A 72089-nucleotide genomic window follows, 5' to 3' on the forward strand; every position below is an offset into this window, starting at 1 on the left:
GAATTGTCTTTTTTAATGAATTTTAGACCTTCTTTATACATTATTGATACTAAAATCTTTCAGTTTCTTTCATTTTTTTAACTTTATGTATCTTTTGTCAAAATGAAATGTTAACATTAGCAATTTTATTAATTCCTTTTTATTTTTTGAATTGAGTGTCTTATTGAAGAAATTCATTTTTACTTAACAAATACATTTCTCTCTATATTTTTAACAATGTTAAAGTTTCATTTTATTTTTCTGTCTTTAGTATTTGAGAAATATATTATGTACAGTGTGAGGTCAAGAACTAAGAAAAATATTTATGTACAGTGAGAGATGAAGAACTAATTTCATACTTTTCCTTCTGCATGTGATGAATTAATTGCTCCCAAAGGAAGTTATTATATAACAAAGGTTTTCTGGACTAATTTATAAAGCTAATTCTGTCACAAATATTCACACATATGTGGTTCTTTTCTGTCAATTTTTTTATATCTATGTCGATATCATACTGTTTTAATTAATATTGCAGTATTACCCAGGATTTGATCAAGCCAACAGAAACCATGCCAAAGAGTTCAATACAGTCAATTTACTATGGGAATTATTTGTAAAGGTGGCAGAACTGAAAGGGAATGGGGAGGCAACCCAGAGTTTGGCAACAGCAGAAAGGCATTACAACCTCCAAGAATGGAAGGAGCCATGGAAGAGTTGGTATTTGCAAGGTCCTGTGGTTAAGATGGTAGGAACAATTTGGCCTGGATGTAGCTAGAACCCTGGGGAAGATGCAGTCACTGCCAGAGATGCTGCCTGGAAGTAGAGAGAAAGGAGCAGAAATAATCCATCTTCTACCTGACTCCCACTCTTTAGTCTTCTGTAGTACCATCCATCCTGAAGCCAGCCTGAAGCCAGTAGGTAAGGTGGCCTGGGAAATAGGGTTTAATTTATCAGTGCAAATAAATGGTGGGCAAAATAAATTCCAATATAAAATAAATCCTCATATAAGATAATGTTAAACCATCACCCTTTCTTAGTCTTTCCTATATAAATTGCCTTTGCTTTTAAATTTACCTTGATTCCTTTATGTGAAATTTAGAAGTCAATTGTCAAGTTCACTAAATACATTTTAAAAAAGCAAAGGATAATTTTGTATTATAATTTAATTAATACATAAGTGAATTTGGAAAAATCTTGCCATATTTATAAGGGGGTGGTATGGCATACTACTAAGATCAAGAATACTAGCAAACATTTATGCAAATTCTACCACTTACTAGCTGTGTAAATGACATATCTCTGCATCAGTTTTCTCACTTTTAAAACAAGTATAATGGTAGTACATAATGTAAGCTTGTTTTTTTTTTAATAAAAATGTGTAAAGCACTTAGAACAAGGCCTGGTATATGGTAAGCATTCAATAATACTGTCATTGTTGCTGTTGTGTTATTACTATTATTATTATCATTAAGGATTTTTTTTTTTGGTTTTCTGGTTCATTATGATGATGTCACTACTTAATTCTTTATAATTAAACAATATTTGTATAGAAGACTTGTATATCTTAAAAATTATTTTTTATCCTAGCTCTATTTTGAATTCTTGGTAAATTTCATTTTATTCACTCCTAATTTACTAATTTTTGAACACTGTCCAGCCTATACGTTTTGCATATGCTAATTTTTACAAATTTCAGTATCTATGGTTTTCCATTCCATGTTTAATAGATTGCTCTTTTCCTTATTATATGTATTTTAAGGTTTATTTTGGTTTCTTACCTATGGTTCCTTTTTTAGAGATTAGATATGAATATGTGAGTGTTCATGTCATCAAATTGTTATTTATATTTTACTGGGAGTAAACTTGTGGTGCAATGCGTGTGAGTGTGTGTGTGTGTGGGGGGCTGTCTTCTTTAGTATCAGTATTCCTTTTCTTTTTATTTTGTAGGTTCATTTTGAGTGGGAGTTTGTGTGTTCTTTCTTCTTTAACTGTACTTTGTTGTTTTCAAGTTACTTCCTCCAAGCCCCTCCACATCATGACTTTTATTGGCACTAGTGCCTCTCATTCTGTAGAAATACAGAGACATCAAAGATCCGGCCACTGAGCCAGTAGGCTCATTCATGGTACAGATTATGATTAGTTTACTGAGTCTGTTTCTTTCTGTTTCTCTTAATAATCAGACTGGGGAAAAAAAAGAGCACAGGCATAACTCAGACATTTTTCCCCCTTAGCCTCATTTTATGGTTGAGGAAACTCTAACCCACACCTTAATCATATAATAGGATGAAATCCAGCCACTTATTTCACATAAATTCCTTGTTTAGACGTTCTGACAAATAAAATTAAAAAAACAAAATGATAAAGAAATACTATACTAAGAAAGGCAGGCAACATAATGGAAAAAAAAGTGATAAATTTACTCCTGGTGAAATAAATTAATTCTGAAATCTGTTGGAGCATTACTAGTCATAACTTTCCCTCATGATAAAAGCTTCTAGATTCCCCTGACTGTTTTTGTGTGAGGAGTTCAATATACTTGTGACTTCACTTCTAATTAACATTTTAGTTTTCTGTTATGTATCTAGAGATAGTTATAATTTTTAGTGTACTATGTTCTTTCAATTAACTCTATTCTAATTTTATTGATCATAATCTTGTGTTTAGAATGGAGAGGTTTCCTTAAATATGAAATTATAAAGCCATTTGGTCACAAAGCCCATGTGCCCATTGCATACACAGTTTCTAATGCTCACAGCAACACTGCAAGTGTTGGGCACTTGCCCAACTTTTAGACCGAAGAAAGAGCCCAGAGTCAGTAAGAGAGACATCAGTGGGTTAGTGGATGGGGGAGCTTACATGTCTGAGGCAAGGTCCTGGAGCAACGCTCCACCATGTGTGGTGGGCGGTGGGCAGGACATGTTGGCAGGCTTCGCTCCTGAGGGGAAAGGGAGCTTGCCAGTTATAGGGGGAATTACATCAGTTTGGCTCATTAGTTACCAGGGAAATCAGCTGGGGGCACACCCCTCACCACCCCTTAGAACAGCTATCACTAGCTAGGGCCTGGGGCAAGTATGTAGGAAGGTCAGTCAAGTGAGTAGGGTATAGGTGAAGCAGGCACTGGTCGGGCAGGGGATGGACAGAGAGCAAGAGAACTGCCATCTTGAGTGGCCTGACCATACAGCAAGGTAGGTGTGAAATCACAAAGCAGGGGCCTAATATAGGGTTTGAAGGTTGTTTTGTTTAATTCCAAAACTCATGCTCCTTCCATTTTATCTCTGATTGTAAGGACAAGGAGATTTATTTTCATCTCCTCTTTGTATTTTGTGCAGTTGGTAAAGCACAGTGAATGTGGGACATGGAGGGGAAGGAATCAGATAAATCTGAGTTCAAATACAAAGCATCCGAGTAGAAACTGTGTGGAACCTAAGTGATGGCTTATTGTCAGAGAGAAACTCTCACCACTATCAGTGCTTTTGATTGGAGTGATGGACATAGATGAATAGGATCCTGGATATGCAGTGTTAGAATCACTTTCTACTACAGGTTGAAAGCATCTCAAAGCCTGTCCCTGAGGCAAACCACATATTCTAGTGCCTGAAGGGCCTGTTTAATGTATGGTAGAGATAACTGCAGTTTCTTTGAACATTAGTGCCATTAATATGGATAGCACATGTTCACTGACATGGAAGTACACAACATAGAAGCTTGATTTCTCTAGCAAATGAATAAATAATACAGAAATTGAACCTGAGGCTCCAGAAACAATTCTAAATAACTTATATTATAAATAAGAGCGACATTATTAAAGTAATTATATAGCCTCCTGATGTAACCATTCAAAAAGCGGATACTAATTTAACAGTGTAAATTCTATCACGTTTGTTGAAAAGTTAGTTTTTAGACATATTTGTATATGTTCACGTTTTGTGAACAAAATTTTGGATAACATTTTTTTTTTCAGAATGAGGCAAGGCCTGTGAGAGACAAGAGCCAAGTGCTACAAATGTGATCGAGCTCCATCTACAATGACCAATTTTCCCAAGAGAAAAGCCACCATTAAAAATTTATAGTTTCTGTGGTTTGCAATTTTTCATTTTGACTACAAACTGTCATTCTCAGTTTTTCTTTTAGTTTACCAAAGAGAAAGGCACACTGCACCAAATTTGAGTCTGTATCTTAAAGCCAGAAAACATATTTTTGCTGGTGTGAAGAAAGAATAATCAATTGCTTTCAAAACATACTATGGAGCTATATGAATCTCCTATTATTCTTCTATAACACCATGTTACCCTGGAAAAGGTTGAAATATGTCAACTATTAATTCAGGAATATGTATACACTACAGTCCCACTACAGATCATCTTTCCTATTCAAATTTCCCTGCTCTCTTCAACATTAATATTGTACCAAATTGGCATACTGCTCTTTTCATTATTACTGTGACATTCAGTTTTGCCAATGAGTTCTTAGATGGATGGAGTAAGTTATCTATGCTAATTAATGATAATAAAATGCTCTTAAATGTTAAATCATGTTCTTGGTGTATTTAATACAAAAGCCTTTCCAAGGTGCTCTTGGAGAGTTTTTTCTCCCCCAGTGATCACCTCCGCACCCCTAAATTAATGTATCTGGCATTTGTAATCCTTCTTCTCTTCCTCTTTTTTCTCCATATTTTTGTCTTCAGTCAATTAACTTATTTTTCAGAAATATGCTAAGAGATACATCAGTTATCTGTCCCTGTGTAACAAACCAGAAAACTATGATGGCTAAAAGATCAACCATTTATGTATCTCATAGTTCTGCAGGTTGGCACTGGTCTGGACTTAGCTGTGTGGTTCTCCTAATCTGGGCCTGACTCAGCTTGGGTAACTCATGTTCCTGCAGTCAGTTGACAGTTTGGCTGCAGGGTGTCTGGTCCCTGGCGACCTCACTCATGTGTCTGGCTGCTTTCCGGCTGTCAGCATGGAAGATGGAAATTATTGGGTCACCTCCTTCTCACCATTCACCATGCCTAGCCCAGGCTGATTCAATGATGGCTTCAGGATTCACAGAGTAGCAAGAGAGGCCAAGTTCCAATGTGCAACCTGTTTAAAAGTGTCTTCTTGTATCTTGTCTTATTATTTCTCAATAGCGTTTCATTAAAAGTCATTGCCGCAAAATCTTCCACAAGAGCCTATTTTGCTAGGTATCTCTGTTGTTACTGGATACACAATTTATATAACAGTGGGCAGAACAGAATCTAGCACATTAGGCAGACTGAGTAACTTTAGAGAAAAGATGAATTACCAGTTTTAAAACTGCTGTATCTGTGGACTTTGCATGCCTTATCTTATGTAAAATCACAAAACTCCTGTGAGGTAGGACATGTTACCTTGCTCACTATGCCAATGAAGAAACTGAAATTCAGATTATCTTGCTCATAAATCTAGAGAGTGTGAATAACAGAGCCAGGATGTGGACAGAAGGATGTCTTGTGCTAAATGCTGCTATGTTTTCCATTTGTAGCATGCTGCTGTAAGTAGTAAGACCCTTTAAATGACACAGAATATTCAAAATTCACTGAAGCTATAGAGGGACTATCCCCATCCAACAAACCAAGTGCCAACTCTGCCTAAAAGAAACAGTTAAACTCTTGCATGTTTCTCAATGAATCAGCAGCTGTCTTTAGGTCTCACTAACTGCCTCAGGGACAAGCTAAATTAAACAAAGTAAAAATTAAAAATAAAATCATTGCTGAAAACTTTACAGTTAGACTGAAGACTGTACTTAGTACTATTCTTAGATCACTGATGTCATATTTATTTTTTCCCCTGAAAGTCTTGGTTGGATATCCAAGTCCAGAAGCCACCTGGTAAGGTGAGTGCTCTTTTACTCCTACTTGTACGATGTCTGCATCTGTCTGCTGATATTTCTCAAATCTTGCTGCTTATTTGACTAATGTTTTTGCTTTAGGCTTAAGAACAGTCTTGGTCCTTGAAAATCACTGCTTCGTCTACTTCTTTGCAGAGGCCACGGACCAAAGTGAATCCTTCCAACTTCCTCACCTCTTTCCTGACCATCTGCAGCTGTAGTAAGCATTCCGAACCAGGAGTAAAGGAACTCTAAAAGATTTAGCAGCTTGTTTTTGATTTCTGGTCCATATAATTTCCAAATACTCATGCTGCTTTCATGGAGATCCAAATAATATCATTATGAAATAAATAAATAAATAAACTTTCTTTACTAGGATAAAAAGGCTGTATTAAAAAAAACAGAAAAAACAACAAAAACAAAAACTATGAAAAAAGAAAATAATAAATCTATCTTCTTATTAGTCTTAATCATTGGGAGATATTTGTGGTAGCCATTGAACACCTCTCAATATGTGCTATGTAATATGTTAATAATAGTAATAAATACAAATAAAACAATTTCTGCCATCAAAGAATTAATATTTCAGTGGTAACAGATGTAAAATAAATGCAATAGTATACGAAAAGCAAAACATTAAAAATGTGTACAAGGATGAGTTGGCATAAATAAGAAAGCAATTCACTTTTTAGAGTTTATTTGGGAGAATTAATTGAAGAATGGTGACTTCTGAACTTACTCAAACAAGAATATAGTTCCATTGGAAAAATGGGAATGAGAAAGTATATTCTAGTATAAATGAAATCATAGAAAAGAATGAGCATGATTTCAAGATATCAGAAGCAGTTCAGGTCTAAACAGTAAAGAATTCATTCAATTTATACCATTAGGCATGATATAAAGACTAAAGTTAAATAACTCTTTAAAGTTCTACACCTATTCTTCCCTCCTGTATGTGCATGCAGTTTTAACAATTGAGTTGATGAGTATTTTCAAAACTCACTAAATTTCTATTTTGTTTGGAGGCTATTATATATAATATATATATATGCACATATACATACATGCATATTTGTGTGTATCCTGTGTATACACATACACACATATATACATAAGTATATACAATATATGCATGTATATATGTGTATATATATACATAAATATACATGCATACATATTTAAATTCAGTGATTACAATTTGACTTTACTATTTTAAAAAATTTTGTTTCTCAAATTATTGATGAAAACTTTAATAGTCTTAATAATAGAAAAATAAATCCTATTAAAACCGTTTTAGTTTCTTTGACCTATTTCAACTCATTTCAAGTGAGCAGCAGACTAAAATGAAACCTTGTGTGGATTGAATTCTAAGCAGACTCATGCCTGTATTTAAAAGTTGAGGTGGTGATTTCAAATTCTGTACTCTTTCCATAATAAATGGACACATAGGAGTATCAATTAAGTTGATCTTGGGTCATTCTAGTTCCCAGGAAAAATAGTGTCATTTCTTTTTCCTGACAATATCCTAACACATTAAAATACAATTAAAGAAAAGAAGAGGTAAAATCATTTCTCTCATACATATATAAAATGAATATATTTTAAAGATATTATTTATATAATTAACTAACGACAGCTGCAGTAAGATATTAAAGTTTGTTTAAAAGACAATTCAATATGGCAGGAACCATTTACATTACCTCAATAAGAAAACATGGGCCACCAATTTCTCCATAAGTTAAATTCTATCTCTACAGAGTTCCAAAATAGACTAAATCTATGAAATGAAAAGACCCCTACAGAATAAGACACCCCTTAAGGGTCTACTAGACAAGGTACTCGTTTCACAGAAACAATTCCAAGTAATCTTTTTGCCTATTTTATTCTTTTATAATATTTTTAAAAATATGCTTTCATATTTTTGAAACAATAATATTTAAAGCTTTATTTAAATGACAACATCTCCCAACAGGACAAAATAGCTTGTATTACTTTCCCAGAGGGTTCTTTTTACCCACAAGGCAAAGGGAAATCTCAGGATTCATTTATTTTCTTGATTGAAATAAATATCAGACAACATCTGACAAGGAACTCACTTTGTAAATATTAGACATCACAAAAAACAATGTATATTTTAAGTACCAGGGACATGAATTCAATGCATTTGTTGACAATTTAAAGAGATCTTCAAAACTTTTAAGAGGAGTCAAATCATCCTTTTCTCCATTATTATACATGAATAAATGCAGGACATAGATCAAGTATGGTTTTAACAAATTTGCATACATTTAACAATCCTCCTTCCTGATATAACTAAATAGCCCATTGATGGCAGAAAAATCAATTTACTGTGAAAAAGAAATTCAGTCACTTCAAGTTTAAAACTCACCTTTTGATAGGGTGGGGTGAATAAGCAATTTCTTTGGAATAATCTAATTTCCTAGAAGACACACCTGTCCTTCTCCCATGCTATTCTACACATCTATTATCTATTCTCCCTGCCCTTTATTGAAGTATAGCTTCTCCTGCCCAGAGGTACAGCTTCTCCTTCCCAATGGTCTCTTCTGCTTTGTCATTAGATAATGTTGGTGACCCTGCTCCCCTCTCGGGTGTCAGGTCTGTACACTCTGTGTTCTTCTTTCCCCCTGCTCAAGCTAGTTCAATTGTACTTATCTCAACCAATTCTGAAATCCCTTTGGTAGGGGTGGGTACTCTGGGCTACTGTCCTCATAGAAGATTAGGAATACTAGCCTCAGTAAATACTCTTTCTGGGCTATTAGCACAGATACTTCCTTTAGCAACAACTTCTGGTACCACGGTGGACCCAGAGATTCTCTGCAAAGGTCAAAGCTATCTAAACTTCATTGTAGAACCAGGCAACTAGGAAACCTACCCTTAGCCAGACTTGGGTCAAACATGCTGTGTTAGGCCCCTTCTCAATACTTTACCTACATCAAAACTTCCACTATCCCTTCAGACTCACTTTTCCTAGCTGACCCAATTTTGTATTTTTACCCAACGAGGAAACCTAGGAATTCTTAATTTCTTAGATTCATGCACATTTCTTTCTCACCTATGGCAAGATGGTAAAGTTTGTGTCCTGTGAGTCCTCTAATCTTTTATATGCAAAGCCATATTCTAAGAATCCCAAAGGGAAGTCTTTTATTTACTCAAGTGCCTGGGCTTGAAAAGTACTTTGGTTTTCAGGCTATTGTTTTTGCTAAGCATTTACTAAGTCTTCTTAAGAGCTCAAAACTAGGAATTCAACTATTTGTCGAATTCCTATCTCGAATAGAGGTAAAAAAAAAAAAAAAAATCTCATAGGTTGTATTTAAATACATCAAAATACTTATTGACTATAAGGACAAATCAATTACTAGAATTATTTGGAATCAGTACACCAAAACAACCTCAGTATTATGGCATTTCACAGAACAATTTTAAAATAAGTACACAACAAAATTGAGTAGAATTATTTTTGTTTATGTTGTTAGCACTTTCAGTTGATATCTATAATAAACAGCTTCAGTCCTCACTTTTCCCATGTTGCTGTCATGTAGAACAAATTTAGAATGTATTTGGCTGTTTCATACAAGATATTTCACTTTTAATTATCTCACATCAGGAAGTTACGACTTCCCTTGAATTGTCAAAGAAAAGATAAAAACATAACAAAGTAATACCAGTTCATCTTTATTTGTCTTAGCATAAACAAAGAATAGCCTGCATAGGACTTCAAGGGACATGAAAAATCTCAGAAACCACATAAGGTCCTATATAAAATTCAATACATCCCTCCGATTTTGGGTCCACTCCCATAACCATATGTGTGGTTGAACTCAAATCTTCTAGCATGCATATCAACACAGAGCACATTCATTTTACATGAATTCACATGACAATAACGTTTTGAGAGGGAAGGAAAAGATCTAACTTGGAGATCCAGAGACGGAGCTTTCTGCTTAATTTAAGTATGGTAAAGTAAAGTGAAATCTATAGCTCCCTTTAATGCTTTCCCAATGACTGCGGATTTCAAGTAGATTGAATGTAATTTATCCATCTAAACAGACATTTTGAAGTGAAAATGGACACTAAAATCCATTATGCTAGGACATCAAGCATAAACGGGCAAAATGGGCTACACCATCACACTTAGAAGTCCAATTCTTGTAACTGTATTTTTTTAAATTTAACATACATGTTAGAAAACACACATACATGGATTAAAATGACAAAAGGTGATGTACCTTGCTTTAACCATCCGTCTCTTCACCTCCACACAAAATAAACATACATGCTTTCTTTAACTCCATAACCTATAACAGAGTTAGGTATTTTCTTGTCTTCGTTGGGCCACCAAGCAATGCTAACATACTATACTTTTTAATACTTCAGTTAGTTATTTAAAGCAACTTCCTCCTAAATCTCAAAGCAACACCTCTACCTACATCTTTGTAATAAAAAGTTATTCACATGGGCATACCTGTCCACGTGAGAACATTGGAAAAAATATTCTTTAATTGCAGTGAGAATATAAATTGAGCCCCATTATCCAAGAGGAAGCATATACAATAATTTCTACTGAAGAGCATATTCTCACTCTCAAGGTGTCTTTTTTTCCCATAGCATTCTGGTATTATCATTAATATACTAACTTATTTAACACTCTGAGGATTCTAAAAAGGATTCTGAATTTTCTTTTTCTAGAATTGTCGTTCCCTATAATTTATTTTATACTTTCATTGTTTTGGTCTCAGTTTTTCATTGAAAATGTTCTTTAAATATCAAGTGAACCTATGCTGTTCACTTATAGTTAAGCGTAGGACACACACAAAAAAGCTAACTAGAAACTATGTATAAGAAGGAAGAAACCTGTGAACTGATGAATCTCAATATAATGACTCATTTACTGTTAAGAGTTTAGGGGGGAAATTACAACTCTCAGAAATACTAGATTTCTGTGCCCCTAAATTTCTCTAGAAAGAATAATCAGATTTGCAACCTAAAAGACATAAATATTTATCTCAGATTTCAACGGGGAAAGGAGGGTTCACCTTGTAGGTATTACTTAAATTCATTATTTTGATTTGAGTAGCCCAGACTTCCTCTAGGTTATATATAGCTTTAGTCTTCAGAGTCCCTCGGGTGCTTCCTTTCTAGTTAATTCTAACTACTTCCAGTTTTCATTTGCTTATGAGAAGTGCCTTCTTCCTGACTGTCTGGCATGGTAAAGAGGACGGTAGGAACAAATTTCCAATTGACACATTTTAATGAGGAATGTCACCTGAGCAAGAACATATTTTACCTCACTGACAGTAGTGTAGAGAATAGTTAGGATGGAGATAACCTGGAGAAAGGGAGTGTTTAGTATGTGATTGTCATGGCCCAGTTGGCAAGTGATAAAGGCCTGCAATTAAGGTAGAGGAAGTGAGAATGAAGATAATTTCCTTCCATTCTCTTTCATGTGGATGTTGAATTAATTGGGTCCATGTAAAAGCAGATTGTTATTAGGTTTCTAATACATAAAGTAAAATATTCCATTGTGAGGAGTGTAAGGACAACTTATAACTAAACTCTGAATTCCTATTACCTAAACCTTTCCACTGTGTTTGTTCTCCACAACAGCTGTTCACCCTCTGGATTTATCCGTTTAAATAAACAATTTGATACCATGCACACTGTGTTTTTGATAATGTAGTTAGTGCAAGAGCATTCAATTCCAAAGAGGCCAGAGTACTTAGAAAAAATAAATTCTCAGATTTATCCTGTACTTTATTTTATACATATTCATTAGGACAGATGACATTTTAGCAAAGCTTCAGCTATAATTCTTACAGTATCTCTAGAAAGAAGCAACAAGAGGTTCAGACTTGGACCAGAAGATGATGGCATTGCAGGAAGTGATGCTCAAGCATTATCCTCTGATTCATGTGAGCTGCCTACTAAGTACCTTGCAAGTCTCCCATCCAAGACTTTATATTTTTTTTCAGATTTATCCTGTACTTTATTTTATACATATTCATTAGGACAGATGACATTTTAGCAAAGCTTCAGCTAGGGATTTCAAACTGGATTTTAATGAATACAAATTGAAACAAACATGGCATCTCACAGTGAATTTTCTTTAGTAGAAAAGTAAAACTATAGAGCAATAAAGTGAGATTTCTAAAAATTAGGTATTTAAATCATTTAATGTAAACAACAAACCATAACTCTTTCCAGTTCAGCAAGATGAATAAAAAAAGTACTGAACACTGTAGGTATTTTTTAGCAGAAAATTGCTGATTTCATGGGCAATTATAACACATGTAGGTAATGCTCTCTAATCTCACTGTAATTATATTTCATGCTTCACAGAAAAATGTAATCACTATAGATGTAGAAGAAAGACTATTTATCACCTCAGAAAGCAGGTTGGGGCAACCTAGGTATCACAGTAGATATGTTTATTTTTGTGCAAGACCTTTGAAGGTCAAAAATTTCAAGGCTGTGGTGAAAGAATCACTTATTTAATATATTATTGTGAGCAGAAGACATTGCCAGCTTAAATTGCTACTAAGTATAGTGTTTCACCAAAATTAATTAAGTTTAAAAGTATTGTCATTGCCTGTAAATATGTCTTTTTTTTTTTTTTTTTTAGTTTGTTGGTTTTCTCCTGACTGTGATTAGGTAGAATTCCTGATACGCCTATTCACTTAAAAATGTAGATTCGCCTAAGGAGAGACAGATGTTTCCTCATTTTATTTTAATGTTTATATTATTAAGATAACAGACAAATAAAAAAGAATATTAAATATAGTACTTTCATACAAAACTATTATTGTATATTAGTTTTAACTTTTGAGGTGAGGGACAACTTAGTAACTGAAACATGTCTAGCATCTTAAGTCATACTGTCCTGATTTCTGATTTTCCAAATTTACAGTTTATTAAAGAAGTGCATGGTAAAATGTTATGATAACCTCTACTGACAATGGGTAAAATGAAAAGCTTAAGGACTTTGAAGGCAAGCAAATATATTCTGAGTAACTGTGAATTTTAGATAAAACCACCTTAAGACTTGTATTTGATAATGGTTTCCAGAAGATAGTGCTAATATTCCCTTTGTTGTGGGGAATTAAATAATGAAATAGATTAAATAATTTTAATAATCTATTTTATTTCAATTTATTAAAATTAGTAATTATAATGTACAATGTATAAATATAAAATATATTAAAATAAAATACTAATTTATTAAAATAGATTAACATTTATTTAATAACTCAGTATCTGTGATATAGTAAGTCAGTGTTTAACTCCTATCTATCACCTTTTCTCCCTGATCTTATATAATCATTTGACTTACAGTTTTTAGTCTGTTTTAGTTTTCACTCATTAGTTAGGTAGGCTTTTTTTTTTAATTGTACAACATACCAGGCATATTTAATATCAATCAATGTAAAAGCTTATTATAGATTATTGATCATGAAATCATTGTAACTTCACTTCCTGTAATATTAAAAAAGAAAAAATTACAGTAACAGAAGGGTAAAATGGAAGGGCAAGAAGAACTGTGTAACATATTGTTTATTAATTGCCTCCTAGACAGTTGCAAAGAAAATGATCTGACAAAGTGCCATACCATCTACTGTATTCTATATACCTAACTACTTCAGACTCTGCAAAGAGCACTGGATAAAGAGAAGTTTAGAAAGAGTGAACAAGACAATCTGAAGGCTATGACATTAACATGAGAGGAAAAAAAAGCCATAGTAAGGTGAAAAAGATAGGGATCTAAATGCAAATACCTCAGTGCTGACCTTTCTTTAAAATACGGGAAAATGTGACTTAATTTTGTTTCTCTGGAAGGTTTACCAGTAATTATATTTTTAAGAATATAAATGATTAAAAAGTATTCAAGAAACAGAAAAGTCAATTCTCAAATTCAGAAGGAATTTCGAAGGACCTCAAATCATCAAAATGATCTTGAAAAAGCAGAGCAAAGTCGGATGAGTCACACTTCCTGTTTTCAAAACTCACTACAAAAGTATAGTTATCAAAACAGTGTGATACTGGAATAAAGATAGATACACAGGCCACTGGAATTGAACTAAGATCCAGAAATAAATTTAGACATGTATGGCCAGTTGACTGTACACAGAAGAGACAAGTCCATTCAAGAAAAGTCTCTGCAACAAATAGTGCTGGGACAACTGTATTCTCAAAGGCAAAAGAATGAAGTTAAACCTCAAATTCATACCATATATGAAAATTAACTCAAAATAGATCAAAGACCTAATTATAAGAGCTAAAATAATAAAATTTTAGAAGAACACATAGGTGTAAGTTCATGATCTTAGAGCTTTTAAACATTAAAAACTTGTGAATCAAAGAAAATTATTAGGAGAGTGAAAAGTGAACCTACAGAATGAATAAAGTATTTACAAAACATATTTGACAAGGGTTTAATATATCAAATATGTAAAGAATTCCTACAACTCAACAACAACAAAATCCAATTTAAAAAGTGGGCAAAGGACTTGAGTAGATATTTCTCCAAAGGAGATACAAAAATGGCTAATGAGCACATGAAAAGATGCATAACGTCATCAATCAGTAGGAAACAGAAATCAATACCACAATCATACTCATTAGGATGGCTATAATAAATAATATTTTAACTAGAAAAAAACCCATAAATAACAAAAATGTGGGAAACATGGAATCCTTATGCATCACTGATGTAATGTAAAATTGTGCACCCCCGTGGAAAACAGTTGGATGGTTCCTCAAAAAGCTAAACATAGAATTACCACATGACCAACAATTCCACTTCTAAGTACAGTTGACCCTTGAATAACTCAGGATTTAGGGGTACTGACCCTTCACACAGTCAAAAATCCAGGTATAACTTTATAATCCTTCAAACCCACAGTTGGATTCAACCAGCCACAAATTGTGTAGTACTATAGTAAGTACTTATTGAAAATAATCCACATATAAGTGGACCTGCACAGTTCAAACTCAGGTTGTTCAAGAGTCAACTGTATGTAACCAAAAGAAATAAAAAGAGGGACTCAGATATTTTTATAACAGTGTTTATTGTAGTATTATTTACAATAGCCAAAAGGTGGAAACGATCCAAGTGTCCATACACAGGTATATGAATAAATGAAATGTGTAGTATATATTGGGTTGGCTAAAAGGTTCATTCATTTTTTTTTCTGTAAGATGGCTCCAGTAGCACTTAGTTGTCTTTAACTTCATTTGAAACAATTTTGTTAGATTGTATTGACAGCTGTCACATCAGCATGCATTTAAAAAAAGACTTATCAAAACTGGTGAATTTTTGTGTAGTTATTTTAATATTGAAGATGGAAGAAAAAAACACAACATTTTCAGCATATTATATTTTATTTCAAGAAAGGTAAAAATGCAACTGAAACGCAAAAAAAAGATTTGTGCAGTGTATGGAGAAGGTGCTGTGACTGATCGAACATGTCAAACATGGTTTGCAAAGTTTTCGTGCTGGAGGTTTCCCGCTGGATGATACTCCACGGTTGGGTAGACCAGTTGAAGTTGACAGCGATCAAATTGAAACAATGACTGAGAACAATCAATGTTATATCACACAGGAGATAGCTGACATACTCAAAATACCCAAATCAAGCACTGAAAGTCACTTGCACCAGCTTAGTTATGTTCATCACTTTGATGTTTGGGTTCCATGTAAGTTAAGTGAAAAAAACCTTCTTGACCATATTTCCACATGTGATTCTCTACTCAAACGTAATGAAAACGTTCCGTTTTTAAAACAAATAGGGACAGTAAATGAAAAGTGGATACTGTACAATAATGTGGAATGGAAGAGATCGTGGGGCAAACGAAATGAACCACCACCAACTACACCAAAGGCCTGTCTTCATCCAAAGCAGGTGATGTTGTGTATATGGTGGGATTGGAAGGGAGTCCTCTATTATGAGCTCCTTCTGGAAAACCAAACGATTAATTCCAACAAGTGCTGCTCCCAATTAGACCAACTGAAAGCAGCACTCAACAAAAAGCGTCGAGAATTAGTCAACAGAAAATGCATAATCTTCAATCAGGATAACACAAGACCATATGTTTCTTTTGATGACCAGGCAAAAACTGTTACAGCTTCGCTGGGAAGTTCTGATTCATCCACCATATTCACCATACATTGCACCTTCGGATTTCCATCTATTTTGGTCTTTACAAAATTATCTTAATGGAAAAAATTTCAATTCCCTGGAAGACTGTAAAAGGCACCTGGAACAGTTCTTTGCTCAAAAAGATAAAAAGTTTTGGGAAGATGGAATTATGAAGCTGCCTGAGAAATGGCAGAAGGTAGTGGAATAAAAGGGTGAATATGTTGTTCAATAATGTTCTTGGTGAAAGTGAAAAATGTTTTTTATTTTTACTTAAAAAACCGAAGGCACTGTTTGGCCCACCCAATACATACAATGGAATAATATTCAGCTTCATAAAGGAATGTATGATACTTCCTACAAAGGGGATAACCCTTGAAAATATTAGTCTAAGTGGAATAATATATGAAAAATCTAGAATCGGCAAATTCATAGAGAAAGGCAGTTGTTTCAGGATTGCCATGGGCTGGAGTGAAGGGGTATGGGAATTTATTGCATAAGAGTTACAGAGCTTCTGTTTGGGGTGATAGAAATATTTTACATAGTAGTGATAGTTGCATGACATTGTGAATGTAATTAACACCACTGAATTGTACACACTAAAATGGCAAATTTTATGTTTTATATATATATATTTATCATAATAAAATTTAAAAAAATAAAAAGTAGTTCAATTAAATACATGAGAAAGCTCTTTAGAGGTAAAACAAATCATATAAATTCATTGTTTCTGAAATGCTGTACAAAACAGGAGGAAAAAAATGCTCTTGAAAAAGGAACAGTACATATTCTCAGTAGCAAAAAATACAGTGGTTTATTATTTAGTTAACCATGGTCAATGGGCCCATATCCTTATATAGGTATCTCAAAAACAATTCCACTCAATTTTTTTCCTGGAAGTTTCCTTTAAAGAATAATATATTCCTAATAATCTGATTGTATATCTCTATACTTTCAAGTGATGTTTTGACAACTTAGAACTTATTAATGAGTTTTGAGGCATAGTACAAGCTACTGGGAAATCACTAAAAAGAAAAAAATCACATTCTTTAGAATATAATTATTTCTAAAATCCTGATATTATTAACTGATCCATCATATATCTTCTAATATAATAGAATACTATTCTACCTAGTTACTGAAATATTTATTTTAGTTCATGCCAAAGTCAGTGGTCAATAAATGTTTATTGATAAAAGTAATTTAAAGATAAAATGGCCCCTATAACAGATATAGTTTTGTTGTCCAAAAAGCATGTCACAGAGCAATGTGAATGCTGTGGAAAGTTTTTTATGGTGCATAATTAATGACAAAATTCTAGCCAATAGATTATTTTATTTGTTGAGACTTCACATTAAAACAAACTACAAATATGTGTAAATCATGCCAAATGCATTAAATTGATGGAATGCATTAGATATGTCATGTCAACAGTGATGGACAGAACTCTTTTAAGACAGTAAAGAAAATGATGTTCATTAATACTTAATAGGAAAAAATGCCATTTCCAATAGTCCCTCTCTTATCTTTAAAGTTATGGTTTTCCATAAATAAATACATACATATATACATACATCAAAGACAGATGAGATAGATAGATAGGGATTTAGATGTAGTTGTAGATACACAGAAATACCTTTATGTCATCTTCTGCTCTGGTGGCAAAGAAGCTCTCAGGTTGAGATGGATTAGCCATACGTATAAAACAGGCTAGGGAGCTGAGCCATACCATGAAGGACAGATGCTCTGAAAGGGCTCCTAGGTCTGCAGTGATGTAGTGACTGTTGACTAAGTGTATAGATACACACTCACAAACCTACATGTGAATGTGAGAGTGGATGTGAATTAACTCATGGACTAATTTGGGACTGTTTTATCCTATAGCACAATCTAGCTTAAACTGAATGACACACATACAAAGAAATATTTTTTCTATTTCTGATTTTTTTTAAATGATTCATGCACTTATCAAATTATGACTAAAATATCACTTATAGTCTCCCAGAGCCTGTTGTCTCATAAGTGTCAAATATGTGAGTATTGGAAATGAAACCAGGTATGGATGGTTTTTATCAAATCTACATATGTATTTAGTGGGTAATTTCAAACAACTCCCTATATGTTTGGGTCATTTATATGCTTTTCTTCAGTGCAAACAGATACTGAACAGATTCTCTTACCAGATTTTCTTGTAGAAGCTAATATGCAGACACAAGGCTTGGATTTTTTTTCTCTCATTTTCCTTTCTGGACATCACTCACAATCTGGGCATAAATTGTATTGCTCCTCTAAGCTTATAATTCCTCCTTTTGAGATTCCAACCTCTTCTCAGATTTTATGTTAACTTTTTCTGTCCTTAATTTATTGCTAATTTCCCTATGCATATGCATGTAAAAAAGCATGTTTTATGTATATTTGTTAAAAGGTTTGGATTTTGTAAACCACCCTAAAGACCTTAAGGAGAAAGGCAAAATATAAAATATCATGTGTCAAAGCCAAAGTTATTGTTTGAACTTTTGCCTTCATGAAATGTCTATAAAACTTATGAAACTGATTAAGAAAAAAACTTTGAATGCCTTTGGATAACTGTAAAAGAGATAGGAGAAATGTGGTTAAGAGCAGATGGAAGTAATCATTCATTTGAAAACCCAAGCATTTTAGTATTACATCTGCAAGCCATGTAAAAACTTCTAAATAAAGGATAATATAAAAAATATTTTAAACAGCAAACCATTTGTTTTTTATACACTTGATTACCAGAAAAATTAATCTAGAGAAATCTAGCAAATATTTGGATGGTTTATATTTGTCAATATTGTAGAATATATTAAAAACCATCTTTATTTTAAGAGTTACTTTTTTTAATTATTGGAGTTTGAATGTCTCTAAGACTGCATTTTTAAAAAATAAGCAATCAACTAAACTTTTAAGAAATTGGTATCTGTTTGGCCTAGTCCCAGGACACCCTGCACCATGGTTCTCAGTTAAGGGGCTGTTGACTGACATAGGGTCTGTTTACACAATTTCCTGGTATGCCACAGTATAAGATCTGGGATGTCATTCAATTTCCTGTAAGTTGTGCAGAGCAAAGAAAGCACAGTCGATCCCCGGGAGTAAAGGGAGAGCCATTTGCGCTTGGTGCAGACCCTGTACCTAGAGGCACACGTGGTTCCTCCCAGCTGCAAGCCAAGCACTGAAAATCACACCCGGTCTTTAGCACATTCATCAGGCCGTGGGAACCACTCTAGAATGTTAATGAGTGTTAATGAGTCAATGCCAGTGGGGTTTGCCAGAGTGGGGAAAGCTTCTGCCATATTCAAGGCAGCCAGCAGCGCTTTCTAGGGAAGGTCTAGGAAGGAGACACCGTTTCCTATAGATACCAGGGTCGTAGCAGCATATGCGTTCCTATGAAGCTCTTTAATCTAAATGCTGCTGTGGATTTTATTTTATTCTTTAATTAAGACATGACTGATGTAAAATATCCTGTAATTTACGTGTGTACAACATAGTGATTCAAAATTTTTGAAGGTTATACTCTATTTATAGTTATTATAAAATATTGGCTAGATTGCCTGTGTTGTTCAATATATCCCTGTATCTTATTCATTTTATACATAATAGTTTGCACCTCTTAATTCCCTACCCCTGTCCTGACTTTCCTCCCTTCCTTCTCCCCACTGGTGACCACTGGTTTGTTCTCCATATTTGTGAGTCTGTTTCCTTTTTATTTATTCACTAGTTTGTTTAACTTTTTGGATTCCACCTATACGTGATATCATAAAAAAAAGAATCAATCACAAAAAACTGATACTTTCTAATTACATCTAATTAGTTACTGCTAGTTTCTAATCACAACTAACTTTCCTTGGGGAAGAGTAAAAACAATTATGGAACAAGAGAATCTTACTTTGGAAGCATGTCTTTGCATTGCTAAAAACATTCTTGGTTATTTAGCAATAAGTCTTATGAATGAATCACAGAAAAAAAAGTGAATGAAAACAAAAAAGAAAATCTATATTTTTTTCAATTTAGTCTTAAGTTCAGATTGAAGTCAGTACCACAAGTATTTTCACAGACAAAGCTATGAATAGCACTATTATAGACAGAAAACCAGAAGACTATGAAAAGCATCCACCAGTTAAAATTAGACACTCATCCCTCTACCCTCCTCTGCACTCATTCAGGAATATGGGCTCCCCGAAAAGGTTACAGGATGGATAACTCAATAGATACACCACTTGTTGCTGGTCAATGCATCCACCTCTGGTTGGATTTCCTACTAACGTCCACTCATCTAGGCTCATTTAATATGTCCCCTACATATGCTCTGCACATGCTCTGGAGTAAGATGTATCTCTTTTTTTTTGCCTATATATATTTTTTTCAGATTATCTTACATTATAGGTTATTATAAGATATTTAATATAGTTCCTTGTGTTGTACAGTAAATCCTTTTTGCTCATCTACTTTATGTACAATAGTTTGTATCTGTTAATACTATACTCCTAATTTATCCCTTCCCCCTCTCTTTCACCTTTGGTAACCATAAATTTGTTTTCTATGTCTGTAAGTCTGTTTCTTTTTTGTATATAGATTCCATTTGTATTATTTTTTAGATACCATTTAAAATTGTGTCAAAAAAACCCCAAAAATTAAAAGTAAACTTAACCAAGGAAGTGAAAGACCTATATGCTAAAAACTAGAAAATACTGAAAAAGGAAATGGAAGATGATTCAAAGAAATGGAAAGATATCCCATGCTCTTGGATTGGAGGAATTAATACTTTTTAAATGGCCATACTACCCAAATCAAACTCAGATTTAATGCAATCCCTATCAAAACACCTGTGACATTTTTCACTGAACTAAAACAAATAATGCTAAAATTTATATGTAACCACAAAACCCAGAATTGCCAAAGTAATCCCGAGGAAAAAGAACAAAGGTGGAGGCATAACCCTTCCAGACTTCAGACAATACTATAAAACTAATCAAAACGCATGGTATGGGCACAAAAACAGACATACAGATTAATGGAACAGAATAGAGCATCCAGAAATAAACCCACACACCTACGGTCAATTAATTTATGACAAAGGAGGCAAGACTATACAATGGAGAAAAGACAGTCTCTTTAGCAAGTGGTGTTGGGAAAGGTGGACAGCTACATGTCAATCAATGAAATTAGAATACTTCCTCATACCATGTACAAAAATAAACTCAAAATTGTTTAAAGACCTAAATATAAGACATGACACCATAAAACTCCTAGAAGAGAACATAGGCAAAACCTTCTCAGACATAAATCATAGCAATATTTTCTTTGATCAGTCTCCCAAGGCAAAACAGATAAAAGCAAAAATAAACAAATGGGACCTAATCAAACTTAAAGATGTATCTCTTTATTTGGTATCCTCGTTGCACCGACTTTCACACTCCATGAAGTTTCAGAGTTGGTCCTAATAAGTTTCTTTTCCATCTCTGGATCTTAATAAGTAAAGACCACGAACATTATATTTTCAGAAGGATCTGCTGACACTATATGTTCTAATCAACTGATAGTATGTGGGCCAAGGAAAAACTATATCCCCACTCATTGCTTTACTGAATATTTTTGTGGTCCTTATCTTTCTTTTCTTGCATGGAGTGCTTTTCTCTCTTATTTTAGTTGTTTAAGGATCAGTGGTCTTGATATTTGAATTCCAAATGTGAAAGAACGAGCCCCAAATGTCAATATTAGTTTCCTCTTTCCCTTACAGATAATATAAATTATGAATTTCAACTTCAATATAAACCATATTTTTTCCAAATTTAGATCATATGATTCAATTTTCTCTTATGTAACAACATAAGATTAATCAGATAGAACTGACCAATTAGGATGTTAACTTGATAATTATTCAATTAGTTATAAATAAAAAGTAAATTATATATATACTTAATTGATTTTTTAAGTATATATATACTTAATAAATATTTCTTTTATTAAGTATATATATGGTGAAATATATATATTACACCTAATTCATTGGAGTAATAGTATATGGAATATAGAAATTATTTAAACCTGGATTCCATTCTTTAATTCATTCTCCATTCCTAAGAACACTTGACCAATAATCAGATGAAATTTTAAAATGCACTATTTTTAAGGTAAATTTCTGGAGCTACAAAACACACCACAGCTCTTGGGTATAGGTATGGTGTTTTGTTTGTGTGTTACAAGGAGTTTGAGAAGGGATTGACTGCTTCCATTGACCTAATTCACTGAACAATAATTAAGTAATTAAATTTCACCCTACTGAATATGTAGACAAGCAAGTAGTATTTGTTCAGGTATCAGATGAGTCGCTGACCTAATGAAATTACTTGGAGATTTTAATGGGTGACAGAACTATGTCTTAAAACAAACAAACAGACAAACAAACAAAAATCAGACTCCAAGCCCTCAAAAAAAGAAAAAAAAAATTTAAAATGGAGTAAAAGAAAGGTAAATGAATGAACTATCTATTGCTGTTGTTAAGGATGAGTAAAATGTAATCCCTGTTGCATATATTGACAACATCATAGAAAGTAAAAGGCCAGACTACAAGGGAATTGAATGTATTTACAAAGGTACTTGTAACAGAAACTCTGAAAGCAGGGAAATCTGTAATTGCTTTGTAGAGTAGTTCAAACTGCTGAGGCAGCATTGTGAATTCAGTATAAAGCTGAGCAATACTTTACAGAATGAAGCAGTACCAAATTGGTTGTTAACACAAGCTGGCCTCAGAAACAACCTAATACTAAAATTCTAAAAACTGTGAGGACCATAATAAATGGTAGGGGGAAAAACTTGCAAAATGTATTTATGTTCTCTTATAAATCAGTTTGAAAATGGGAAAATATCCATAAATACATTTTTCTAAATAGCATCCATCTAATTCACTGGTTCTCACTTTTTGATGTGCATAAACGTCATCTAGGAAACCAGATAAAATTTAGACTTCAAGCCTCCTCACTCCAAGAAATGTGGATTAGCAGGTTTGGAATGGAACAAAATCCCTGCATTTTTACTGAGCAAACCATGTGAATCTTAGATCTCACTTTGAAAACCTCTGCTAATCACTTCAGCATGTAACAGGGAAAGAGAAAACAGCATTAAAAATCAACGAAGTAGTTTTTTTCTTAAAATGCACAGATATCATTTGTTATAGGGCTTATATTAGGGGGAAAAGGGACTAATCACAGAAGTGGCATAAGTGGAATTAATGAAGTTTGTTCCTTGGATCAGATACCTATGTTACCTATACATCATTTTAAAAACGTCCTAATGTTAAAATATCAAGAGATAGTTCTAAGACTGCATTTCACCTAACAATGATACAAATCAAAGATAATCTAATAAAGGTAGCAAGGGGAATGACACACCATCCTGCCTATATACTTTAATAGTAGACATATGCTGTTTTATTAGAGGGTTGCTTTTTTTTTTTTGGAATAGTTTTATTTGATTGTACTGTATTTAGTTTCTGAAAGATTTCTAGGATTTAACCAAGAATAAATAACAAGGAATGTTGCTTTTTTCTAAGTTGTCTTGAGGAAAACACATTTGCAATTGACATTTTTTGCATTCATATGGTGAAATCTCAGTTTCCCCAGTGTCCATTTTGCAATTGTAGTGATAGAGTCACAAAACACATACCGTTCTTCCTATATTAGACATGGAAATAAGAAATTATTATGTTTTCAGGCTTCCCTGGTGGCGCAGTGGTTAAGAATCCGCCTGCCAATGCAGGGGGCACGGGTTCGAGCCCTGGTCCAGGAAGATCCCACATGCCATGGAGCAACTAAGCCTGTGCACCACAACTACTGAGCCTGCGCTCTGGAGCCCATGAACCACAACTACTGAAGCCCACGTGCCTAGAGCCTGTGCTCTGCAATAAGAGAAGCCACCGCAACGAGAAGCCCACACACTGCAACAAAGAGTAGTCCCTGCTCTCAGCAGCTAGAGAAAACCCATGTGCAGCCGCGAAGACCCAATGCAGCCAAAATTAAATAAATGAATAAATAAATAAATTTTTTTTTTAATTATTATGTTTTCTAGCCTCACTTCTTTCTCATCCCAAACCATAATTCAGTCGAAAAATAATAATGATAGCAACAATTCCTAAGAATGGCTGAGCACTCACTACAGGAACAATCAGTGCTGCATGAATCATCTTATTTACTCCTCATGACAGCCTTTGAAATAGGTACACTCATTATCAGTGCAATGAGAGGAAGAAACTGAGTCTTAGATGGAACAAGCAATTTCCTCAAAGTCAAAGAGCTAGCTAACCATGTAGGAAGAGCAGTGGGTTGAATGTGAAGTAGAAAATGTATCAAAATATGAGACATGAGGCCTGACTTGTCTTCCTTCCTCAATTTGTTTTGAGTAAGGGGTACTTTTCTTTGGAAGGTCTAATATTTTAAGGCAGCATTTTTTTTTTTTTTTTTTTTTTGCGGTACGCAGGGCTCTCACTGTTGTGGCCTCTCCCGTTGCGGAGCACAGGCTCCGGACATGCAGGCTCAGCAGCCATGGCTCACGGGTCTAGCCACTCCGCGGCATGTGGGATCTTCCCAGACCGGGGCACGAACCCGTGTCCCCTGCATCAGCAGGCGGACTCTCAACCACTGAGCCACCAGGGAAGCCCAAGGCAGCATTTTTGATGGGAAAGGGCTGGAGGAGACAGATTAATAAGACATGGTCTCTTCCTTCAATGAATTCACTATCTAGTCTGAGAAAAAGACATACAAACAAACAATTCTGAATTCTAAACATAATTAAAAATAACACAGTGCACGGTTTCTATAACAAAAATACCTTATGCTGTATTTAGAGGAACAGGACATATTTGACGTACTACTGGTATTTAATTTGGTTTTTGCATAATGGTAAGAGATTGTTAAAGAAAATGGTAGAAGCGTTTTGGGCTGAGGGAAAAACAAAGGTAACCAAAAAATGACAGATGTCTCCTACCAATTACATAATGAGTATCAAACATGAGTGCTGAGGGCCATGTATTATCTCATTTAATTCTATGAGCTTGGTCTTATTTTTCCAGGAAATTGAAATATAAAGAGATTAAAGGGTTTGCCAAAGGTCATAACCAAATAAGTGATATCACTGGGGATTGAGCCTAAGGAAGTCTGACTTCACTGCTCAAGCTCTTAACAACAGAATAGTAGTTACTCCCCCCTGAAAACTTGGTTGACACATTTGGGGACCAGCAGAAGAGTATAATTAGACTTCGGTGATTTTGAAGGACATAATGTGAAATGAGGCTGAAGCGTGAGATTAGGAACAGATTGTGGATGGCCTAGCATGTCTTGCTGCAGAGTTTAGAATTCACTCTATAAGCAATACTCAGTGACTGTTAAATACGAGAAAAAGTTTAATAATCAGATGAATGTCTTAAAGAAGGTAACTGTAGAGGCAGTCTGGAATCAGAATAGTAAAATATTTTAGGCAGGATGAGAATTCTGGAAAATATTAAAACAGTTTACATGTGAGTTTAAAGAATGAAATCAAGTCAGTAGGGATACATTCCCAGAAGCAAGAACTGCTTTAAGTGGCATTATAATGACAGAATTGACAAAATTTGCCAACCTATTTTATGTGCAGAAAGTGATCCAAGGATAGTTAATTACATTAACAAAAGCCTGTAAGACTCTGTAGCAGGCCTTGTCTTACAAACATTCAGCCATTTAATCATCTTAAAACACTAAAAGGAATGTACCACTATTAACCATTACAGAAGTGAAGAAACTGAGGCAAAAAATAGCTAAGTACTTTGCCATAAATCCTTCAGCTAGTAAGAATTAGAGCAATATTTGAACCCAACTATTGTGTTTCATTAGAAGGCTTTATTAGAAGCATTGCAACTGATGTTTGCAAAACAAGACAAGTAATATGTTGTTATGCCTTGGAGAATACAGTTGAAAATAGAATATTCTGTATCATAATTATGAGAGGGTCATTACCAGGGGTAACTGGCAGGTCGCCCAAAGAGATCCTCACCAGATGGCTTTGATCTGTGTGACTTTGGCAAGTGTAGTTTTAACTCTCCGTCTTTAAGGCACAGAAACTTGATATTACCTGTGTCCCCAAAGTAATCAAATTTAAGAATTCTAATTCATAGTAACCAAAGCTTATGAGAGAAGGGTACACGATGCCACGATGTCAATTCATTTTTTAAAAGGAGAAATATAATTCTCAGAATTAGATCAGCTTTACCATCATTCTCTCATCTGAACAGGCTTTATGGGAAGCCAAATTACAATTGGAATTTTTCTCAGTGAGCATGGAAATGGTGCAAATTGATTTAGCTACATGACACATGAGCAACATCAGGCTTTGTTAGCCTAACATACAATTCTACGCAATTGGGATTTGCCTACCAGGAAGATAAGATATCCAAATTAACCCTGACAGATACCCTCTCCCAGGTGGAGTCTGGATAGTGGTGCCAACATGTGTATAGGTGACTCGCCTATTCTTTGTTTGCTGAGCAACACCATCCACAATGACTCATACATGCATATAATTGTATAACTACATACTTAAATATCATTTCATATAGTACATGTGCTATGTCATTCACATTACACATTGGTCTTCACCCATCTCTATTCTTCTCCATTATATGATAATTCAGAGTGTAGAGTCAAGTTCTCAATCTTATTCCCTCATTTTCAAAAGCTTACTGGGTGAAGGCACTTTTTGCCCTAGGAAGTACCATTTATGATTATGTCCATTTTAGAGATGTTGATATTACATTATTGAAGAGTTATCCATCCATAGGAGTCAAGTAGGAATTTTGGAATTTAAAAATGGACCCCAGGGCTTCCCTGGTGGCGCAGTGGTTGAGAATCCGCCTGCCGATGCAGGGGACACGGGTTCGTGCCCCGGTCCGGGAAGATCCCACATGCCGCGGAGCGGCTGGGCCCGTGCATCCGGAGCCTGTGCTCCGCAACGGGAGAGGCCACAACAGTGAGAGGCCCGCGTACCACAAAAAAAAAAAAAAAAAAAAAAATGGACCCCAAGCAAAATGACAATAATTTTCAGTTATAATTAAAAAGTCAATAATATTATGATATTAGTTCTCACAACTTCCACATCAAACGTTTCTTAATATTAACAGGGCAGTGTCTCAGACTCAAGAGACTTATATATTATTTACATTGTTTAACAAAAGAAACATTCCTCTGCATGATGGAATTAAAAAGCGACTGTGTGTTTGGCAAGGCTTAGAACTCTGGCTAATTCCCTATAGAGCATGGTAACATCTAATGCATCCTAATTTCAAGGGTTTACTTAGCATTGCTATTTTACTATGGCAAATGTATTATATGCCTCATAATAGAAATCAATTACCCTATTATGTGTGGTCCAAGATTAAACTCATCATTCCACTATACACATGGGTACGCAGATATTTAGGCTATTAGAAGGAAAAATGAAGGCAAGGTGAAATAATCACAGATAAATGTTTCTCTTTCAATGAATGTCAGTTTTATAATTTTACATCATCAGCCTACTTCTCTCGTAATTATGAATCATAATGTAGTTAGTGTTGTGAGAAAAACAAACAGCTAACACTTGTGTTTTATAAAAGGGTAATGCACACATTCAGTGCCAAGCTTCCTGAACCAGAACCTTCTTAAAAAGATGAAAAATAGTTATAATTCAACCTTGTTGAAGGTTGGAATAATTTGATTTACTGAAAACACTTTAATAGAAGTTACTACAATTTTATTTTGTATACTCTAATCAATTATGTACATGGTAAGTGATAAGATCAATTCACCCTCAAGATTTGGTCTCTAGATCATATCAGGTGGTTCTTTTAAGTTGGTTCATTGGCACACATTTCAACATGTGACTGTATCATGCCACCTATTTAGATGAGGTGAACAAACTAACTCAATTTCAATGCACACTTGAAAACATATACTCTGAGCTATGCATGATAGTAAATGGTTCAAGCAATACTTTCATTCAAAACACATTTGCCATTATTTTGTTAACAGGCCCTATTGCTTTAAATCTACAAGGAATGCAAATAACTGATAATTCTACACTCATTGAGGAACTCTCCAGTGACTTACTTCAGTTAAATGTTCCAACAGGCATGTTTAGCACTGCTTTCGGGATTGGTAAAATTCCAAAAGTCTATAAATTAAAGTTCTGCAGAGTGCTATCAAATATGCATAATGAAGCCCAAGATGTAAATTAAGAAGATTTATATGGCTGCATTCTGCTTACGTTATTCAATAGCAAAGCCTCACAGGCTTTTATGCAGCAAATAAAGTGTTCTTTTTCTTGAATTCCATTTTAAATGGTCACTATGGATTCATTCTGACATTACTTGGTTCACCCATTATAGAACTAATTGTCGTTTTAAATCTATAAATCATCCTAAAGGTTTATCACACAACACAGTCAAATTACATGGTACTCCACGCATACCACTGCAAAGAAATGGTCTAAAGATATATGAACAGCTCAAGCAGATTCAGAAATAAATGCACACCATTTATATTGATGGTCTTTCAAAATATTATCCAGGAATTATGATGTGACACTCCAACAATTTCCTTGTCGTTTTTGACTTAGAGATGCTCATCTCTGAAATTTGAAGAATGTTATTATAAGTTTGATAAGTAATGCTAAGATCTATTAAGAGGAATGTATGAATTTTATCTACATAGAGACAATTCACCACCACATATAATTGGGCTGATGAGATAGGCATGTATCCTAATATTGTAAGTGTGAAGCCTGGATTATTGAAAACATGCATTATTTTATATAACAGTTAAGCAAAAAAATAGTATATAAGTCTTCAGATGATACTTTGCAGTAAGACTAAAGGCATTTGAAAAGCAGAAAAGGGACAAATAGGAAAATATGGCATTCCACTTAAAGAAACTATTCTAAAAGCTTGTGACTAAAACATACAGGGGAAGGATGCCAAGTGGAATTAAGAACTAATGTTAAAGATTATTAAAAAAAAAAAGTCTAATAAGTTTAGAGACATTCGAACATATCTTTGAATGTTTACGTCTGCATGCATCGGGAAATAAATGCTATGTTCAACTTAAAAAGATTGGATAATTTTCTAACTGAATATTAACTTTTACTGGCACAAACTAGAAATCAGTTTTCTCTTAGTGTCTGTTTATTTCCAATTTATTTCAGGGCATTGAAAATATGTGATAAATAATTTCATATTGAGTATTTTAAACAAAAAGAAGTATAAAGCAGATTGAATAATTATAATAATCCATTAATATTAAAGTATTCACAAGCTTTAAACATTGAAATATATACTTTTCATTCAAATTTTTGCTCTTACACATAAAATATTGTCTCTTCAGTTCACTGTAAATGTTTTATTTGTCAGCTCCCATTTTGAAGAAAGATTTTCATCATTGTGGCAAGAAAGAACAGCTGGGGAAGCTTAACACCAATTTATTATTATAACCCTCTCTTCAATATACTGCATCTGAATGAGAATATTTCAGTAAGATCATTATTCATTAAACTTTAGTTTAACTTAAAAAATAGCTACCTTAACATTTTACATAAAATGGTTTATTTTAAATTAAAAGTTTCATGATTAATAAAATGGGAGTGATATAATTTAGGCTTTTCGTTGGGTACCTCTGTTGTTCTAGCAAGAGATTACAATGTTTATACTTAGCGCTCTGGTTCAGACCCAGTATCATCAGACTTTGCATCTTTATAGCCACAATGATTTGTAAAAGGTGTTGGACTAGGTCAGTCCAAAGATTTTGAGAAAGTGTTAAAGCAACCAGAAAAGAAATTCACTCATTTTCTTAATATTCTTTAACTTGCAAGGAGAGACTGGCATTTCTGTGCTCATTGGGAGAGAGAGAAAGAGAGAGAGAGAGCGGTAAGACAGAGATGCCGAAAGAGATTAAGAGAGATAGAAAGAGAAAGAGAGAGAGAGAGATACGTAAAGAGATGAAGAAAAAAAAGATCATCACTTGTGATGGTTAATTTTATGTGTCAACTTGGCTAGGCTATGGTGCCCTGTTATTTGGTCAAGCATTATTCTGGAAGTTTCTGCGAAAGTGTATTTTGATATTAACATTTACATCAGCTGACTTTGAGTAAAGTCAATTACCTCCATTATGTGGGTGGGCTTCATCAAATCAGTTGACGGCCTTAATAGAACAAAGATTGACAACTCCTGCACAAGAAGGAATTCTGCTAGCAGACTGCCTTTGGACTTGAACTTCAACTCTTTCCTGAGTTTCCACACACCCTGTTGGTTCTATTTTTCTGGAGAACCTGGCTAATACATCATTATATTTTTGTTGTATCAATGTCTGAAGCCATATCTACTTCTGATCTTCTCAGTTATTTGAGGCCACTAAATCTCCTTTTCACTAAAATAATTTACCTTGATTTTCTCTCATTTATAGTTGAAGGAATCCTGATGCAGTTTATATACTTTGAAAGAAGCAGAGAAAGAAAAGAAGGGACAAGTTCTTAACTAATAAATGCTAACATGTTTGTAAAATGTCAAAGTAAAATAATTTTGCTCTCTGAGTCTTAGCTTTTTCATCTGCAAAATGAATATAATTATAAAGAATTATTTTGCGATGTAAAATGAATATGTGCAGTAGTGTTTTGTAAACTATAAAATGTCATAAATACAATATATTATGTAACAATTTCAAGAAAACTTGGGATTTTGTTGACTTTTAACTAAAAATATTTTAAATTATCATTTTATTTATATTATGTTTCTTTGTAATGTCAATAGTTTAAATAATAAGTAGAAAAATATTTAGAAATATGGTAAGGAATCTCTGAAATAAATGGATGGTTGAACAAGACAATTGTTGTGGTATACAATTAAGGCATTAATTGGATTTTTAAGTAATGGTGAGAAAGTTAAGTCAAGCAGCCTACACACTTTATTCTCATAGGTAGTATAATTTGTTTTTTTCCCTAAAGTATGTTCCCGTATTGCACACCTGCCTCCAGAGATTTTCTGCAAATAGATGAGGCCTGTATGGATGTATAAAGCATTTCAGTACGCTTTATGAGATGGCTTTTCTGAGAAGTCTTCCAATTTAAAAAATCTGCTTAAGTGTGTTAAATCCAGTATGTTCCATATTTATATAACCACAGGTATTTTTATTCACATGATATATTGCACCATCCTCTTGAATCACATTACTGAGAACACAGTTGAAAACCACAACCTAGTAGTAGGTCTATTTTCATACTAGACACTTTATAATTTAGTAGAAAATCTAGAACCATAGAATTCTGCACTATTACAGACTTCTATAGCACTCAACAAATTATATTCCACTCTTCTACATTCATTAAGTTCTGTGTTAAATCCAAACTCAAGGAATAAAGGAAAAATTTGAAGGGATAGACACAGAAATTGTCAATTCTTGATTGTTCTTTGTGTGTGTATGTGTTTATATGAGATGGACAGAAACATAAGAGGAAGAAGAAAGAATAGGTAAGTAAAATGAAAATTCAAGCCCTCTTCTCCAGAAACGTGAGACATGCCTGGAATTGTTCGTAGGGCTCAGATTTCTGGAAAAAAATAGATACTAATTTTTAAATATAGAACTTACAGAATCAGAAAATTGATTAGTAAATACTGTATCATTTCTTCCCAGTCTACTTAAAACAACATTAATAAAAACATAGGGGAATCCAATAGCAAAAAACAATGAAGTTTACATTGCATACAGAAACCTCTTCTCAAATTATTATTTTTTTAAAAGATTTATTATTTATTTATTTATTTTTATTTTATTTTTGGCTGCATCAGGTCTTAGTTGCAGCACATGGGATCTTTACTGAGGCATGTGGGATCTTTTGCTGCAGCACACGGGCTTCTCTCTAGTTATGACGTGCAGGTTTTTTTCTCTTCTCTAGTTGTGGTCTGCAGGTTCCAGGGTACGTGGGCTCAGCAGTTGTGGCGCGTGGGTTCCAGAGCACATGGGCTCTGTAGTTTGCAGCAGGCAGGCCCTCTAGTTGAGGTGTGTGAGCTCAGTAGTTGTGGTGCGCAGGCCTAGTTGCCCCGCAGCATGTGGGATCCTAGTTCCCCCACCGGGGATCGAACTTGCGTCCCCCTGCATTGTAAGGAGGACTCTTTACTGCTGAACCACCAGGGAAGACCTGACATCTCAAGTTATTTATCACCATTCAGGTTTATTATCAAAATTATTCTCAAATTTTAAGTGATATTTAATATTTAAATATAAATATAAATATATATATTTATATAAATATTTTAATATTTTTACAGAAAACTGTTTTTTCCCCAAAATATGGATTTATAAGATATTCAAACTGTGTTTGTGTGTGTGTGTGTATATACTTTCATAAGACGTATAATTTTTTTGCTGTTAAATCATGCTTAGAGATTTTATTTCTTCTTTTTTATATTTTATAAATCAAGTAATTAAAATGAGTTGAATTCTCTCTTTTTGGTAATGATAATCTCCCCAGTAAGTCAACATGATTGCTGTATTAGTCACATATATTCAATATAATGATTCCACATACCGAGCCAGTAGCATGAATATTACAAAACCCCAAGATTCCCAAGTAATATAAACATTCAATTCAAAAGGTCCCTGTTTTGACAGTCATATTATCTAACTATCAATTCTGGGTCTCACTAGTCATTACCTATACAGGGAAGGTGACAAGAGATTACCAAATAAATACCATCCTATTTACAGTTGAGAACTTCTAGAGATTATGACATATAACACAAATACAAAATTTTTTCTTTTTTTTAAGAATTATATAATTTCAATATGCAAAAAACTTACATGTTGGTGTGGAAATTATTTCTTATTTTTTTTCTTAGATCAGCTGTAGAATGAACCATAGTCACCTTCCTAAGGAGTACTGAGTGAACGACGAGGGGACAGAATTTCAAAATAAAATATGTGAAGTGTCTAATTATTTTTTAAAAATTAGAATATAATTCAAATGAAAAATCACAATCAATAACCCAAATCATATTTTTAAAAATCAAATGAGATTGTAGATATGCAGGTGATTTGTGAATTAAGTTGCCAAACATTCATTTGAATATTTAGAGTTAATGAGCTGATACAGTAATGCTAATTGCCTCACAGACTGAAATGCATGAGATGTGTGTACATGTATGTATATTTTAATTGAATGCATATGAATACTTTTGTTAACACTTGTAAATATAGTTACTGATACTTTGGCTTCAGTCCTTACTCTGCTTCTTATTCTGTGTGTAATCTCACATAAAATTATTAAACTCCCAGATCTTCAGCTGCCTGATATATAAAAAGGGAGATTAAAAACTAAACTAAATTATGGTTGAGTCATTTGGAGATCATTCAATCTAAAAAGAAAAAAATGATTAGCACCTATTAGATTACCGAGGATATAATAGTTCCATAAGAACCATTTTTTCAATGAATGTTTGGACACATGTAGTCACCTATATAGTGTTGGGAAATAAGTATTTTTTTAAGCAAATAGTGAAATAAATTAGAAAATATGTTTTATTGGATATCGATACTCATTCTGATACTAATCAGTAAGGCGGACACCTATCACCTCTTTGACCTTACTGTCTACTTCTCTTGCTTTATTCCTTCTGTTGCAGCCCAAATCTGCCTTCTCCAGGCACTGGGAGTGTTCCAAGTGGACCACATATATTCCTGCCTTGGGGCTTTGAATTCAACTCTTTTAAAAAAATTGAAGTATAGTTGATTTACAGTAATAATTCAACTCTTCCTTTTACTTAAACCAAGGACCACAAACTTTTCTGTAAAATACAGACTAATATTTTTTCTGGGTTTGCAGGCCATATGGCCTTTGTAGCAATTCTGCTCCTAAAAGCAGCCACAGGTAATATGTAACAATAGATGCAACTGTTTTCCAACGAAACTTTATTTACAAAATAGGCTGGGGTAGGAGGAGGGGTAGGCAGAAGGGAGGGTGCTATAAATGGTCGATAGGCCTTGGTTTTTGGTCTTTGGCTTAGACTGCTCTCCTTTCAAATATCTGCATGACTTGCTTTCTCCCTTCCTTGCAGTTTTTGTTCAAATTCCACCTTCTCAAGTCTAACCAGAGAACTGTAATTACAATTGCAAATGACTTCACCCCTGACCAACACAAACTTTTCCCCTTCCCTAATTAAATTTTCTTCAAAGCAATTATCACCTTCTAACAGACTTGAGTGATTTTTGTTTTAAATTATCTGTATACTATCTATTAGAATGCTCCATAAAGTCTAGAACTTTTAATTTTTTTTTCTGTTTCCATTCAACGTTTTACCTCCAGTGTCAAGTATAGTACCTGACTCATAGTACATGCTCAATATTCATCCTACTTTTTGGAATCTGATATGAGGCCAGTTAACACTACATAAAGAATATCTTGAGAGAAGAAGGAAGAAAGGGGAGGGGGAATGGAGAGGAGCAGTGATTTGTATTTAAGACTGCTGGGGAGGCTGCAACTGGAATTGCTTACATGTTCTAGCCCTTGCTTTAGCTACCAGATTCAGTGATGCATGTTACTGCACCTCTAACTTGAATTTTCTTATCTGTTAAATGATGACACCCAATGAAAGCCTCTAATTATTCGATAACAAATATCTTAAACAGTACTAACTTTCTTCCTTGATGATATGTCAAATCATCCTTCAGGATATTGTTGGGCATGCACTAAGAAAGCAGCGGCTTTTCAAAGAAAACCACAAGATGCCAAGAGCTGGGAAATAAAAGATAAGAGGAGACTTTTCTGAAAAACATCTCTGATGTAAGGACAAGGGTCATTGTGGCATGCTCTTTTGCCCTTTTCTTATGATAACGATATTCCTTTACAGGAATATTTTTCTCGTTTAGAAAGTCTATTTTGAAGTGTACTGGCATCACCAAACAAATAAAATGTCTGAAGATTCCTGTGACTGATGTACCCAGATGAGATTCTCAACCCTGCTGGAATCCCAGGGGAAGTAGAGGACTGTGATGCTAGAACACAACAAACATGATTCATTTGTAGACATTTGGGGTGATCCCTCATCTCCTTTTCTTTTTTTTCCTTTATTTATTTTACTTTTGGCTGCATTGGGTCTTCATTGCTGTGCGCAGGCTTTCTCTAGTTGTGTGGAGTGGGGGCTACTCTTCATTGCGGTGCACAGGCTTCTCATTGCGGTGGCTTCTCTTGTTGCAGAGCATAGGCTCTAGGCACGTGGGCTTCAGTAGTTGTGGCACACGGGCTTAGTTGCTCCGCAGCATGTGGATCTTCCTGGAGCAGGGCTCAAACCCGTGTCCCCTGCATTGGCAGGTGGATTCTTAACCACTTCGCCACCAGGGAAGCCCTCAGCTCCTTTTCTTAATAAACCACTTGACAAATAGATTTCTCAGAGTAATGAAAATAAACTCACACTAATTATGACTGTTTTATGCTCAAAGTGGAAAATTCCCGGTGGATAATAAACTGCTGCTTTGTTTATGAAGAAACAACAACATTGTGATATGAAATTTTAAAAATTATTATTTGAGCCAAAATTCATATATAATGTGCTATTTGTTAAACTCTAAATATGGTGTTATGTTTTAAAATAAAGTATTGGATTAAAAACAAACTAGACATTAATTCCAGAAGCAAAGATGAAAATAATTTAAGTGAGAAGAACTGCATATTTGAGACATTCATTGTTTAGTTTTTATTATTTACAAAATGAGGATTCAAAGTAAATAGAGTTACTTGACCTCAAAGATCCAATCTTACTGAATTATTCTATAAGCCTACATTTGAATAACTATGACTCTTCAAGTTTTTAAGTGTTTATTTAACTAAAATAGTAATATTGGTCATTCCCACTTCTTCACATAATTCTATTTTAAAGAATAAAACAAAACATTAAAAAAATGTTCATTTATTGAACTCAGAACAAATTAACGTTCCAGATAAACAAGTGCTAATGAGAGCTACAAGGTACTGCACAAAATGAAAATTGTGGATCAAAGGGGTGGACAGTAAACATAGTTTTGAACTGAAATCAACTGGAAGACATACCGGCAGTGTCCATAAAAATCAACACAACTGAACTGAATATCAGGATTCATCCAGAAATCTAAAGCCTGAATACCCAGATGACAGGTAGAACTTTCCTTATACATTCGTATATTTAACATAAATAATCAGTCTTGCATTTTTTTTAAACATCTTTACTGGAGTATAATTGCTTTACAATGGTGTGTTAGTTTCTGCTGTATAACAAAGTGAATTAGCTATACATATACATATATCCCCATATGTCCTCCCTCTTGCATCTCCCTCCCACACTCCCTAGCCCACCCCTCTAGGTAGTCACAAAGCACCGAGCTGATCTCCCTGTGCTATGTGGCTGCTTCCCACTAGCTATCTATTTTACATTTGGTAGTGTGTATATGTCTTGCATTTTTATATATGCTCACTAGAAGGATGGTATATCAAACACCATCCACATGATTTAATTTAACACTTAGACAAATAACTCAAAGGCATTTAAAATTTCTTTTCTGTTAGGTGTTGTTTTTGGATGTTGACTACAGATACTGTTTAAATTTAATTAAAAATGATATGCCATAACTCTTTCAGGAGCATGCACACGCACACACACACACACCACCTGTAAAACCCTGAGTTATTTAGAAGGAAGGCAAATGTGAAAATAATGTGACTATAAGTTTTTCTAGGCAAAGAAGTTTCTTCTTAAGTTCTATACAACCGTATTTTTTTTTTTATTTTTGTGGTACGCGGGCCTCTCACTGTTGTGGCCTCTCCCGCTGTGCAGCACAGGCTCCGGACGCGCAGGCTCAGTGGCCATGGCTCACGGGCCCAGCTGCTCCGCAGCATGTGGGATCCTCCCAGACCGGAGCACGAACCCGTGTCCCCCGCATCGGCAGGCGGACTCTCAACCACTGCGCCACCAGGGAAGCCCCTACAACCATATTCTTATATTCTTATGACAGAATACATTTCTTCTTTAGCATTGCATTATACCTCTAAAAGCATGTTTGGCATATGACTTTAAGGGAGCTCTACTGCTCATATTGTTTCATCTAAAGTACAGAACTCTAATCTACTTCTTGCGAAGAGTGACAATAACACTTTTATGAGGACAGATCTTGATTGAACTAAATTAAAATTAAAATTTTAATTGGAAAGGGATTTTTACATTGTCACATCAAGAATCCACTCAATTTAGCCTAGTGCTGGATTTGTAATTTTCCTCATTTGTTTTGAGGATGTGCCTTTTTCTTAAGAATAATTCTCAACTTCATGATAATATAATAATGTAATATTTTAATCTCATTGACACTGGTAAATGTTGTGATTAGCTAGATATATTTTTAGTTCTGCAGTTATAGTGTACATTTACCGAACAACAAACCAATTTCATTTATTGGACTTAAACTTGTCATTATTATGAATCTATTTGGAGGAAGAAGAGAGAATTGTTTAAGTGAACATGCAGAGAAGAGTTAAGTGAAAAATTCAACATTTGCTCTGACTCATTGACTCCTTTCCAATAAATTCAACTTAATTTTAAACATTCCTTTTTATGTGTCACGGAAAATTTGAAACGCAAAGGAACTATTACAAAGCGCGTCTGGATTTTTAATATGCAGTTTATCTGTCATGGTAAAAGAACGCTACTTCAGTAAAAACAAAAAAGATTTGTACGTTTGTCTTATATTTGGGAATACTTTCATTAATATAAAGATAAGATGTTAGAATATATACAATGGCCCTCTCTTGTATACTAAATGGCTGGCAAGAGTTTTGCAATTTTAGCTGTAGAAGAAATGAAGTCCTGCCTAATAGACCTGTAGAAGCAAATAAGAGAATGGAAGATAATAATATAAAAAACTGCATATAAAAGAGTCAGTTGCCTTATTTGTGCCCTTTTTGTCAAAGGATTAACTTAACAGCCATAAAGATAAAAAGTAGAATATTTGCCCTGGCTTGACATGGATGGAAAATATTTTAAGAGAGTTCTTCTTCCTTAAGTGATAAATAGAGAAGTCACCAAATGTGGTGTAAAATATTAGCAACATATATAACTCTCAAAAGGCTTCTATCCAGAATACATAAAGCACTCCTATAAATTAATAGAAAAGACAAAAAAATTGAATAGAAAAAAGGGCAAAAATCACACTTTAGCTTTAGAAGCTTTCTAAATGAACAATAAACATCTGTAAAGGAAAGAATATCAGTTATTTTATACATATGCACTTTTGTGATATGTCCAAAAATGTCTCCTTAATTATAATTTAGTCCTGTCCCTTTCTCATTTATTGCCTTTCTATCACCTCCACATTTATACAAGTTGAGATGCCTCAGCTATGCTAATTTCATCAAGACCAGGTATGCCTTTCAATTAGGGTATGTGATCCAGTGTACAATACTTTTCAAGGAGCACAGGACATGGATTGTTTAAGGCAATGGATTTCTAAGATTATTGATTCCAAGTTACAACCCCCCTAAAATTCACATGCCTGAGGACGTGTAAGTAATTGAGGGACAGTGCACAATCTCCTTGCCTACACCTCACTGTTCACAACCACCTAACCCCACTACGTAGAAGAAAGATATATATATCTCAATTAAATGAATTTTACTGTAATGTATTGCCCATTGTCCTAAGTACCCAAACAAAGAAGCAAGTTTGAAAGTAAAATACTGACATGAGCAAAGACTCCTTTAATCAAGAAGTGCATAAAATCTGAAGGACTTCTTTTTTTTACCTTTTCCATTTCTAAAGACTAAGCCTCATACTAGAGTCAAGACATACTGGCCCATGAAAAAAATTATTACCTAAGTGTCAAATTCATGGCCCTATATTACTAGAGCTAGAATTCAGAAATAAAATGTATATCATAAAGATGAATGTTAAAATATTTTTCAAAATTAATAATGAAATCAAATATTTTCTAATGGAAAATAGGCAAATTTTTTGCTTGTTTGGTAAAACAATTTGCCTTTTACAAGTGGCTTTTATGAACTAAACAAACTAATTACAACCACAATATTTAAAAATATAAATAATTCGTATGGAAACACAAAAGACCCCGAACAGCCAAAGCAATATCGAGAAAGAAAAACGGAGTTGGAGGAATCAGACTCCCCAACTTCAAACTATACCACAAAGCTACAGTAATCAAGACAGTATGGTACTGGCACAAAAACAGAAATATAGATCAATGGTACAAGACAGAACGCCCAGAGATAAACCCATGTACATATGGTCACCTAACTTACGACAAAGGAGGCAAGAACATACAACAGAGAAAAGACAGCCTCTTCAATAAGTGGTGCTGGTAAAACTGGACAGCTACATGTAAAAGAATGAAATTAGAACACCACCTTACACCATACACACAAAAAAAACTCCAAATGGATTAAAGACTTAAATGTAAGACCAGACACTATAAAAATTTTAGAGGAAAACATAGGAAAAACACTCTGACATAAACCATAGCAAGATCTTTTTTGACCCATCTCCTAGAGTAATGGAAATAAAAACAAAAATAAACAAATGGGACTTAATTAAACTTACAAGCTTTTGCACAGCAAAAGAAACCATAAACAAGACAAAAAGACAACCCTCAGAATGGGAGAAAATATTGGCAAATGAAACAACACAAAGGATTAATCTCCAAAATATACAAACAGCTCATGGAGCTCAATATCAAAAAAACAAACAATCCACTTAAAAAATGGATGCAAGACCTAAATAGACATTTTACCAAGGAAGACATACAGATGCTCAAGAGGCACATGAAAAAATGCTCAACATCACTAATTATTAGAGAAATGCAAATCAAAACTACAATCAGGTATCACCTCACACCAGTCAGAATGGCCATTATCAAAAATGCTAGAAACAATAAATGCTGGAAAGGGTGTGGTGAAAAGGGAACCCTCCTACACTGTTGGTGGGAATGTAAATTGATACAACCACTATGGAAAACAGTAGGGAGGTTCCTTAAAACACTAAAAACAGAACTACCATATGACCCAGCAATCCCACTAGTGGGCATATACCCTGAGAAAACTGTAATTCAAAATGAGACATGCATCACAATGTTCACTGCAGCACTATTTACAATAGCCAGGACATGGAACCAACCTAAATGTACATCGACAGATGAATGGATAAAGAAGATGTGGCACATATATACAATGGAATATTACTCAGTCATAAAAAGAAACAAATTTGCGCTATTTGTAGTGAGGTGGATGGACCTAGAGTCTGTCATACAGAGTGAAGTTAAGCCAGAAAGAGAAAAACAAAATCATATGCTAACGCATATATATGAAATCTTAAAAAAAAAATGGTAGTGATAAACCTAGTGGCAGGGCAGGAATAAAGACACAGACATAGAGAATGGACTTGAGGACACGGGGGTGGCAGGGGGAAGCTGGGGTGAAGTGAGAGTAGCATCGACATATATACACTACCAAATGTAAAATAGTCGGCTGGTGGGAAGCAGCAGCATAGCACAGGGAGAATGGCTCAGTGATTTGCGATGACCTAGAGTGGTAGGATAGGGAGGATGGAAGTGAGGCTAAAGAGGGAGGGGATATGGGGACATGTGTATGCATATGGCTCATTCTCTTTGTTGTGCAACAGAAACTAACATGGTATTGTGAAGCAATTATATGCCAATAAAGATGTATTTTTAAAAATACATATATATAGAATGTATTTAATAAGATAAAGACATTTTATCAAAAATATATTGACAATGGAGTATTTAAAATGACAGTATTTTAATTTTCACAGCATTTTAGGTTATACAGGATGTCTCTAATTTAAAGGGTAATGTCTAATAAGTAGCCATTCATTGGATAATGTTTTACTATATCTCTTCTTACACATGCCTTTGAAGTATGAAGAAGTAAATGACTTTGTATCAATGCCTCAGTAATAAAATATTTTGAAACTTAGGGAATATACAATTAGGGATTTAAACAAAATTTAAATAGGACCAAAAAATCTTTTATATTTTATACAATTGTGCTATACAACAGAAAGATTTAAAAGAAAAAAAGGATAAACACTGTAACAAGATACTTCAATTCCAATCTACTTAATTACGTGAATAAGATTTCTTAGTGTTTGTATCCAAATATACCAAATTAATGAATATAACTGATAGTTAACCTTTCCTCATTCTAGTAATATTATTCATTCACATATGTGAGCTAAATAGAGAAGAGTAAATATAATACTTTTATTTTTCTGATTATTTAATGCATTCCAAAAATATGTTCTTTGATAATTATATGTTAAAATTCATTCATTGTGATTAGTTTATCATTTGTGCATTACTGCATGTGCACTAAGAGAATTATGCTTGGAAGAATACAAACTAATATAATTTTTCTTGGGTACTTTTTCATGGATTATGATGGAGACAAAATGCTATGACATGTAGATTCCACTGCACACTTTTACATATGACATAGATTATTCTTTAAATTTCAAAATGCCAATATCTGGCTCCCAGTTCTGATACGGCATCTATAATGACTATAAATTCTTGAGAAAATCAAAAAGTTGAATGACCTTATGGCACTTCAAAGTGAATTGAAGCAGTAAGGCTCTGGAGGTGAGCCAAAAATTGGCAGAAAGAGACAAACAATAGAGAAAGTTAATATAACCAAATGTTGACTCTTTGAAACACTAAACACAAGATTAAAAGCAAAGCAAACGTCTAGGTAGACAGAACCAATAAATTAGAGTATGGAATTTATCAATATCAAGAATTCAAGAGATGTGCACGTAAAGATGTACCTTCACGGGTCTGAGAGACATAACATTAATAAAGGTCTATTATGAACCACTTTTATGCCAACAATTTTTTTTTAAAAAATAGAAAATATACCCATTAAAAAATACAATTTAGCAAAAATGACAAAAGATGAAATAGAAAATATTCATAGCATGATATCTATTAAATACATTGAATTTTTATTTAAAACTTTCTGGGTTTCCCAAGGTTTCACAGTTGTTAACAATCCACCTGCCAATGCAGGGGACATGGGTTCGAGCTCTGGTCTGGGAAGATCCTACATGCTGCGGAGCAAATAAGCTCATGCACTGCAACTACTGAGCCTGCGCTCTAGAGCCCACGAGCCACAACTACTGAGCCCGTGTGCCACAACTACTGAAGCCCACGCACCTAGAGCCCATGCTCCGCAACAAGAGAAGCTACCACAATGAGAAGCCTGCGCACAACGAAGAGTAGTCCTGCTCGCCACAACCAGAGAAAAGCCCATGAGCAGCAACAAAGACCCAACACTGCCAAAAATAAAAAGTGAGAGAGTGGCATGGACATATATACACTACCAAACGTAAAATAGATAGCTAGTGGGAAGCAGCCACATAGCACAGGGAGATCAGCTAGGTGGTTTGACTTTTTTTTCAATATTGTTTTATAGAATAAAAAAGAAGGCAGGCCTAGGCAGATATTAAGCATGTGAAGTTTAAATACTTCTCCTAAACAGAAACAATAGCCTATTGCCATTAAGATTGATTCCCATTTCCTAAGGACTGAAAGGCTCTTTGACCAGAGTTTAATCAGAGGGTTTTATATGAGAGGACAATAAATAAATAAATAAACTAATTAAAAAAAAATAAATTTTAAAAAATAAACTAAAAATTAAAAAATAAAAACTTTCCATCAAATAAAATTCCAGGCACAGAATTGTTTCACTGGTGATTTCTATTTAATACTTAAGACATAAATAACACAACTCTTACATAAGCTGTGTCAGGAAATAAAGAAAGAACACTTTCCAACTCTTTGTATGAATCAGCACATCTTTAATACTAAATCCTAAAAAAGACATTCTATTAAAAAAAAAGTGAGAGCAAGAAGAAAGAAAAGTACACAGCAATGTCCTTCATAAACAAAATCACATATGTACAGTAATTTTATTTCTGACAAGTATTCCACAACAAGCTAATGGGAAAAGAACTGTATTTTCAATAAATGGTGCTGGATTAACTGGGTATTCACATGAAAAAAAACACAAAAACTTACCCTCATATCACACTATACACAAAGATTAAATTTAGATGGCTCATAAACCTCAACATAAACGTTTAAATGACACAGTTTTTAGAGGAAAATATAGATAAATATTTTCATGATTTGGGAATAAGAAAAATCTCTTCCTACATCTAGGTCATCTAAGGCAAAATACATAAAAAAATAATAAAAAGAAAAAAAGAAAGAAAAATAGAGAAGAACTACAAAAACAACTGGAAAACAAGTAATAAAATGACAATAAGGAAAATGACAGTAAGTACATACCTATCAATAATTACTTTAAATGTCAATGGACTAAATGCTCCAATCAAAAGACATAGGGTGGCTGACTGGATGAAAAACAAGACTCATCTATATGCCGCCTACAAGAAACTCACTTCAGAACTAAAAATGTACAGACTGAATATGAGGGGATGAAAAAAGATATTCCGTGCATATGGAAACAAAAAGTGAGGGTAGCAATACTCATAAGACAAAATTGATTTATAAACAAAGTCTAAAACAAAAGAAAAAGAAAGGCATTATATAATGATAAAGGGATCAACACAAGAAGAGGATATTATACTCATTAACATATATGTATGCAATACAAGAGCACCTAAATATATAGAGAAAATATTAACAAATATAAAAGGAGAAATTGACAACAACACAATACTAGTGAGGACTTTAAAACCCAACTTACATCAATGGACAGATCTTCCAGACAGAAAATCAATAAGGGAACAGTGGTCTTAAATGACACAATAGACCAGTTGTATTTAACAGATATCTACAGGACATTCCATCCCAAAGCAGCAGAATACATATCTTTTCAAGTGCACATGGAGCATTCTTGACAACAAATCTTATACTAAGGCACAGAACAAGTCTCAACAAAGAAGACAGAAATTATGTCAAGCATTTTTTCTGAACATAATGGTATAAAACTAGAAGTTAATTATGGGGAAAAAATGGGGAAATCACAGAAAAGTGGAGACTAATGAACATGCTACTACAAAAACTAATTAGTCAGTGAAGAAATCAAAGAGTAAATTAAAAAAAAAACACCTCAAGACAAATGAAAATGGAAATACAAATTGCCAAATTCTATTGGATGCAGCAAAAGTAGTTCTAAGAGAAGTTCACAGCAATACAGGCCTTCCTCAATAAACAGGAAAAATCTCAAATAAACAACTTAACCATCCATTTAAAAGAACTAGAAAAAGAAAAAAAACAAATCCCAATGTCAGCAGAAGGAAGGATATAATGAAGAGAGGAAGTGAATAAAATAGAGACAAAAATTATAAAGATTAATAAAATCAAAAGCTGGTTCTTTGAAAAGATAAACAAAATTGATAAACCTTTAGCCAGGCTCATCAACAAGAAGAGAGGATGCAAATAAACAAAATAAGAAATGGAAAAGGAGAAATAACAACCAATACCACAGAAATACAAAAAAATCATAAGGAAATACGATGAACAGTTATATACCAACAGACTGAACAACCTTGAAGAAATGGACAAATTTCTAGAAACATGCAACCTCCCAAAACAGGATCAAGAAGAAATATACAATCTGAATAGACTGATCAGTAGTAGTGAAAATGAAAATAATAATACTTCCAGCAAACAAAGTACAGGACTAGATAGCTTCGCAGGGGAATTCTACCAAACATACAAAGAAGAGGTAGTATCTATTCTTCTGAAAGTACTCTAAAAAAATTGAAGAGGATGGAATACTAATTTTTGTGAAAATAGAATAATGCTTGTAGAAGAAAAAGATAAAAAGAATACAATAAACATAAGGAGTCATTATTTTTAAAATTCTGACACAATTATCCCAAATAAATTTTAGAATCCAAACATAAATAACATCTTACACATATAATACAGAATTAAGTAACACAAAGATTCAGTATTTGACTATTTATTAATATGTAAAATAATGAAATATTGTCTATAGATATTAACACTTGCCTTTGGTTAATTCTAGAAATATCTGAAGATTATTTTCAAATAAAGGTAGGAAAGATATAACATTAAATCAACATTTATAGTTCATTAAGAGTGAAAGAGTAGAAAAACAGAACTAAGACTCTATTAAAACTTATATTTTTGGAAGTTTTTATCTAAAACTGTAGAGCAGAAAACATGCAAATCCTTAATCACTGGAAAGAAAAAAAATCAATATTGATAAATAATAGTTTTCATATAATGGTATATTTAGAAAATCAAAGAAAATTTAAAAGAGTAACAAAAGGAAAAGTATAATGGATAGAGAACACAGCAATGATAAATTTCATGAAATTAGAATTGACATGCTGTGTTCACAAAAAAACAAGTCTTGTGAGGCTAGAGAGAATGAGGCATTGGAAGAAAGGCCAGAGAAGTAATTAGAGGCTTTGGTAGAAGGAAAATCCTTTCAGAACTTTACTAAGGCAATATTTTTAGATTATGTTCTGAGTATGATGGGAACCCATTTAAATGTTTTGAGAAGGATATGTTTGCGTATTGATTTTAAAATTTATTTTTACTTCTAACTTTTATAGTTTTATTAAGTAATAAGTGGTTTACAATACAACATATATGATTAAAATGTATAACTGGATACATTTTGACATATATATATGAAAGCATGAAACCATCATCACAATTAAGACAACAAAAACATCCCTCACTGCAAAGTTTGCTCTGCCATTTTGTCATTTTTCCTCTCAATTTACCCTCATACCACCATGCCCAGGAAAACACTGATAGGCTTTCTGTAACTATAGACTATTCTGTGCCTTCAAGCATTTTATATAAATGGAATCATGCGATAAATACTATTTTTGTCCTTTTTGTCATTCAACATAAATTATTTTGAGAATTTATTTCATGTTATTAGGTGCATAGACATAAAAATTTTTATGCTTTCTTGTTGAACTGAACCATTCATTATCATGAAAATAATCTTTTAATCTCTGTTTAACATATTTTATTATAAAATCTACTTTGATGTTTATATAAACATTCCAATTTTATTTTTATTGAAGTTAGTACTGTATGCTTTTCTATTATTTTACTTTTAAAAATTTTATGTCTTTATATTTGAAGCAGTATTTATAGACAGTATATGAGTCTTGCTTTTTTATCCAATCTGAGAATTTTTGCCTCTTAATTGGTGTTTTTATACCACTTCGATTTGATGTGGTTATTGATATTTATGTTGGTATTTCTATTTGCCCCTTGAGTTTTGTTTTTTTTTTTAAGTTATTTATTTATTTATTTATTTATTTTTGGCTGCATTGGGTCTTCATCGCTGCATGAGGGCTTTCTCTAGTTGCGGCGAGCGGGGTCTACTCTTTGTTGCGGTGTGCGGGCTTCTCATTGCAGTGGCTTCTCTTGTTGCGGAGCATGCATGGGCTCTAGGTGTGCAGGCTTTGGTAGTTGTGGTGCACAGGCTTAGCTGCTCCGCGGCATGTGGGATCTTCCCAGACCAGGGCTCGAACCTGTGTCCCCTGCACTAGCAGGCAGATTCTTAACCACTGTGATACCAGGGAAGCCCAAGGTTTTTTTAAAATTCATTTTTTCTGCCATTTTGAATAATTAAATAAATTTTTATTCCATTTTTCTAAAAACAGGTTTATTGAGCTATACTCTTTAACGAAATTCATCAAAAAAAATTACAGAGTTCAATGAGTTTTGACAAATGTATACAGTCTTGTAACCATCACCTCAATCAAGATAATTTTTCTATAGTTCCCCAAAGTTTTCTAAAAAATTGAGTTAATTCTCCTCTTCTTAATGAGTTATAAAAATTATATATTCTAAGTACATATTTTTATCATATGTATGTTTTACAAATATTGTCTCCAGGTCTATGGTTTGCCTAAGTTGCTTTTTTTTTAACTTTTTACTTTAATTGTAGACTTACAGAAAAATAGGGAAGATAGTAGAGAGAGAGTTCCCATATACCCCACATGGTTTCCCCTGTTAGTAATATCTTACATCAGTATGGTACACATCACAATTAATGAATAAATGCAGATAAATTATTATTTAACTTAGGTCCTTATATTATTCAGATTTTCTTAGTTTTACCTAGTATCCATTTTCTGCTTCAGAATTCCATCCAGGATACTACATTATATTGAGTTGACACATTTCCTTAGGTTCCTCTTGGCTGTGACAGTTACTCAAATTTTCCTTGTTTTTATTGCCCTTATAATTTTTGAGAAGTCCTGGTCAGGTATTCTAAAGAATGTCTCTAAATTTGGATATGCCTGATGTGTTTTTCTTTATTAGACCTAGGTTACTGGTTTGGGGGAGAAACACTACAGAGGAGAAGTGCTATTTTCATTATAACATGTCAAGGTTACATACCACTGAATATTATTTATCACTGCTGATTTACCTTGATTTTCTGGCTGAGGTAGTGTTTCCAGGTTTCTCCGCTAAAGTTACTCTTTTTTTCGCCATTTCCATAGAGTATGCTTTGGAAGGAACTCCATGTGTGTTCCACACTTAAGGAGTGGGAGTTAGGCTTTACCTCCCTAAGGGTTACTTTATTTGGCATTCTTATGCACTGGAGATTTATCTATCCTCACCCATTTATGTATGAATTCAGTCATTTATATCAGTATGGGCATATGGATATTTATTTTATATTTTGGGTATAATCCAATACTATTATTGTATTTTTATGTGGCTCAAAATGTCCCAACTTTCACCACTGAGAGCTCTTTGACTTGTCTTGACAGTTTCCTGTGCCCCTTTGTCATACCCCCCCATCATTCTTTTCCTTAGCACTTCCTTGCTTTCGGACACTACCAGATGCTCCAGGCTCATTCTGTATATTTCCTGACCAAGTCCTAGAATGAGCCATTTCTCCAAGGAGCTTCGGTTCTTTTTACTAGAAAATCGTATTAAGACCAACATCTGGATACTAGGTGTGCTTGTTACTACTGGGGAGTGACTGCTTCTGGAGAACAAAGCTATATGTTTAGGTATGTTATGTGAATTTCTATATATTTAATAAACTTGATATTCTCTTTAAATTAACTCTCAATGGTAACTTTATTTGGGGGTTAAGTTTTCATAGTACAAAATTAGAGAACTTTTGAACACATTTATTTGCAGGTTAAAATATTTGCTATTTATTTTTCACCCTTCCACTGTAAGCTAATCTTTATTTTTTTAACCTGATTTTTGCTTCATGGTGCATTGTTCACCCGTGAGGTTTGGTTCCTCAGCATTAATTTTTCTTAGCCCAATTTTAGCACTTAATCATACATTGACTAAAATTGTTCCCTAATTATGTTTCTATAAGTCAGTTGCACCAAATATATTTTAAGTACCATGAAGATGCACCCTACACTACATTTAGTTCCAGCTGCCAGCACATCCAACATTGAACTTATAGATAGAGTAAGTTCCTATTGAGCACTCCTCTTTCTCTTTTGGCAAATAAGAATCCATCTATAGTCATAGATAGATAGATAGATAGATAACATAGATATAGACATATAAATACCTAGATATAGATATAGCCATGTGAAAGTCAGAAATAGTTTGGGTACCATATTTAGAACAATATGGGTTATTCTGAATCTCTAGCAGTTAGAACTGAGCTTGACCTTTAGCAGCATTTCAATGAATACTTGTTGAACAGATTAATGATCTCTTGCTGGGGCACAAACATGATCATCCACATCTGCCAAGTAGCTTCCAGCTATAATCTACTGTATCTAGGCCCTTGGCGTGTCGTCATTCTGACTGATGCCAACACATAAAACTATGTTCACATTTCTTGTACTGAGTTTCAATAGTTGTGTTTTCTGGTAAAATTTTGCTCATAGCCCTTGGAAAAGAGCTGACACTTATTAAGTATCCTATTCAAACTTATGTCTGCCAAACCAAGCAAAACCTGCTCTGTGCTGTTGGCAAGACAGGCAATCCTGACAAACATAAACAGCCTCAGGGGTACCTAGAAAAATATTGTCTTGAACCTACTGCTTACATAACTCACTTCATGAACCCACTTTTGCACAGACCCAATTTGTCATCTTTAAAGCCTATGCCAAAATTTCTGCCTTCATATTACAGCTTTTCACTCCTCCAACAACCTACATTTACAATTCAAAAGCCTATACACACTTTCACAATTTTATCCCTAAACAGAAATATTTCAACACCTCTTTCTAGTCTACCTGTTGGAACAGACAGCCAGAGTCAACATAAATCCTTAGAGTACAACTGGATGTTTTTGTATCTGGGTTTGGTGTGCCAAGCATACTACATAAAAATCAGTTCGTTAGACAGATTAGACTTTCTTTGAGAATCATTTTCTGAACTGGATGAATGGTTCAAGACATCCAACCATAACCCTTCTCAGTGAATAAGATGATATTCCCAGTAAAAAGCAAACTTGATCTTTTTCTTTGGAATTTAAAGTTTCCAATGTAAAAAACCATAAACACAATATAATATAAAGATGGTCTGGCTTGGATGGTGTCAGAATAGCTGCTACTTGATGATGGACTCCCTCCTATTCTCATAGACAAATTTCATCTCAAAAGAAAATGTCAGTGAGCTAATTGTGTGAAACACACAATTGCTCAGCTTCCCTCCTATAGACACTTTCAAGATGAGGATCCAGGAAGTTGGAGCCCAAGAATAACTTTTATTACCTTTTGGGAGCATTGGAAAAATAGCAATAGTATTTATTTCTTTAAATATTTTATTTGTATTATGGGAGAGCTTCTCTCACTGTGAATTTACCATTAAAATTAAAACAAATTCTTAAGGCCTTGAGGGCCACAAAGTCCTCCATGATCTAGCACATGTGTAGCATTCCAAACTCATTTTCTAATACCGCCCACTTTTTCCACTACTTTCTCTCCACACTGGCTTTCTTGCTGTTCATGGAATATACTAAGCATATACCATTATCAAAACTTTTGTACTTGTGTTTCCCTCTGCCTGATATGTTTTTCCCTCAAATAGCCACATATATAGGTTAGTAGTATCTCATATCAGGTGGTATTCAAATACTACTCACTATGAGGCCTTTCCTGATATCCCTATATAAATTAGGATCTTTTATCATGATTAGTCTGTTCTTAAGCTCAACTTTTATTAAAAACACTACAGAGATTTATAGTTTACTTTTATTTATAGCTAAATTATTGCCTATTTCTCACTCTAGATTGTAAATTTTATGAAAGCAAGAAGACTGTCCACTTGATTCACTACTGTATGTAATTCACCAAGTACTAATAATTCTAGTCTAGGGTCACAATTACCACCTTAATCTATGAGAATTGCTCCATGACAAGTACACTGCACTATTCCAAATGGAACTCCCTTGAGTAATGTAGTGTACAAACTACTTTCTGTATATGTTTACCTTAACTGCATCCCTGGAATCTATAAAAGTGACTGGCATAAAATAAGCTCCAAAAATGTTTTTGGATTATTATTTCATAACAGAAAAAGATTTTCATTGAAACATCTGGTCCCAGAGCTATTTGAGACTTTTCAAGTCATCTTGTTCACTCTCAGCCAGTGTTAGCTAGCCTTGCAGTATTGTAGCTGTTAGAATATTTTCAGTTTTAAGGCCGAATGACACTTTGTATTTTAAGGTATACTAAACTTCTATAAAAACCAAACTAAAGATAAATAAAGCTCAAAGACAATAGACTTTTTTTTTTCTTGCTCACATGAGAGTCTAAGGTAGATGTCCCTGATTGATGAATGACTCTCTTCCACATAGTTGTGTCACTTGTACCCTCATAATGTTATTGTCATTTTATTCAGATGTTGGAAGGGAAAGAGAGTATGGAGGAAGTACACCAATTATTCAATAATCTTTTTACCAGAAGTGGCACAACAATTCTACTCACTTTTCATTAGCAAAACTATTCACGTGATCATAACAAAGTACAAACAGGACTGGGAAATGCAGTACCTAGCTCTGCAGGTGCATTCTAGCTATAACTGTATATTTTAAAGGAGAGAATAGGGTTTTAGCAAAACGCAGCACATGAAATATCTGTGCACACACTTATTTCCACAGATAGAATACATTCATGCCACACCCACTGCAAGGTCAGAGACGGACAAGGGGAGATGGAACCTATAGTTCCAACCATTTGTACCATATATGCTAAATTCCAGGATCTTCACTGGATATATTTCAGGTTTAGATATAATGCTTTGAAACTGGGCATTTTGTACCTGCTTCTTATAAGCCTTGACCCAGATTTTGTATGTTCACTTCTACCTACATGCATTGGCAAGAACTACTCACATGGCATGCCTAACTGCATAAGAGCCAGAAAAGGAAGGCCCTAAGTGGGAAGCTATTTCCTAGCTATACATGCACACTACAGAAAGATGATGGACTTAAATGTATTTAAAAAGTATAGGTTGTCATGCTATGCCCAAGTAGTAATGTTCTTCACTGATTTCTGCTAGAATCTCCAGACAGAATTAGATCCTCTACCAGATTCTTCTAACATAATAAGTAGATTAGAATAAGAACTATTCTTAAAGGACCTAACCATGCTACACTTTTTTTTTTCCAGGTTCAGTCAGTTCATCCTGCTGCTTCTCTCTTCCTCATTTAAAAATGGTATTTTTACATGCCACTTGTTACATGGATATCATAAGCACACTCAAGTTTGAAATACAATTCCTCTAAAGTGCAAGTAATAATAATCCTTAATTATTTATTTATCTTGATGTGAGACAAGAGATAATAGAGATTTTTAAAATATCTTTATTGGAGTATCATTGCTTTACAATGTTGTGTTAGTTCAAGGTCAGAGACGGACAAGGGGAGATGGAACCTATAGTTCCAACCATTTGTACCATATATGCTAAATTCCAGGATCTTCACTGGATATATTTCAGGTTTAGATATAATGCTTTGAAACTGGGCATTTTGTACCTGCTTCTTATAAGCCTTGACCCAGATTTTGTATGTTCACTTCTACCTACATGCATTGGCAAGAACTACTCACATGGCATGCCTAACTGCATAAGAGCCAGAAAAGGAAGGCCCTAAGTGGGAAGCTATTTCCTAGCTATACATGCACACTACAGAAAGATGATGGACTTAAATGTATTTAAAAAGTATAGGTTGTCATGCTATGCCCAAGTAGTAATGTTCTTCACTGATTTCTGCTAGAATCTCCAGACAGAATTAGATCCTCTACCAGATTCTTCTAACATAATAAGTAGATTAGAATAAGAACTATTCTTAAAGGACCTAACCATGCTACACTTTTTTTTTTCCAGGTTCAGTCAGTTCATCCTGCTGCTTCTCTCTTCCTCATTTAAAAATGGTATTTTTACATGCCACTTGTTACATGGATATCATAAGCACACTCAAGTTTGAAATACAATTCCTCTAAAGTGCAAGTAATAATAATCCTTAATTATTTATTTATCTTGATGTGAGACAAGAGATAATAGAGATTTTTAAAATATCTTTATTGGAGTATCATTGCTTTACAATGTTGTGTTAGTTTCTGCTGTACAACAAAGTGAATCAGCTGTAAGTATACATATATCCCCATATATCCTCCCTCTTAAGCCACCCTCCCACCCTCCCTATCCCACCCTTCTAGGTCGTCACAGAGCACTGAGCTGATCTCCTTGTGCTATGCAGCAGCTTCCCACTAGCCATTCATTTTACATTTGGTAGTGTATATATGCCAATGCTACTCTCACTTCATCCCAGCTTCCCCTTCCCCACCGTGTCCTCCAGTCCATTCTCTACATCTGCGTCTTTATTCCTGCCCTGCCACTAGGTTCATCAGTACCTTTTTTTAGATTCCATATATGTGCGTTAGCATACGGTATTTGTTTCTGAGATAATAGAGATTTTATTGCTACATATTTGTTCTTGTCATTCTTGGTTTTTGTGGTTTTGTTGTCATTGTTTGCCAATACCTGAGTAGTCTAAACGTATGTCATTCTCACTTTGGCTGGACTGACCAGTCAATCTCAGAATGCCATGTGTTATAATAACTTCTTCATATCACAAAACTACTTCTTTGTCTATGACTTTCTGTTAATATTTTACCATAAGGAAATTAATTATAATACAGGTGCTGGTTATCACAATCAGATATTTCCTGATTTTGTCCCATTTTCAAGAAAATTGACATAACCTGTTGGCACCACATGAAGATATAATGCATCTGTGATGGCTTTAAAACATCTTCACTAGGTTAATTATGTGAGGCTAAGGATGTGTTAATTATCTGTATGTTAGTAATTGTTTTACAATGTTCATGTATATCTAATCATCATGTTGTACACTTTAAATATATTTAATTTATTTGCCAATTAGTCCTCGATAAAGTTAAAACATAAAAAAAAAAGAACATGTTCACTAATTCTTTGATATCCCTTTCCTAGAATAGCTGGAACCTAATTCTTTCCTTGACTGTGGGATGGACTCAATAACTTATTTCTAACAAATGGAATGAAGTGCAAATAGTGGTGGGTGGTTTTGGAGATAGAAACTAGGTTAAAAAATACATCCACAGTCTCTTCCTTGTTTTCTCTTGAGGCTCACTTGCTCTGGGGAAAGTCAGGTACCATCTCATGAGCAGAAGCCCATATGGTGAGGAATCAAGGCCTTCTGCCAACAAACCTGTAGGAGAGCCATTTTGGAACTACATCATTCAGCCACAGGTTAGACTTCATATTAACAATGCTCCTGCTGACATGCTGACTGCAACCACATGTAAAATTCACTAATGTAAATTACTCCTGAATTCTTGATCCACTGAAACTGTAAGATCATGTTTTACTTGTTGTTTTAAGACACTAACTTTTGGGGGCAATGTCAAGAGTAGCTAAGGTATTCCATAGCATTTTTGCCTCTGTATACATTTTACTTGGCCAAGTGGCCTGCAGGATCTTTAAACCTCAAGTAAGCATATGCCCTAGACAGCAGCCCAGAGTCGCAAGCAAATATAAGTCCCTGATATGACTTCTTCAACAGCCCTTGCAATCAACAGTCTCCTCTGCTTCCCAATGCATTCACCTTATGTAACCCTTTGATAAGATCCCCCCCACCCACCCATGGGAAAAGCCTGCTTTTTTGGTTTGAATTCACCAATTTGGTCTTAATCTGGGAGCTCTAAAACACTTTATCTATAGACCCTAATAGAGCCATGTTCCCCAGTTCCTTTCTCTTTCTCTTTGTCTGCACGTTGCTTTAGCCTCCCCGTGGGGTCCCACCAGGTGTGCCAGGTACTTCTAGGAACTGTGAATAATAAACTTCTCTATTTCACCTTCCTTTGTGGTCTTCTGTGGAACCATGGCTCACCATCCAACATCCTGTGCTCCACTTAACAAGTGCTAATTTGACAGGTAATCTGCCATGCAGTGATAGATGACTAATATGCATTTCATTCCACATGTAGTCCCCTAGCTAGTCTCTGAGATTGAACCAGAAAAGGTAGTAGCAAGTTTGATTATGCTCAGCCTGCTTAACATATTTTACCTCAGGTATCATGCCAGTGGAGGAATGCCTTCATGGACTCCCCTGTGATCAACTGTAATTCCCAAGTTTCATTCTGCTTTATATGTAATAACCAGGTCAATCTATTATACAAAGCGTTACAGTGTATCAACCCCTCCAATGAACATTTCTTAATTGTTAGCACTAATTCCAATTAATCCCCAAAGGGGTCTATACTGCCTCAAATTCACCTCAGCTCCTGTCTTTTGTAAATCCTAAGCTTCTCATTTATTCTATTCTATTAATTTTAGATAAAATACAAATGCAGCTTTTTCTATTCACCCATCATATCCATACGAAAGGTTTGTTTGTGCTCTGTGTAAGCCATCATTTCTCAAAACAAAACTTATTTATTCCTTTAAATATTTCCTAAAGCAACTGCCACATCAATAGTTTAATATTGGATGCTTGTTACAGTATCCTATCATCACTGTATATTAATGTCTTGTATCTACATGGGGAAAAACTGGTTCTCACCTCTAGGTAATTGAAGCTGTGCCTCAGCACATGGCTTCACATTCCCTTTGGTGACCTAGTGAAGAAATCCAAGCTTGCTTGGATTTTGAGTTTATAGCATCTCCTACAGGAGGCTTCTCTTCACAGAGCAAGATAGCAAGTGTACTTCTTTAGTTACTATTTCTTTACATTTTTCCTCTTATCTGTGAATTGTAAAAAGTCTAAATCAGGTCCAGTTAACCAGCATTACTTGTATAGGATAAATATTACAGTGGAAAGATCTGTCCCATACTTTGAACTATGATTATAGATCCAAATCATGATGGATTATATATCAACAGACTGTTTCCAACTCAACATGTTAAAAAAAAATCTAAACTTAAAAATAAGACAAAGATATAACTACATGTCTTCTCAATGCCACTCTGGAGAATTATCAACCCCAAGCATTTTATTTTTTTTCACTTTTTTATTAAAGTATAGTTGATTTACAATGTTGTGTCCGTTTCAGGTGTACAGCAAAGTGATTCAGTTATGCATACATATATATCTACTTTTTCAGATTTTTTTCCCTTATAGGTTATTACAAAATATAGTTTCCTGTGTTATACAGTAGGTCCTTGCTGGTTATCTATTTTATATACAGTAGTGTGTATATGTTAATGCCAAACTCCTAATTTATCCCTCCTCCCTTTTCACCTTTGGTAACCATAAGTTTAGTTTCTATGTCTGTGGGTCTATTTCTATTCTGTAAATAAGTTCATTTGTATCATTTTTTTTTAGATTCCATAATAAGCAATATCATATGATATTTGTCTTTGTCTGGTTTACTTCGCTTAGTATGATAATCTCTATGTCCATCCACGTTGCTGCAAATGGCATTATTTCATTCTTTTTTATGGCTAAGTAACATTCCCCTGTGTGTATATACCACATCTTCATTTTTATTAATTTTTATTGAAGTATAGTTGATTTACAATGTTGTGTTAGCTTCTGCTGTATAGCAAAGTGAATCAGTTATACATATACATATATCCACTGTTTTTTAGGTTCTATTCTCATATAGGTCATTACAGAATACTGAGTAGAGTTACCTGTGCTATGCAGTAGGTTCTTATTAGTTATCTTTTTTTTTTTTTTTTTTTTTTTTTTCTGTACATGGGCCTCTCACTGTTGTGGCCTCTCCCGTTGTGGAGCACAGGCTCCAGATGCGCAGGCTCAGCGGCCATGGCTGTCATTAGACAGTATTGAGTAGAGGTCCCTGTGCTATACAGTAGATCCTTATTAGTTATCTATTTTACATATAGTAGTGTGTATATGTCAAGCCCAATCTCCCAATTTATCCCTCCCCTCTTTCCCCCTTGGTAACCATAAACTTGTTTTCTACCTCTGTGACTCTATTTCTGTTTTGTAAATAGGTTCATTTGTATCATTTTTTTTTTTTTTTAGATTCTACATATAAGCAATACCACATCTTCTTTATACATTTATCTGTTGATGGACACTTAGGTTGTTTCCATGTCTTGGCTATTGTAAATAGTGCTGCAGTGAACAGTGGGGTGCATATATCTTTTTGAATTGTGGTTTTCTCCAGATATATGCCTAGGAGTGGGATTGCTGGATCATATGGTAGCTCTATTTTTAGTTTTTTAAGGAACCTCGCTACTCTTCTCCATAGTGGCTATGCCAATTTACATTCCCACCAACAGTGTAGGAGGGTTCCTTTTTCTCAACACCCTCTCCAACATTTATTATTTGTAGATTTATTGATGATGGCCATTCTGACCAGTATGAGGTTATACCCTACTGTAGTTTTGATCTGCATTTCTCCAGTGATTAGCAATGCTGAACATCTTTTCATGTGCCTTTTGGCCACCTGTATGTCTTCTTTGGAGAAATGTCTATTTAGATCTTCTACCAATTTTTTGATTGGGTTCTTTTGCATTTGTTTGTTTTGTTTTTGATATTGAGTTTTATGAGCTGTTTGTATACTTTGGAAATTCATCCAAAGGGGAAAGGGGGGAGGGATAACTTAGGAGTTTGGGGTTGAAATATAGACATTACTATATATAAAATAGATAACAAGGACCTACTGTATAGCACAGGGAACTGTACTCAATATCTTATAATAACCTATAATGGAAAAGAATCTAAAAAAGGATAGATAGATAGATAGATAGATAGATAGTTTAACCTGAATCACTTTGCTGTACACATGAAACTAACACAGCATTGTAAATCCACTACATTCCAATAAATAATTTGAAAAAGAAAATCTGACGAGACTAATTACTAGTAATGCAATTGAAAGAGTCCTCTATAAATTCCCAACAAAACAAGTTCAGGGCTAGACAACTTCCCAGATAAATTCTACTAAACATTTACAGATGATTTAATGCCTATCCTTCTCAAATTATTCCAATAACTGAAGAGAAAGGAGCACTTCCAAGTTTATTCTATTAATTCAGCATTACTCTGATATCAAAATAAGACAAAGATACTACACAAAAGAAAATTATGACCAATATCCCTGATGAATATAGATGCAAAAATCCTCCAGAAAATATTAGCAAACCAAATTCAACAATTCATTAAAAGGATCACACACCATGAGCAATTAGGGTTTATTACAGAGATACAAGAATGGTTTAATATCTGTAAGTTAATCAATGCGATATATCACTTTAATAAATGAAAGATAAAATCCACACAATCAATTCAATAGACATAGAAAAAGCATTTGACGAAATTCAACATCCATTTATAATAAAAACTCTCAACAAAGGTGGAGAGGGGACATACTTTAACATAATAAAGGTCATATATGACAGGCCTACAGCTAACCTCGTACTCAACGGTGAAAAGCTCAGAGCTTCTCCTCTTGGATAAGAAAGAAGACAAGGATGCTTGCTCTTGCCACTTTATTCAACATACTATTGGAAATCCTAGCAATAGCAATCATACAAGAAAAAGAAAAAGCAACTAAATTGCAAAGAAAGAAGTAAAACTGTCATTATTTGCAAATAACTTCTTATATATAGAAACCACTAAAGACTGTACAAGAGAGCTTTTAGAATTAATAAATGACTATAGTAAAGTTGAAGGATACAGAATAAATATACATAAATCAGTTGCATTTCTATACACTATTAACAAACTGTCAGAAACAAAAATTAAGAAATCAATTCCATTTACAATTGTGTCAAAAAGAATAAAATACCTAAGAATAAATTTAGCCAAAGAGGTGAAAGACCTGTACTTTGAAAACTATTAAGACACTGATGAAAAAATTGAAGATGGAACAAATAAATGGCAAGATATATTGTGCTCATGAACAGGAAGAATTGCTATTGTTAAAAATCAATACTACTCAAGCATTCTACAGTTTCAGCATAATCCCTATCAAAATACCAATGGAATTTTTTCACAGAACAAGAACAAACAATCCTTAATTTTTATGAAACCACAAAAGCCCCAAAATAGCCAAAGCATTCTTGAGAAAGAAAAACAAAGCCGTAGGTATCAAACTCTCTGACTTCAAACTATATTTCAAAGCTATAGTAATCAAAACAGTGTAACACTGCCACAAAAACAGACACATAGATCAATGGAACAGAATCAAGAACCCAGAAATAAAACCACACTTACATGGTCAAATAATCTATGACAAAGGAGGTAAGAATACACAATGGGGAAAAGAAAGCATCTTCAATAGATATGAAGATATTTTGAAAGCTGGACAGCTACATATAAAAGAATAAAACTAGACCAATTTTTACATCCTATTAACAAAAATAATTCAAAAAGGATTAAAGACCTACATCTAAGAATAGAAGCCATAAAACTCTTAGATGTAAATATAGGCAACTTGTTCTTTGACATGGGTCTTAGCATTATTTTTTGGATCTATCTCCTTAGGCAAGGACAAAAAAAATTAAAATTGGACCTCATCAAGCTAAACAGCTTTTGCACATCAATGGAAACCATCAACAAAAGGTAAAGGCAACTTACTTAATGGGAGAATATATTTGTAAATGATAAATCTGGTAAAGGGTTAATATCTAAAATATACAATGAAAACATACAACTCAATATGCAAAGAAAGAAAGAAAGAAAGAATACAACTAAAAATGAGCAGTAGTCCTGAGTAGGCTTTTTTTTAGTGAAAACCTACAGATGGTCAACAGGCACATGAAAAGATTATCAACATCGCTAATCATAAGGGAAATGTAAATCAAAACCAAAATGAAATATCAACTCATACCTGTCAGAATGGCTATTATCAAAAAGACAACAAATAACAAATGCTGGCAAAGATGTGGAGAAAAGGGAACTCTTGTGCACAGTTTTTGGGAAGGTAAATTGGTAGAGACACTGTAGAAAACAGTATGGTGGTTACTCACAAAATTAAAAATAAAACCATATTATCCAGAAATTCTATTTATCTGAAGAAAATAAAAGCACTGATTTTAAAAGATATATGCACCTCTATGTTCACTGCATTATTATTTAAAATATCCAAGATATGGAAACAACCTGTGTCCATCTGTGGATGAATGGATAAAGAAGATGTGGTATATATGTACAATGAAATAAAGAAGAATGAAGTTTTGCCATTTACAACAACATGGATGGACCGTGAGGGTGTCATGCTAAATGAAATAAGTCTGACAGAGAAAGACAAATTCCATTTGTTTGTGTTTTAGAGTCAAAAAACAAAACAAATGGAAAAACAAAAAGCAGAAAGACTCACAGATTCAGAAAACAAACTGGTGATGGCCAGAGGGGAGGGGAGTGGAGTGATGTGAGAAATAGGTGAAGGGGATTAACATGTAAAAATTTCCAGTTATAAAATATGTAAGTCATGAAGATGTAATCTATAGTACAGGGAATAACAGTCAATAATATTGTTATAAATTTATATGTTGACAGATAGTAACTAGATTTATCGTGCTGATTATTTCATAATGTATAAAATAATGAAACAATATGTTATATACTAGAAACTTTCATAATATAGTAAGTTAATTATACTTCAATAAATGAAATAAAATTAAAAATGAAATAAAATAAAAAGTTCTATGCCTTACTTCAGACTCCCTTATTTGGTGTTAATGTTATAAAATCATTTGTTGTATTTGTTAATTCCATTAGCATTCAAGTAGCCAAAGTATTTGATGTTATATTATTCTCTGGTTACCAGTGAAGATGATCTCATAAATTTATCAATGGGAGACATCAATGAAGAGAGTCAGGAAATGTTTTTCTTTTTCTTTTCTTTTCTTTTTTTTTTTTAAAACAACTGAAGTATAAAGTTCCGTGGGATTTGGAAACTAGAGTATTATAATTAGGAACAATGTTGATGAGAACACTTGCAATTAGTAAACATGGCCATTTTAAGAAGTTAATGATTCTAAGTTGAAGACTAGCAGGATAAAGGCTATTCTGAGCCAGCCATAGAATGCTTTCTCCTTTCTCTTGTACTTAAGCTTTCATTTCTCAAATAAATGATCAAAATTTCAAAGTCAAATGGGGGAGTTCTGAATTTTATATATGTAATCATGTATTTATGCACAGTCGTTCTTCAAAACCTATAATCATAAATTCTATAAAATTTGCAGAACACTAGGAAATCATTCGGCAAGAACACTTTATTGATGGTTCTGTTATTCAGAGAATAATATACAAAGGGTACTTGTAAAAGTTAGGTTTTATTCTAGGTAAATTGAATGTATGCAATCCTAGGAAAACACTGTTGGTGGTTAAAATAGTTAATAACCTGTTACCCTCATGGAAAAGATACTTATCAAGAAAATTTATATTATTAATAATAATGATAAAGTTTTAGTATCACATGGAATATTTTTCTTGCAAAATTCCTAAGGTAAATTATGCGTTGTTCTTAGTATGTATAACAACACTGCTGCTCTTCAACTGATTAGCCTACAACTGTCAGATACAATTTTATATTAATATTTCCACAGGCTGCTTTGTCATGAATAAAAGCATTGCGTAAATTTTGGCAAGAAATGTCATGTAAACAACAAAACACTGGGATATTCTAAGGAATTCCAGTTGGCTCTTTCTCAAGAGAATTTCTGAGGCATTATCAACCTAGTAAACTCGCCATAGTCTATAAACACCTTATTCCTAAAGGTTTCAAATACTGATTTCCTGGCATACACAAAATAAAGTCATTTCCAGAAAAAGATTTACATTCACCTTACATATTGAACAGAACTTTCTTATTTTGGAATGTTTACTCTAAGTAGACTTATGTTTTTTTAGAGGGAGCACTTACTAATTCTCTATTCCTTTCTTCAACTTAAACTTTAGTTTTTAAAGAAGAGCCTGACCTTTTCATGATCACTTATCTGGAGTGATCTGGAATGGAATGGAGAGATGACCTTCTTCTTAGGCTCAATACATAGAAGGCTCCTTATATTCATATCAATGTCTTGGCTGATCTACGTATAAGAAGATGAGGGAGTTGAGCTCTTTGGTATGTATCAAGATGACTTGGTTTCCATTTCAGCCTTCATTAGTGTTACCTCAAATGTACCTTTTTGTATACTATATACCTTTACCAACTCCCTCAGCCTGATATACTGCTTGGCATATATATGCTAGATAATCATTTATCAAAAAAAAAAATAATAGCAAACTTCTCTTCCTCTCCTGGACTTCATATATTCTATTCTCTCTAGGACAAAATCTTTTTAAGGATCATTCATGAGTGTTTTTCAGGTTGCAACTTAAACATCCTTTTATCAAGGGGTCTTCCTTGGTCTATATTTCTGTATATAGTTTTATTTCCCCATACTAAGTGCTAATTTTGAAGAAGACACACACACACATAATAACACACTATGTACAAGTTGGTGTAAAAAAAACTACCAAATTGTCTGTTTTCTGGTTAGAGTATAAGCCTCATGAGGGCATTTTTCTATCATTCTGTAGCTCCAGAGCCATGGATATAGGAAGAGTTCAATAAATATTTGTGGAATGATTGAATAGGGTTTAAGAATTAGCCAATAATCACACACATAGTTGTAGAGGCTATAACAGAATTCTCTCCATCTTCCCAGTCATAAGTTATTTTAACTGAGCAGTCTGTCACTTACCTAATTTATTATGCTCCTCATGTTCCATGAAAAATTAAATATGTTTATGGCTTGAAATGTTGGCATAAACCCCCCAAAATCAAGTTTAAGCAATTTGTGATAAAATGTTGAAATTAATATTATTTATGAATATAATGATAATTTGAGCCATAATAACCTTTTTATTCTCAATTAAGCTATGATAATAATATAGATATGCTTACCAAATATTTATTCAGCTGAGTATTTAAAAAATTTATTCTGTAAAAACAAATTAATTAAAGCTATTTTGAATCCAAAAAAACCTATAATTTTTTACTTAAATTCTTTACTTTTTCTTGTTTTTACTTATATAAAATGATATTTTAAATTTTGGGCTTGGAATGGGAAGAGTTCAACAGGATCTACACCTAAATTCCATTAATCTAAATCCTGGGTCTGATAGCAAAAGCCATTAGTAATTTTCTGTTAATGAACTTAAGTATTTCTTTTATTTAGGTTTCAATTTTGATGAAATTAAGAGTTTACCAACATTATCGCTAACTTCCACTGTGCTCTAAATTCTTGGGTTCTGTGGTGGGATACTGGCTTCTATGGTAACTTCCTGGGTTTAAAAAAATTGTTGTTGTTGTTTTGTTTTGTGTTAATATGTCGTCCAGAATATATGGATGCAAGAAAATGCTGAATAGATTGAAAGGGTCTTAGTCCTCACTTTCAATGTGGGGCTTATTACTTTTATTTTAAAATAGGTTTTATAGTGGCAAAAAATACAGAAATGACCTACATAATGTCTATATATCTGTATCAGATTCTGTTTAACTGTTAAAGTTCCTCATAATATTATCATTAAAATTAATAAAGGTCAATGTCATCTTGAGATCATAACAGACAAATCATTTTAGAGTACCCTCCACCAATAAACAGTTAGAAGACTGAACAAAATATATAAAGCAAATGTTTTTAGATGTTGGACAACATCCAATACAAAAATGCAAATTCTGTGGGAAGGGAAAAATATGAAATGAAACACACAATTGCTCAGCTTTCCTCTTATAGGCACCTTCAAGATTATAATGGAGGAAGCTGGAGTACAAAAATATGATGGCCGCCATGCAGATAAGAGTTGGGGATGCAGAGTCTGCTGAAAATTTGTAGGTCAGGGTACCAGAGAGGAGGAAGTCCTTAAATATGAATAGGGGTTTCTTGAATTGTCTAAGTAATAATCTCTGCATAAGAAGGACAAGACTCTGTAGATTGTGAGAGAAAAGGTATAGGGGAGCTCTGAGCTGAACAGATACTACAGAAGTTTCAAAATTCTAGAAGCTGTTCAGTTTCCAAAGAGCCAGTCAGCATGGAGTGACATCAATGACAACTCTTGCATGGCCATGTACTAGCAGTAGGGGGACATCAACCTTTAGTGAGTTCACTGAATCTAATTTAACAAAGATTAAAGCCAACCTTTGAGGAGTTTGTTTGGTTAGGATGTAGAAAGTTTCAAGAAAATATTGTCCCTACTCTAATGACAATGTTTTTGATAATGTATAAAATCATAATTTTTCTTGAGATCAGTTGTGATTACAGATCTCCCAGTCAATCTGCATTGGCATGGCTATCATTTGACATGCTAAGAATCTCCTCCTTAATATTAAATTGTCACCAAAAAAAGAAAATAAGAGACAAAGCTGAGGCTACTATTGTTCTCCTAAATGTACACCTCAGCCCCTCGGAGGTTGACTGGATCATCCTAAAGAGGCCCCACCTCCTGCCAAACATCTAAAGAGAGAGAAAATACTTTTAACCATGAAGAGATACAAGTAATAATTATAAAAAGATTTTACTTAAGAAAATAAAAAGAGGAGGTGGGAAGGGGGAAACATTCTCCGGCAGACAGGGGTTATCCCAGGGAAATGTTGCCAAGAGGTTGACCTGGCCTCTTCCACTTTCCCTCTTTTCCTCTTATAAGACAGAGTCAGAAACTAATGACTCAGGTTTCAGGAAGCTAAAAGACTAAAACAGAAAAAAAAAAAAGAAAAAAAAGAAAGGAGAAAAAAAAAGGAAACAAACAACATATTTAGCAAATGCCATGTCTAGCAAACATAATGCTAGCCCTAGATAACTTATTGATTTAAAAACAAACCCCTATAGAACTACCATTTAGAGTTTCCACTTTTGGGTACTTATCCAACAGAAATGAAAACACTAACTCAAAAAAGATATATGCATGTCCATGTTCACTGCAACATTATTCACAATAGCCAAGACATGGAAGAAACCTAAGTGTTCATCAATGGATGAATGGATAAAGAAAATGTGATATATATAGATATCTATGTATCTATATATATAATAGATATATATAAATCTACATATATATCTAATAGATATCTGTATCTATCTATCTACCTATACATATAATGGACTATTAATCAGCCATTAAAAAAGAAGAAAAACTTGTCATTTGCAACAATATGGATGAACCTGGAGGGTACTACGCTAAGTGAAATAAGTCACACAAAGAAAGAAGAATACTGTATGATCTCTTTTACAGTGGATTCTTGAAACAAACAAAAACTGAACTCACCATTCTAGAGAACAGAATGGTGGTTGCCAGAGGCAGGAGGTGGGTGGTGGGTGAATAGGTGAAGGGAGTCAAAAGGTTCAAAGTTCCAGTTATAAAAATGTTCTTGGATTGGAAGAATCAACATTGGGAATGACTATACTACCCAAAGCAATCTACAGATTCAATGCAATCCCTATCAAACTACCAATGGCATTCTTCACAGAACTAGAACAAAAAAATTTTGCAATTCATATGGAAACACAAAAGACCCTGAATAGCCAAAGCAAACTGAGAAAGAAAAACGGAGCTGGAGGAATCAGGCTCCCGGACTTCAGACTATAACACAAAGCTACAGTAATCAAGACAGTATGATACTGGCACAAAAACAGAAATATAGATCAATGGTACAGTATAGAAAGCCCAGAGATAAACCCACGCACATATGGTCACCTTATCTTTGATAAAGGAGGCAAGCACATACAATGGAGAAAAGATGGCTTCTTCAATAAGTGGTGCTGGGAAAACTAGACAGCTACATATAAAAGAATGAAATTAGAACACTCCCTAACACCATACACAAAAATAAACTCAAGATGGATTAAAGACCTAAATGTGAGACGAAACACTATAAAACTCTTAAGAGGAAAACATAGAAAAAAACGTTCTTTGACATAAACCACAGCAAGATCTTTCTTGACCCAACTCCTAGAGTAATGGAAATAAAAACAAAACTAAACAAATGGGATCTAATTAAATTTAAAAGCTTTTGCACAGTTAAGGAAACCATAAACAAGATGAAAAGACAACCCTCAGAATAGGAGAAAACATTTGCACCCTGAGAAAACCATAATTCAAAAAGAGACACGTACCACAATGTTCATTGCAGCACTATTGCAGCCAGGACATGGAACCAACCTAAATGTCCATCGACAGATGAATGGATAAAGATGTGGCACATATATACAATGGAATATTACTTAGCCATAAAAAGAAACGAAATTGAGTTATTTGTAGTGAGGTGGATGGACCTAGAGTCTGTCACACAGAGTGAAGTAAGTCAGAAAGAGAAAAACAAATACTGTATGCTAACGCATATATATGGAATCTAAAAAAAAAATATGGTACTGATGAAGCTAGTGACAGGGGAGGAATAAAGATGTAGACATAGAGAATGGACTTGAGGACATGGGGGCGGGGAGGGGCAAGCTGGGGCGAAGTGAGAGAGTAGCATTGACATATATACACTACCGAATGTAAAATAGTTAGCTAGTGGGAAGCAGCTGCATAGCACAGGGAGATCAGCTCAGTGCTTTGTGATGACCTAGGGAGGGTGGAGGGAAGCTCAAGAGGGAGGGGATATAGGGATATATGTATGCATATGACTGATGCACTTTGTTGTACAACAGAAATTAACACAGTATTGTGAAGCAATTATACTCCAGTAAAGATTTTTTTTTAAATGTCATGGGGATATAATATATAGCATGGTGACTGTAGTTAATAATACTGAATTGCATATTTGAAAGTTGCTAAGAGAGTAGATCTTAAAATTGTCACCGCATGAAAAACTATTTGCAACTATGTGAGGTGATAGATGCTAACTAGACTTACTGTGGTGATCATTGCACAATATGTACAAATATAGAATCATTGCTGTACAGCATGAAACTAACAGAATGTGTCAACTGTATCAATTAAAAAATTCCTAAAGGTGGAGAAAATAAAATGTAATTAAATAACGTAATTAAATGTTTATATATATTTTAATAAAATATATATCATATATGTATACATATGTGTGTATATATATATAAAACAAAATTAAAACAAAGTTTAATAATTTGATTCAATTGGAAATCTGAAATGTATATATAAAATCTATATACTAAAGAATTTGTGTAACAAAAGGTAAAGAGGACAGTGATGACTTTGTGCCTATACAACATAGGTTCTCAATTAACTTTAACATTAGCTAAAATGCATCGGTTGACAAAACTTCATAGATTTAATTTATACTGAGGCTCAAATTATAATTATACCTGGGGATTCTACTAAATTTAGACACAGTGCCTCCTATAATCTTAAAAAAGTTAATTAAATACAAATAGAGGAAAAACTGACACGTCTCACTGTAGACTTGCCTAAATTTCTCATAGTCCTAGTACCCATGGAACCCTAAAATATTCCATATTGAGCATATTGAGCTCTAACACAATGAATAATAAGTTAAAATTAAAGTGTTTGACACTTACATATTGACTTGATAAACGGAACCCCAAGGACCACCCAGCTAATATGGTCCAAACTAAATTAAAATAGAGCTTTTAAAGATTAAAACTTATTATATGAAACCTAATCAGCAAAGGGGTGATTATCTCCATGGCTTCTTTATTTGCAGCCCAATTGTGCCTATTCTTAAATCTGGGAAAAACAAAGCAAACTTTATGGTGGATTACTACAACTACGTTCCCATCCATAAAGGCCTGTGTTCCCATCCATCAAGACCTGCATACCTAATATATAGTATTATTAAAATTACTGATTCCATTCAATCAATAACTAGTACATAATTTGCTGATATAGATTTGGTTAACAGGTTCTATTCAGCGCCTGTTTCAACAGGCTCTCAACTGCAGTTTGCTTTTGCCTCTGAAGGGACATGATACACCTTTTCCAGACTACCTATGGAGTACCTCAGGGGCTTTGCCATCACACACGATCTTTGCAGACAATATTTTCACTACATCCACCTTTCTCCAAGAACACAGGTATGACATTACATTGATAACATCCTCTTCTACAGAGATTAATTTGACACACCTATTAATAACACGTGAGTCCAACATCTTTTAGTCCTTTTTGGTTGCCAACATACTCCTCATTTACAAATTTTACTTACAAATTAAAATCAACAAGCACTGATGATAGTGCCATCAGAAACTCTTTCACTGTAGACGCTTTGGCAACTTCTTCCCACGCCTACTAGGGTCCCTGGATAACCTATGGCCATTAGTTGCCCCAGGGCTTCTAATGTAAGAAATTGCTCCTCTTGGCTTTGGGCTATAAACCATTAAAGCAACAAATGACTGGCTACCTAGTGGACTCTCCTGGAAATAGAGGCTCTCACAGACCATTAGCCTGTGACCCTCCATACCCAGATGCTTCTTTACCTTGGGTCATGAAAACAGCACTTCACAACCTCAGCACTGCTACTGAGGCCTCCTTAAGACAGGATGAAGTCAAACCTGGGCTCTCTGTTATATTCCACATTCAGGAGAGAATGCCTTCCCCCATACTCAGTATATTACCAGATTCCCCAGGTCATCTTTCCTCCAGACCCCTTGGCTACCTGGTGACTGCTTAGAATTAACTGAGAGAACAGCAATGGGAGTCAGTGGAATAACCATCACACGTGATGAAGCTTTGTGGAATATTGCTGCTTTTGATCCCTTAGCTAGAATGTCTGATAAAGGATGGGACCCAAGAAACAATATACTTGGCCAAACTTCAGTCAATCATCTCAGTGCCATATGCCTTGGCCAACAAGGACCCCATCTTAACATTTATTATAAACTACTGAATCACTGCCTAAAAATTGCTTCTTTCAGGGTAAAAAAAACACTGGGATACTCTTCCTCCCCAGTTACCCAAAATATAAATCAAAATCACACATGTTTCTACATATACTAAGGTTGTAAAACAAGGCCTTGCCAGGACACTCTTTATTCTCTTCAGAATTACAGACATTACTGGTAGCAACCAAAATGTACATTTTCTCTTTTCAAAATACTAATCCTGGACTATTTTTTTTAATTGAAGTATAGTTTATTTACAATGTTGTGTTAATTTCAGGTGCACAGCAAACTGATTCAGTTATATATATATATATATATATACATACATACACACACACATATATATATGCTCTTTTTTAGATTCTTTTCCATTGTAAGTTATTACAAGATATGGAATATAGTTCCCTGTGCTACAGTAGGTTCTTGTTGTTTATCTATTTTATATATAGTAGTATGTATCTGTTAATCCCAAACTCCTAATTTATCCCTCCTCCCTCTTTCCCCTTTGGTAACCATAAATACACTCACAGACATTGGACTCTTGAAAGAAATATCCAGTAGAACTTTCATGTGCCTGACAGTTCCCATATAACTAGTTTAATTGGGAGACATATTATTCTCCTTGAACAACTCCTTTTCAAATTCCAATATAGCAAATAACCCCCTAGAGCTCTCTATCTTTCCCACGTCTTAACCTAATTTTATACATTTTAGCTCTTCCCCCCCTCCCCCAGATCCTGGGCACATAATCTCCTGGGGCTTATTAACTATAGATCTCATGGCAGGCTGGTCAGCTGCTCATTTGATACAGGATCCATTTGAACCTAGATTTCTACCAAAACAAAAACCATGTCAAGTACATCTGCATACCATTCTGTTGACTGTTGGTCTTATTATTACTGGTCTGGGTGCTTCCATTGGCTTACAATACAGAAACCCACATCAATTCAAGTAGATACTCACCTGGAAAGGATACTCCAGCGCCACATACCAGATGACATTACGTAACCCAGGAGCTCACCACTGTAGATGACATTGCCTCAGATGACTTCACCCCTGTGCTAGCGACAATTTCACTTGGACACTGAGGTCTCTGCCCAAGCAACGTCCACAGACTGCCTTAAAGTCATAGGACATTTTTGCTTTTGTTCCTTTGATATTAGGGATTTTATTATGTTTCTAAGTTCACTGTCTGCTTAGGCTGTGGTCTTGGTATATTCTTTGCTTTCAGCTAAAACTTTCATCCCTACACTACAAGGCCTAAAGGGAAATCTGGTAGAGGTTACTAAAATTAATGGAGATTATTGCTTTCCCCACGAGGCACCTGCTTCGTATTGGTCAACCCCTTCACTCCCTGAGGAGAGGACCACCCACTTCCTGATGCCTTTTCATACTATCCTTTTCCAGCTTTCCACAACTCTCTCTTGCCTTGCACCTCTAATCATGACCACTACACAACCAGTTTTTCCCCTTGGTTAAACACAACACCACATTCTCTCAGTTACATTATGCTATGAATAATTATAACTTCAGGTTCTATTGCAGCCCAAATTCACAGGCACAGCACCTTGTATATTTTTCCTTGCCAACTCCCCAGCAGGGTTACCCTAATGAAGCCATACCCCATTGTGCAGTTGCTACGCTGGGGATTTCCATAGTTCTTTATCCACCAGACACCTCCCTGTTTCCATCAACCAAAGGATGCCAGGTAAAATGAAGACTATTTATTCCTATCTTAATAGGACTTGCCAGAGTCACAGCAGCCACTAGTATTGACACCAGTAAAGCATGCTTTGTCAACAAAATCAAATCATGTAACTGTCAACTAACACTTTTCAGTGGCCCTTTACGTCACATTCAAAAAGTGCATGAAATATTGTTCCCTATGCAACAAGCCTATAAGTCTCTAGCTTAAACAGTAAAAGATGACATACTAGCTCTTGACTACTTACTAGCCAGGAAAAAATGATTTGTTCCATACATCCTGCTGTATTTTCATTATTAGCTCTGAATAGGTACAGGCAAAATTATGAGAAATAGGCCAAAAGGTAAAGAACCTTTATAAAATAATCAAAGTTTTCTATCAGATTTCCTTAAAATCAGAGATACTTGACAAATTCTCTTGGCGATCACGCAAAGTGGTATGCCTGGTTGTGAATCAGGTTTCAAACCTTCCTCATATGCCCAATAGGACTCTTTCTAGCTGTTACTTTTGTCAGAGTTGGCCCACTTTTTCAAGTTGTCCCACTCACCTTTAACATCTCCACAACCAAGGTGACAAGTGTTACCCATCCCAATTAGTATTGTTTACAATGTTGACACATCACATCAAATTTTACAAATTTACAATTTGTAAATTTACATTGTAAATTTTTAAAATTTGATGTTTTCCTGATGCCTTGACATCCCCACAAACAGGCTGTGAGCACCCTGCCTAGGTGATCAGGTGCACCAGTGTGATATGTCTGGTCCCTGCCACCAGCTCCCTTTCTTACCCTCCCCTGACTGTGACATAGTGATATTTAAATGTACCAATGAATTCCCCTCATGACTTTTACTGTGCATTCCACCTTGACCCTGAATAAAGGCACTTTCCCTTAGGTCATTATTCTCTCTCAGCCCCCCACCTGCTTGGTTGAGCCCGCTTCCTTGGAACTCCTCCTATATGACATTTAGACAGCAGAAAAACAAGAGCAAGATAGAAGCTTTAAATCCAAACACAGGGCTTCCCTGGTGGCGCAGTGGTTGAGAATCCGCCTGCTGATGTAGGGGATACGGGTTCGTGCCCCGGTCCGGGAAGATCCCACATGCCGCGGAGTGGCTGGGCCCGTGAGCCATGGCCGCTGAGCCTGCGCGTCTGGAGCCTGTGCTCCGCAACGGGAGAGGCCACAACAGTGAGAGGCCCGCGTACCACAAAAAAAAAAAAAAAAAATCCAAACACAGCAACACATTTATATTAAAAGTAAGTAATCTAATAACTCCCATTGAAAACAGAGAGTGTTAACAATAGAAAAAAATACAAATCAGATACTTCTACAGAAACCCACTTTAAACAAAAAGAAAAAAAAAAGATTAAAAAGCAGGTGAAAAATTATACACCATAAAATGTCTCATCAAAAGAAATCTTGAGTGACTATGTGCATATTAGACAAGTAGATTGAAGAAAAAGAAGCATTACCAGCAATAGGATGGACACTTACCAATAAATTCTATCAGATATTTAAGAAATAAACAATATTCATGTCCCACCAGCTCTCTGAAAAATTAAGAGGTAATACTTTTCAAATTGTTTCATGAAAACAACACTACAATTATATGAACTATTACTATGATATTAACAAAGAAATGAATTCTCCAACAAACTGAAATAAGCTGAAAGCAAATTCTTCCCCACTGATGCCTCCAGATCAGAAAACAGCCGGCTGACAACCTGAGTTCACCCTAACCTTGATCAAAAGACTCATGCCCCACTCACGACCAACAGAAAGTATAAGATAATAAAAGTATACTGATTTAACCTGCCAAGTTCTTGGTAATTTGTAACACAGGAGTAGAAAACTAATAAAATCATATTAAATGGTGAAAGAACAACCATATCCCCCCTAAGACTCATGACAAAACAAGAATGTGTAGGTCCTAAACATTACAAATGGCCAAAAAATAGATCAAACCATACGTCTAGAAGGGAATAAAATAGAACAGTGTTTATTTACTTATATACAACAGGATTATATGTGTACAGAATCCTAGGTACTAATCAGGT

Source organism: Physeter macrocephalus, chromosome 7, assembly GCF_002837175.3.
Source record: "Physeter macrocephalus isolate SW-GA chromosome 7, ASM283717v5, whole genome shotgun sequence".
Lineage (NCBI taxonomy): Eukaryota > Metazoa > Chordata > Mammalia > Artiodactyla > Physeteridae > Physeter > Physeter macrocephalus.